Source organism: Mugil cephalus, chromosome 21 (assembly GCF_022458985.1).
Source record: "Mugil cephalus isolate CIBA_MC_2020 chromosome 21, CIBA_Mcephalus_1.1, whole genome shotgun sequence".
NCBI classification, from domain to species: Eukaryota; Metazoa; Chordata; class Actinopteri; order Mugiliformes; family Mugilidae; genus Mugil; species Mugil cephalus.
In genome coordinates, this window is record NC_061790.1 from 9468214 (window position 1) to 9538018 (window position 69805).

General features: G+C 45.0%; 2 protein-coding genes across 2 annotated transcripts; one reads left to right on the top strand and one right to left on the bottom strand.

The window, feature by feature from the left end:
- Nucleotides 1-4273: 4273 nt before the first annotated feature.
- LOC124999004 (tyrosine-protein phosphatase non-receptor type 14-like) lies at nucleotides 4274-42557 on the top strand. The gene is made up of 20 exons (XM_047573734.1): nucleotides 4274-4720; nucleotides 15617-16087; nucleotides 18659-18834; nucleotides 28730-28827; nucleotides 29669-29736; nucleotides 30130-30200; nucleotides 30306-30393; nucleotides 30494-30582; nucleotides 30687-30774; nucleotides 30979-31061; nucleotides 31193-31253; nucleotides 31735-31813; nucleotides 33078-33547; nucleotides 33626-34969; nucleotides 36126-36266; nucleotides 37193-37411; nucleotides 39549-39677; nucleotides 39829-40063; nucleotides 40301-40464; nucleotides 40718-42557. Exons 2-20 carry the CDS (start codon nucleotides 15914-15916, stop codon nucleotides 40844-40846), a joined length of 3906 nt encoding a protein of 1301 aa, XP_047429690.1. The 5' UTR covers nucleotides 4274-4720; nucleotides 15617-15913; the 3' UTR covers nucleotides 40847-42557.
- Nucleotides 41492-51946, bottom strand: smyd2b (SET and MYND domain containing 2b). The gene is made up of 12 exons (XM_047573735.1): nucleotides 51724-51946; nucleotides 50049-50112; nucleotides 48733-48843; nucleotides 48579-48639; nucleotides 46866-46990; nucleotides 46723-46790; nucleotides 46387-46489; nucleotides 45598-45708; nucleotides 45092-45212; nucleotides 44696-44870; nucleotides 44208-44316; nucleotides 41492-43137 (listed from the first exon to the last, which is right to left on the bottom strand). Exons 1-12 carry the CDS (start codon nucleotides 51891-51893, stop codon nucleotides 43057-43059), a joined length of 1299 nt encoding a protein of 432 aa, XP_047429691.1. The 5' UTR covers nucleotides 51894-51946; the 3' UTR covers nucleotides 41492-43056.
- Nucleotides 51947-69805: the final 17859 nt, after the last annotated feature.

Below are 69805 nucleotides of genomic sequence, written 5' to 3' on the forward strand. Positions count from 1 at the left end.
TAGGAATGTTGGTGCTGTAATAATAGTTTTCAATGGTATTGTTTAGACAGTTGTTCAGCTCACATGCCAGATATTTAATGTTTTGGGTGTTCTTTTTTTTTTTTTTTATAATAACAACAGGACCTCCTTCAGTGAATGTAATAAACCGTACCTCCAGTTCGTAATTGGAAATTTGCCACTGTGCTAGGGTGCCATGATTTAGGGTACGTTTATTATACTGTGGTTTAATGTTCCCCCGCCATAACCATCTTCTTTATTGTTCTTCGCTCGTGGCATTCGCACTTGGTCATGACGAAGACTAAGAAGTAACATACCATGGGGGCAGAATTTATAATGCTTTGTGTTTTTACCGATCTCAGAGCAGCTGTACCGACCGGGATGAATACACAAATGTTTAAATCCTTCAGACTCACAGACTAGTCTGGGGATGACTGATACATTGTATAGTGCACATTAAATGTAATAGCTCCCACCACCAAGAACTCAGTGAGGCAGACAGATGGGTCTGAAGTTTGTTTGAAGTTCCTCACATTCAGATAAAGCTCAGTCGCTGTTATTGTTGCTAGTGAGCCAACAATACATTTCCTTTTCACTTGACAGTTTGCCTTTCCTTTATCTTGAGTGCCTCATATCACCAGACAGTCGAACATGATGTGTAGAGAACAGAAATGGCACCTCATTAAAAGCCAAAGTGCATAAATCAGAACACAAGGTGTAAACCGAAAGTCTCGTACATGTAAAGACTCCTGCATTCCCGCAGCATCTCCCACAGGATCCACCAGGAAGCACGGTGCAAAGTCTTTTCCCCCCAAACAGCTAAAATAGAACATAAAAAACAGATTGCCTCCCCTGGTCCATGAATCTTCACTGTCCCTCTCTTGGAAACCAAATACCCTTACATTCTCACCCCACGTTACGCTTTATTCATTCCAGGCATCACGCTAAGCTTGCGAGGCGTGGAAATGTCATGCTTTTCCTTTTTATTTATTTTCGGTCTTTAACCCAGCTCATCTGAGCATATTTTACTGCATGTTCAGATGTTTTATAAGGCTGTCCTGTTGCAACACGCTGAGAATAATATACCATGTGTTAAGAGGATATGTTGAACTGTCATTGACCGGAAAGGTTTTGTTATTGGAGAAGAGACGCTCGAAGCCTCTCCCAAAAACTTGATGCATCTCTTTGCTGCATTTTGCTCTATGCTGTTTTGACAGTGATCTCTGGCCATATGGAGATTCATTCTGATCCATAAGCTAAATGTTTCTGGGCTAAAGTGGTGCACTAATCACAACATCCCTGCAAGAATTTATCTTGCCACTGAAGCAAGAGACAGATGAAGCTGCCCCAAACTTCGTCATTTCAGTGCAACAGGCTTGCTGAGTGATGGGTCCAAATCCAAAAACATGCACGTTGGGTAATTCAAATTTTTCTGTAGGCGTGCATGTCAGCGAGAACAGTTGCCTCTCCGCTCTTTGGTCCGATCACTCAGGATCGCCCGAGTCTGAACGGTGATGGACCTCGTCTCTCTCTCTCTCTCAGTGCCAGCTGGGACATTCTCCAGCCCCTGGAGCCCTCTACAGGACGAACCGTTACAGATGGCATGGAAACCTTTTACCTAGGCAGGAGTTTGAAATGCTCGCCTTCTTTGCATGAGTGTGTCTTACACGCCTTTAAGGAAAGGAAGACTAAAAGGTAATGTGACAGATAGGCTGCAGTGGCTGCACACTGGATGTTTCAGAACATAAATGCAACACTAAATTATTTCCATTTGAGCAATAAATCAGGCTGGATGGCCTGACTTTGTCTGCAAATAAAATGATTATGTAATTCATAGGTCTTCAACCGGAGGTCCGTGATCCCCTCAGTGAAGATACTGCAGGGGAGGGTTGCAAAATATTTGGTTGATTAGACATTTGTTATATATTTTTTTGATTTTCCCCCACAAATTTGAAAAGACTCTTTTCAGTCCCCAGGTGAAATCCCATGTTTGTGTGTGTGTTTATGTCAGGTATGTTTGTGTAGGGCAGTTGCACGGCCACCCTACTGCTGCACATGTTTGAAATAAAAAAATAAATAAATAAAAAAAATAAAAATGAATATTTGAACCTATGCAATATTTGAATAGCTTGATATTGAATGCAAAATGACAATAATCACGTGTATTTATAAATAGCACTAGAGTTTAAATTGGACCCTACTTAATCTCTCCATCAGTTTGTGGGTCCTTAGCCTGAAAAACGGAAAAAAAAAGAAAAAAAAAGACCCCTGATGTAATTAGTATAATATATAATTAACTATAATTAACTATTATTCACATGGTTGGAGTGCCTTAATGATTATCATCGTGCCATTCACTGAAATGCCGAGTCCCTGCTGATATATTGCTGCTGCTGTGAATCACATATGAGCCACAAGAGGCTGCAATTTCGTCACAAATGAGACATCAGTACCGTCTACCATTGACAGACTCATCCAGAGTTATGTTGTTAGACTATATATTTCCATTGTACGTGCATAGGTAACCTTGTAACCGTAATTTGTTGCCATATGACTGCTCTTTTTTACTCTCATCAGGCCTTTGCACTCACTGCAAATTAGCTCAGCTTAACAGTACTTTAATAAACCTTTACAGGCTGTTGATAATGACCGTGTACTTTCTGCGTTTTTCTCTCCTGTGGCACAATTAAATTTCCCCCTGGTGTCCTTGTGGGATGCAGATAATAATGATTTCCTGAGTTATTCATGGGGTTTTAAAAGGTATAATGAGAACACTGTGGAGGCTGGTCACAAGGGCTTATAAGAGCACGATAAGAAGTGGGTGACACATATTAAATAAAATAAAATCAGCTTCAGATTATTTAAAGTAGTGGCATATGTGATTATATGTTACACAAAACTAAGGCTCATTAGTATTTTACTGTTATGCCATTATTAGTGCGATTGTTCACAAGTCTTAGCACACATTTATGAATTAAAAATAGCGCATGGTTGATAAAACGATGGCCACATTTGCATGTATATACATAATAAAAATGTAGGTTATGCAAATAAATGGCCCCACCGAGGTTGTAACTCATCGCGGGCCAAAAGGCAGAAAGAAGGGGACATAAATATGTGAGGGGACTCCTTTGTTCGACGTTTAGTCGCCTCCGTGGCCCCTGGAAAACCATTAAACGAGGAGGACTTCTCCCAGGAGCCCGGAATTCCTCAGATTCCTCCGGTCTGATGTCAGAGCGCTGGGGACCCACAGCTGCGTTCAGGGTCTCTGCCAAGGCTGCGACCTCTGAGGTCTGATGGACGGGGGGAAATTTGAGTCGGGGATTTATTTATTTATTTATTTATTTTAACGCTCTCCTTCTCAACGTCTCTTCATCAAATGGCAGGGAAACAAAATGTTCATATGTTATACACGTCCACTGTTCCACTTGTGTGCAGCCAATTTTATTTGTATGATAACGATGCTGTCTTTTGACTGGTTTTGTATGAGGAGTGATGGACGACAATTTACATCAGTTCTTGGAGTGATACCACCAATGTAAAAGCGCCAATATTATACGTCCAAATAAATAAATAAAGGTTATCACACCTCAAGCAGAATGCAGAATATTATGTTTTTTTTTTTTTTTTTTTTTTTTTTTGCTTGTTAAACTAATTTGAATGTATTATGTGTAATATATTAAATATATAGTATAGTTGAAAATATAGACTACCACGAGCAACATAAATACTAATTGCAGTTATATTATATATTATAGTATATATATTATTGTATTATATATTATGATTACATTTTAATGATAGATAGATAGATAGATAGATAGATAGATAGATAGATAGATAGATAGATAGATAGATAGATAGATGAAATGACACTAACCAATAGCTACCATGTGGAAAATGTGACATTTTTTTTAATTATTCCAGAGTTTCATCATATATTTTATATTTATTTAACGTCTGCAAAGTTTCTCTGCAAAGCTCCCAAAACAAGGTAAATATAAAGTGAGAACAGCAAAGTATTTCCCTCAGAAATTTTACTGATGCGAGAAGTGACATTTAATGGTAACGAGAAAGTTGTACTTCACGTCTTTGCCATTTGTTCAATACTTCGAAAAAATAAATAAATAACAAAAGAGGTACAAGAGTTTTTTTCTTGTGAACAATCTCTTACATTTGAATATCTCACAACAGTAACTCCACCTCCCTATGGGACGCACACGTAATCTCCGTAATCTCCACTGTTCCGACATCTTCCGCAGCTATTGAACGCAGCATATGCTCCTCTCCCCGCCTGCCCTGAACGCCTCCATTGGACTAGAGGGACCAGGACCACTACTATAAACAGTCCCAGCGAGAGAGGAAGACCACGTCGTAGTTGTCCAAGTTGGAGAACTTCTACAAGCGTTTGGACTTTTTATTTTTTTTTCGCGTTTCTCAAAAACAAACAAAAACTGTGGTGGGAGGGGGGTCCAAGCAGTTTCTCTGTAGGACTTTGTATACGACTGTTTTTTTTTTCTTCTCCTTCTTCTGTAAAGTTTGCGCTCTCTTGATGCAATAAGAAACTATCGAGATCTTTTCTCTGACCAGACGGGATGTTTAAGTCGTCGTTTAAATAACTTTTCCATGAGGATTATCTGTCTGACGTGAGGTTCAACGCCGTCGAGGAAAGAAGAGTTTCTTCATCTGGGCGCAGAAATCGGCATGTAGCGCAGGATCCAGGGTGAGTTCTCGCGAAACTCCTCGAGCAGAGATTTGTTCCACCCGTCGTAGTTGTTGAACTGTGTTCGAATAGAAGAGAAGTTTTCCTTTTTTTAATTTTTTTATTTAAAGTCTGCATGGAGCAGGGCTGAGATGTAGGCCAAATGGCTTGGCCACGTAGGGCGCAGAGGAGATCCCAAATCCTCCCCGTGCCAGGCCCCCACCCCCTTCCCATTCCCCTTCCCTTCCTCCTGCACTGGCAGATAAACATTAAAATCATAACCTTAAAATAAATAAATAAAATAAATAAAAAAATCCTCCTCTCTGTTTGTGCATCTTTAGCTGGCGTGGCTGTACAGGAAACATGAGAACTGATAATTGGGAAAAACCACCTCTCATGAGTGCAGCCTGTAAGATTCCCCCCAGAGTTAATGAAGTAATCATGAAATTACATTAGTTGACTCGGCCAGTGAAGGAGGCATAATGGAGGCCTCTGTTAGACCCAGTCTGGGTATGGACACCTGGATCATGTGGGTCCTCCTCGGCCCTGCGTCCACAAAATGCCATTTTACAGGCTGTGATCCGTGTGGACGCGGTGGGTTCAATGAGCCTGGGTGGCGTGTTGTGTTTGTGCACCCGTGTCCCTCTCCTCTGCAACCTGGCGCTGGTGACATGATCACTTTGTTACTGAAGCGTTGTTGTCCTCCTCCTCCTCCTCCTCCCCCTCCACCTCCACCTCACGCCTTGCCTGTGCACTGTGCGTACATGTTTGTGTAAAAGATGTGTTTGGACACGCACCTCGGACCATTACTGTAAAAAGAGAGATGGCAAATATAGCATAGCTGCAGGAGGCGTAGGCTGTAATACACACACACGCGCGCACTCACACTCACACACACACACACACACATCTGGCTGTCTTTATAAGCTCAAAGGCATGCTGTGTAAATTATATGGTGCTAGAACAAGTGGCTTGGGAGTACACAGCAGTTTTAAAACCCTGGTGGAGGATTTAAAGGGCCAAAAAGTCAGAGCCTTCATCGTCCGCGCTCCTCATCACCTCCTGGTCGGGCCCTGAGTTATGTCCTGGTGTCCGCTTCGCTTGTCAAAGTTGCCGAAATGTGAACTAGCGGGTGTTTACTGCGTATTGTGAGCCTGCAAAACAAAACAAAAAACAAAAAAAACAACACAAAAAAAAAAGGAAAAGTGGCTATTGTTTGTGTAGCCGGTGGCCGTTGGAGTCTAAAGGCCAGCTGATTGCTATGTGGTGCAAACGTACCTGTAATTTTGGTCAAGCGCTCGTTCTGTGAGGACAGGAAGGGAGAGAGAAAAATAGGCAGCGGCCGTCATTGTTGTTATTGTTACAGCAGTTTGACCAGAGTGGAAGAAATGGACAGAATCCCTCCAAACTGGGCTCGTGGTTTCCTTGTTATTCCGCACAGAAGCACAAGTGAGAGAGAGAGAGGGGGGGGGCATGACCTCTTTTCCTCTTTTTATCTACCAGTTTTATTTCATTTAACTGATTCATTCCCACCACTGAAATTTATCAGCCGGTTGTTTTGACGCTTGCCTTCACGAAGGACGAATTCATTTCTGTATGTATTTTACTTCATATAATCCTAAAATCTTATCCCACGTTTGTGCTGATTCAGCCTCTTTCTTATCGCTGCTGCTGCTGCTGTTGTTGTTGTATTCATTTCATCCGCGCCGTTCAAGTCATTGCTAAAGAATATCTACACGGATGATTCAGTGCGCGCTCACTGCCGACGCCGATCTTTTACACGGGGACAGGCAGAGTCATGATGCCAGCCATTGTTTTTCCCTCTCACTTTTTTCATTGGCTTAACAAAACATTAGTTTTCTGGTCTGTTAACTTGCACAAAAACAACCCCACACTGAGGTTTGGGGAAAATGCCACATAATCCAGGCAACTATTCCTAAAACAAGCCTGGTTTTAAGTGTGTGACTGAGGAGATGCTTTCATCAAAACATTTGTTTGCGGTGTACGAAGGTTGTAACACAGCGTGTTTAATAGGCGGTTTGGGCCTCTGCATCTATTTGCTGCCGTAGCTACGGCGACAGACCTCGACGCCGTGTCTGAGGGCGGCGCTTCTCCATCGTCGCAAGTTGTCGGATTGATTGTTTCGGATCAGTGCGGATGGGACGCATCGAGGAAGCGTTAGCTGAGGGGGTTTGGAGGTGCAAACATTTGTGTGACTTGTCTTTCGGGGGAATGTTTCGGTCGCCGTTGTTGAATGTGAAGCAGGCCGCTAGCGTTTGGGTGGTGCTTTTACACACACAGAGACAGAGAGACAGACTGACGAGCACACAAGTATAGATGCCTCACATAGGAGTTGGCTACATGATCCTCTATGTCCTAGATGAGCCTTGCAGGTGTTTCGCCTTTAGTGTCTTTGGATTGTAGAGTGTCCCGCGCCATCTTCAACTAATATAAACTTGCAAATACTCGTCTGTTTTCACCACATCACGATCATCTAGAATGAATAATCTCATTCAGGAGAAGCCAAGTCTCTGAGATGGTCCGCAGCTTTCCCATCATCCTTTGTCTTCTGGATTTCTCCTTTCAAATAACAAACACACACATGTTCCACCTGCCAGCATGGAGAGTTATTTCCTCTTAGGTCTTTGTGGTGTGTTCAGGTGATATGAGTTAAGGCCACACACGGCCTCTGTCACTGGCAGTTCTTTAATGTCATCATCACTGGTGTCCCGACTCTATGTAGAGTGAAGGATTGTGGAGTGAAGGATTATGGGAATTCAACTGTCAAACATGGGTCGATTGTTGCTTGGTTGAAATGTTGGTTAGGACTGAAAAAGGAATGACGACACTAGGGTTCCAGGGAAACACAAAAGGAAGAAGCGCTAACAAAAGAGAGAACTCACTTCAAAGACTTCACCTGTCTATTTTTTTTTTTTTTTTTATCTGCGGCATGAGTAAAAGACCAGATGTTTTTTGTTTTGTTTTGTTTTTTTTGTTTTTTTTTTACCCTGGCACCGGGCTGGTGCAGACAGCCACGACAGGTAGCGCAGGTAACACAAACGTAGCGCCGCGCTGGGGCCTTAAGTGCCGTGCTATCCGGCAGCTCGGGCTGACAACAACAGAGCGGAGAGCGTGCCCCGACCTGCCCAACTCTCCCACACTCCACCAGGTGTTTCATGCGAGTTGTCAATCACAGACTGGCTCCGCCCCCTCCACGGCAGGTCATCAGCCCAGAAGTTGGAGCACGTGACTGTTCCCCGTGATGTGGCCCCCATGTGGGAAAGATAGACGCGCGTCACACTTTATGGGGAAACTTTTGTGGGAGCATCAAGCCGAGAAGTTTTCCATTTGATGTTTAAAATGTGTGACTTCCCTTCCCCAGCCATTAGGGGTATTAGATGCAGCCGGATGTAAACAGTAGCGAAAACCAAAGCTCTGCTGCTTTCATGGGCCCGTAAACCGGGGCTCTGTTGACGTCCCTGTTGGCGCCTGAGGCCTCAGCTGTGAGAAAACACTGCGTGTCTTTTTGGTGATTGAGCATGTGTGTGTGTGTGTGAGAGGAGTTGTGTTTGTATGTTTGGTGGTGTGACTGTGATGTGCTTCCCAGGAGGGAGGGGCCAGGGGAATGGAAAATGTGAGGAGCAGACGACTAACGATCCCGTGTTTCTGTTGTTGATGTTGAGAAGCCGCCGCTATCAGTGTCACCGTCCATGTTTAGGTGGAGGGGCTGGGGAAATGGAAAATGTGAGGAGCAGACGACTAACGGCCCCGCGTTTCTGTTGTTGATGTTGAGAAGCCGCCGCTATCAGTGCCGCTGTCCATGTTTACCCCCCCCCCCGCCGTCCTCCCCCAGCTCCTCACCAACTGTACCAACATGATAAGAGTCGTTGTCAGTGTCTCATCTCCTCTTCCCTTTCTGCTCCGTCGTCCACATCCCCTGCTTATCTCCAGCCTTTATGTTCTCATACAGGTGCTGGGAGCCACTATTGTTTGGTTACAGTCCTACATGGGTGCACTAAAAGCAACACCCCCTCCCAGCTCTGTCCCCTTTCTCTTAAGTTTCTCCCCTTCACGACATTAATCCCACGATTTTTCACTGCACTGAGTCGGCAGAGCTGCGTCATTGGAAAATGGGTATCTGGCCATTGTAACATATCCTCCCCTTTGATCCTCCACCTCTTCGTGTTCCAGTGACAGTGTTTGGATGCCTGTTCCAGCCCCGAAACACTGGGCATTCCCTCTCTGCTACACACCCCTAACACACACCTACGATATTTACAGTTGCTGACATCTGTATGTATGCAGCTGAGGATCCACCGTGAATAATGAAGCTTTGTAATGTAGTGTTGTTATTTTTACAATTACACGCTGGACAAGTGGAGTCGGTTGTTTGCCTTAATCTGACTTTAACCGGACTACTTAAGTGCATGTAAATACGTTACTCCGACTAAAATCTGAGACACCCTCCGGCGTGTATACGCCTTAACTGGACTTTAACTGGACAACGCATGTGTGCAGGCCAGCGTACTTTACGTACGAGAATAAAAAAAACTGTACCAATTCCCATCTGGTTGTTGTTTGAAATGCCGCACAAAGCGCATGAACGACTCTTGTTTATTATGTGACGCTGATGCTGACAAGACGCATATCGCCACCTAGTGTGGAGGAGGAGGACATGTTCCCGTCAGTTATTCGATTTTCTCCGTTGCATGTAAAGATAAGATAATACTTTATTGATCCCCGTTACGGAAATTCAAACTGGGACAAGGGACGCGTTCAAAAAGTTCATTTTCGATTGCTAGTTAAGCTGTGCATGTAAACGCACTGACTCCAGGATTTGAGAAAATGTAGTCGAGAGCTTTTTTTTTTTTTTTTGATCTGGTGGAGAGAGACAGGAAGTAGACGGTTGATCTCGCCTGTTGTCTGCTGGGCCATTTGTCTTCGCACACTTTCATGTTGTCGCTAAGAAAGATTAGCAACATTTTCAAGTAATTACTTTCACCTGCAGCTTGAGAAGACAAAATATGGGCTGTTTCTGACGATGGGACTTTGCGATACACACACCACAAGAGAAAATCTAGATGCAGATCTAATTGCTAGTGTTTGGAGCTGCAGTGATAACGGATAGATAGAGGTGGCGACGGGCTGTGTGTGAGATCGTGTGAAGTGGCAGACGAGGCTCCCTCTCCGTCTGTATGTCACCTCTGTGCGAAAAAACACTCCGCTCCGCGTGCTCGTCGCCGTCCTTGCGTTCCCGTATGGTGGAGGGAATGTGCTGTGTGTGTGTCTTTGTCTCGGAGACGGAGCTGGAAAGTGAGAAAGCAGATGCGCTTGTTAGAAACACGCTGTCTGGTCGCCTGGCTCCACCATCTGTTTGCAGCTGCTAATGTTTGTGTGTGACAGACAGTGTGTGCAGGATGTGGAGTGTCACATACTTCGCTTTGGTATGCAGCCGAAAGTGTGCACACAATTTATGCAGTTGAGTGTAGAGTTCCAGTACGTTCATCCCTTAAAATGTCCTTTTTCCTTTAACTATAAAAGCACGCACACACAGACACACACACACACAAGCACAGACACACAGTCCTCTGGGTCAGACAGAAACACATATGGCTGGAGTGTCAGATAACAAAGAGGGCTCTGCTCTACTCCACTGTCCCTTTACAGCGGCCCTCATGTGACTTTACTTAAAGTTGGATTCCAAAACTGGTGTTTTACTGTCCAGTAAACTGGCGCAGCAACATTCGAACTAGAGTTTTGTCTCCGCATAAAGCAAAAGGTTCAAGTCTGATCCGAGGCCTGTTTGTACGCAGGAATGGACTCGAGACTTGTGTCTCCCCAAAACATCTCCGCTACTGAACTCGGTGGTAAGTCGGCGGGGCACAAGAGGATCAAAGTCTTAAGAAGATTTTGGGAATAACAGACCAAATCTGGCTGAAATGGTATCGCCGGATTCCTTTGTTTTAGGTCGGCTGGATGTAACAGATGGCTGGATTAGTGGATAGGACAGTGCAGCAAGTGGCGAAGTGCAAAAATAATAAATAGGTCAAATTAGGTGGTCTGTGAGGTAATCTTCCCAGATGTGAAAATGAAGATTTGTCTTCATTAATTTAGCCCTATGTTGTGTATTTATTTTGTTTGCATCCTGAGCGTGTGGCCTCTACACACAGCCTCCCACTGTTTGATCCAGGTCTGGTTTAGGTCCTCAGACGTGATTGTAAAACGAGCGCGCCGGAGGAAGCGCAGCTACGAGCTGTGAAGCACTTAACCTGTTTGTTTTGCTACAGCGCTCATGTGTAACAGGAGGGGAGTGTTTTGGAGGGTGTGTGTGTGCGGCGGGGGGGGGGGGGGGGGGGGGGGGGGGCATCGTTGGTATTTCAGACAGAGACGAGCAACAGAGATCAGATTGATTGAGTTACTCACGCTACGCTTGCTTCCTCGGCTCTCGGGGCGGCCTGCGTCTAATGGTCTTAGCAGTAGGTGACAAAGTGCTGTTTTGTTCCCGCTATTGTGTGGACGTGAATGGAGCGAAGCGGCGGAGGGGCTTCCCTGAACCGGAGCGGAGAGGGAGCGCGCACATCAGCAGCTGATGCGTTAGTTCACAACTCGCCTTTGTGCCAGTGATGTAAAAAGTTGTAGGTTTTGTTTGTCCCCTCACATTTTTTTTTGTTTGTTTTGTTTTTTTTGCTGTGTAATGCCACCTGCCTGTGGTGTTTGGTCCGATTCATCCTCAGGTGGTCCCTGTGAGGGGGAATCCACACCTGAATGGGTAAAAAAAACTGGCAGCAAAAACGTCGCACCCCGAGGGGGGAAACCTGTGTCAACATAGTCTTTTTAGCTCGTTTAATATCCCTCTTTTGTCAGCTGTTAACGCGTAGCCTTAACTGGCTGTTTGCTTAACCCCACCTGCCGCTCTAGTACACCTGTCAAGCTCTTCGTTCCGGAAAAGCACAATGATGACGTCTGAGGGATCCCATTTGAAATTTAAGTGGATTTTTGTCCTTTTTTTTCCCCCCCTACACAGGGAGAGAAAAAGGGGCTCTGAGCTAGCATGAGGTTAGCTAGCCCTTTGGCCTGGTTCTAGTTTGGCTTAGTACAAATAAATACTTAGAAGAAGAAAATTGGTTCAGCGGCATTGACTGCACATGAAGTTGGATGAACAATTCATGACGTCAATTCTGAATAGCGGTTCAGGAGCTCGGTGTGGGTGGCTCTGGCTATAGCCGTCTTGCCAGCGTCTAATTCCAGGCGAATTCAAGGATGGGCTAAGAGGTGGAATGTGTCACGCCCTTTATTGTGGACAACTTTAAGCCTTAAAATAATTCAAATGATTGATCGCCCGTATAGTTGTCATGAATGGGGAAATTTATAGTACACACACTGTAATCCCACAATCCCACCCAGATAGTTAAAGCTCGCTAGTTAGCCCTTGCTAGCAATTGCGGCCTAGGTTAGGAAAGGTGAAAACCCGTGTTTTAGATTTTGGGAAGTCTAAAAAAAGACACCACGTTGCAACTATGCCTCATTACGCTTGCTACTCTGTCACTATTATAGGGCATAGGTCTTCAACAGAGGGGAAGGACCCCTAGGGGGTGCGTGGAGGTACTGCAGAGCGGTTGCAAAATCCTTGGTTGATAAGACATTTTATATATATATATATATATATATCCAATATACTTATACTTATATATTTTTTTTTTACCCCCACAAATTTCAATTTCTTTAAATAGACATTCATATGAATACAACATATTTTAGTAAAGGGTCAAGGGGTAGCTTAATATTGAATGCACAATGATAATAATAATGTATATGTGTGTGTGTATATATATATATATATTTATATGTATAAATAGCACTAGACTGAGTTTAATATAGAACACATATAGTTGGTAGGGGGTCTGTGGCCTGAAGAATGGAGATCCCTGCTTTAGGGTGAGGAGTTCTGCAAGCTGTCTGTTATATATAAAATCTGGATAAACTGCTTTAATGTGCAGTGCCACTTCCAAAGCTCTGAACGTCTCATCTTGTGTGCTAGTGGTCATTTAGAAAAGTACTTTCATAATTGAGCTGATATTAGGCATCAGACGGAGGTGACTGACAAGCAGTAGGTCGACCTCTCGTTCCTCCCTCTTACCAAATACGGTCACTTTTGGCTTCATAAAACACAGACAGCGACGGCTAAATGCTCCGGTTTTCAAGACCAGTGCCCGACATCACTGTGGCTGCATCTATCTTATCTGCTTCCCCCCCGCTTGTTCTGTTTATTTACAACTCTTTTTTAAATTTTTTTTTCCAACAAATGCATCTTGGATCACTTTCGGGAACTGAAACGCACTGTCACGGTGGCGTTTTTGCGACGCGCAAGCACAGAAGCGCACGGCAAAGACGTAACCCGACGCCAGGCTGACAGCACACGGCTTGTTTGTCTAAGTACACACCGTGGATCACGCCGCTGCTAATCTAGCGTTAAAAGTATGGGCGTCTGATTTGTGTTTTTTGTTCGCCCCATGACCGGGAAAAAAAAACATCTTCCCAAAACGCATTCGAAATCCCCCCCCCCCCCCCACACTATATATACTCGTGTGGTAATGTGGCTTAAGCGCACGCTTTGAGAAAGAAGCTTCTTGCCCCTCGCTGTATCAGTTTGGCGGGAAAAAGAGAAAGGGAAAAAAAACAACAACACAACAAAAGCTGGGAATGGTTTCCTCTATATATATATATATATTTAGACAAAGCTCACTACTCCGGAGAAGAAAAACAACCTCTTCCCTCAGCTTTCCCTCTCGTTTTCTCCGTGCCACAAAATTACAACGTGCAAATTCATAAACGTATATGCTGTTTTTGCGCGCTGGAAATAAACACGACGGTCGGGAGGGAATGTCGCTGCAGCTCTGTGGAGCAGCTCCGGAGCATTCTTCTTTTCTTTTTTTTCCCTCCCCATCAAGGAGTGGGTTTGATCCCAAACTATTGTCTGTCTGTCTGTCTGGCTGGCTTTGCTTAACCGCACACTCTCAAACCATGCCACTGATTGCTAGTTTAGAGTTGCACCAACTGCTGTCTGGTCCTTTGGCTAACCTCTCCAGAACCTGGTGGGCGTGTGATCCAGCGTATGTGCTTGTGGTGCGCCCTTGTTCATGCATGTCTATGTTTGTACACTACGCAGTGAAAGTATGCATCTTTATTTGCGTCGCCGTGCATTTGTCCGTTGCGCTCGTTGACGACTATATTTGCGAGGCCTTGATTTGGTTGGGGGGGTGGAGGGAGAGGAGGGGACGGACTTACCGTCAACCTGTGTTGTCACTTCCCTTAAGCCGGAGCAGGAGCTGGGAGGGGTTCCGAGGTGTCACACACCGAGGTGACGGTGCCTGCACACAGCCCCGATTATTCACTTAACTGTGGCTTTCTGGCTCCGTGTCTGCGTGTTGGCACGAAGGGCCCGGTGAAAAACACAATCAGATGATGCCTCATTACATAGCGCTGCCTTGCAGACGGACTCACGGGTAAGGAATGCTCCCGGAGTAGGCACGGCTGTTACAAAAGGACGAGCGCGGTTCGGATTGTAGCAAACAACGCGGCGGCTGTGCAGCTTCTTGCCCTCTTTCATTCAAGACCGCCTCCCTCCCTTGTGTCTTCGCTCGCACTCGTCACACACACACACACACACACACATACGCGCACACACACACTTGCGCACACAGTCTTTCCTTGTGGTGCATACTTGTGTCAGGTGTGCTCTGTTATTCCAGTCAGAGCGGAGAGGAATCTGGGCCGGGGTCCAAGCTGACTATCAGCAGCACATAGCTAGAGCCGGGACAAGAAGCAACACATCCTCTGCATCTTTACTCCTCCTCCTCCTCGCTTTCTGCTCCTCCCGCTCCTCCCGCTTTTCCCTCCTCTCTAGAGTCTTTTTACCTTTCTCCATCCATTTTTAATGCATTTTTCGTCTTATTGTTTCATCCGTACTTTAATTTCCTATCCGTTATATGGATTTTTTTATTTATTTATTTCACCTTGGCGTATCAGTTTTTTTTTCCCCCCTTGCCTGAGAACCGTAGCGACTCCAGGGTTAGTCAAGCCGACAGACAATGCTACAGACTAGACGCCACCCTCGACATAAAACATCTTTAGCTATTTGAATGGATTCCCATTGAAATTGCCCGGAGGTGGGAGGCTGGCTCTGTCTGGAGCTCATTCAGCATGCTACAGGTGTGGATGTAATGTTCTACCTGTTGTTTGTGTGTCATGCCCAACTTCAAAGGGTCATGAAAAGCCAAGAGCTGATGACTAACCCGGAGCTCTGTTTAAAGTGTTTCCCAGAGCCTCGACCTTAAAACCCGTGTGCTTCGGTAATTACTTTCACGAGCTCCTCGCTAGCGACAGTGAATTCTAATTTTCTGTTTTGGCGACTCCGCCACCAACACCACCACCACCACCACCACGCGCATGCATGTGTGTGTGTGTGTGTGATCTGCACACACTGCTGCACTGTACGCTACAATGTCTGGCACTGTGCTGCTGTGGAGAGGGGAGATAAAACGGAGAGGAAAGGCCTCCCACACAGGCAGATATGAGACTTAGAAGCTCCATTAGCTCCTCAAAGCCAGCTGCCGGGTTCAGATGGATGTCTGCGCTCGGCTGTTTGATGTCCGTTCAGCCGTAGCCTCACATCTCTGCCCCTGTCTCCCAGCGCCGCCCGACGCTGGGCCTCACGGGGGCCGCAGAGAGCGCAGCTGCCCCCCCGACTGCAGGACAAAACCGTGTGCTGCTGGATCAGTCCTGCCCCTGCTAACGCGCGCAGCGGCAGTTGTTTCTGCTTGTTTGTGGGAGGTGGGGAGCGCGATAACGCGGGGGGGAAACGCGGCACGTCGATGTGGATGTTACTGAGTAATCCTGGTGTTTTTGTGTGTTTTGCAGCACTCCTCGTCGTTATCCTCCTCCTCCTCCCCCCCCACCCGCCGGACAACTTTGGGAATGGGCCAGCGCCTTGCCAGGGTGCATCTCTCCACCCGCTGGTGTGGCTGGCGTCGCGCGAGAGTGAGGAGGGCAGCAGCAGCAGCAGCAGCAGCAGCAGCAGTAGCAGCAGCAGCCAGGTCATAGAGCCTGCCCACCCCTCTCACCGCTCGCTTGCTCTCAAGTGACTTTTGACCTTTGACTCAGCTGCGACTCTACCGCCCCCTCGCCCCCCCCCTCCGCCCTGACCTCCGGCCGGCCATGCCCTTCCGGCTGAAGCTGCGGCGCACGCGGCGCTACAACGTCCTGAGCAAGAACTACTTCGTGACGAGGATCCGCCTGCTGGACACCAACGTGATTGAATGCACGCTGTCTGTGGAGAGCACGGGACAGGAATGTCTGGAGGCGGTGGCCCAGAGGTTGGAGCTTCGGGAGGTAGGCTGCTGCACACGCTTGTATTAGATAATATCTGGGGTAAGATTTGGCTTTTCTGAAATATATGAAGTTCGACTCACGTAGCTTTCTGGGAAAAGTGATAATTTATCAGCCGTTTGGGATGTAGCCATTGGTTAGTCAAACATTAGTTGCGTTGCCTTGTGTGATGGCCACGCGTCGGCCCCCCCATGCCCCCCTTGCGTGTCTCCCTGCCCTCCGCTGTCCACCTCCCGCAGGGTCCTTGTTTCTCTCTAACGAAGCGTGGCTACCTCTGTCCTCCTTTCACTGCAGAAGAAAGAGATACCCCTCGCCCTCGCGCCCCACTTCATCCGTCCCGTCCATTAAACCCGCGCGCTTCCTCTCGTCCTCCTCTGTCGCTCCCCGCCTTTCTTGATACGTCGTGTTTACTTGACCGCTCTTCAAGATTTACCCGCCGCCACACTCTCAGCTCTGTTCTCGGGAACGGGAACAATGTGTGTGTGTGTGTGTGTGTGTGAGTTTGGCTGAAGGCTGATTGCGTTTGTGTGTCTGCATCTGTTAAAGCTGCTGACAGTGCGAGAGCAAGGGGCGGTGTAGTGCATACTCGCATAGTGTTGCGGTATTTGCCAGGTGTCAGCGATACCATAAATAAGGTGGTGTGACACCTCGGCATTAGCGGCTGTCTGCCCGGTGAATGCACGCTGCCTCAGACTGTGCGCGCGTTGTTTTCATGTTTACTGCTGCGTTCGAGGCCCTTGGTGTTCTGCGTCCCGCTTAATTGGAACACAACTGGTCAGCGTTAAGTACGTGTGTTCACACCTGGCATTACACACCTGGTCTCCGCATGTGCCTTGAGCTGCCGATTGAAATTCAATTGCAGTTTTGCACTTTGTATGCAAATAAACAGCTGCTGTCTCTAATGGATCTCTATCTGTGGATCAGAGTCACATGCATCTCTGTGAAGGACGAAAGGACCGAATGTTATAAAAGGCTCTTCCTCTGCTAATGAACGAACAAAACCTTCAGAGTGACTGGGGCGAGAGGACGTCTTTTGTTCAGAGGCTGTGTCTGTGCGTCCGGGACACATTGTGTGTTCACACTGGTGAGTGAGTGGAGTCGCAAGTGGTGCAGACCACATCTGCTTGTGGCTTGAAAGATCCAATATCAATTGCGTCCTCAACACGTCTTTGGTGTGTTCACACTTCACTCTGAACGGGGCCTGAGACCCCGAGTATGTGTCTGTTTACACCTAAAGGAAGGGGTTTCACGTACAGTAAGCATGCACCAATCAGCCATAACATTACGACCACCTTCCTGATGTCGTGTAGATCTCCCTTGTGCCTCCAAACCAGTTGTGACTCATTAGAAAATAGACGTGGCCTGACACCTGAGGGTGTCCTGTGGAGTCTGGCAACAGGATGTTGTCAGTCGGGGGAGGGTCCTCTGTGGACCAGGCTTGTTCCAGTGCATCCCACAGATGCTTGATCAGTTTGGGATCTAGTGAATTTAGAAGCCAAGTCAACACCTTGCTCTGTTCTTCAAGTTGTTCCTTAACGGTTTTTGTTGCTGTGGGGTTCGGGGGTCTGGTCTGGTCACGTCTAGGTGGGTGGTACATGTCTAAGTAACACCTACATGAATGAATGCCGGGTTTAAACGTTTCCCATTAAAACGTGGAATTGTCACAAGATGGTCAATGTCATTTACCTCTCCTGTCTCCTGTGGTTTTAATGTTGTGGCAGATTGGTGTACTTCATTACAAAAGAGTCAAATCACACAGGCAAAAAACAGGGGTGTTCACCTTTTTGTGATACCAGTGACACACAGATCATAAACACACAAAAAAAGCAGATGAGAAAATGTTTTTCTAAATTACACGGTTGGATGAAACCAGTGTGGGAGCTAAAACCGTAAAAAAAAAAAGAAAAAAAAAAGATGGTTTAAGTTGGTGTTTCCGGGGTAGGAGTCTGTTTCATAAAAAAAAAAAAAATAGCGGTAGTGTCATGTTTCCCTCACACATAGCTGAGTCCACCGGGGCTCTCGCGAGCTCATACGTGGGTTGCAACCAGTATGGTGTTTGTTTTGACTGGCGACACGCGTCAAAATTAATGTGGCAGGAAATGCTCTCATCAAAGCATGTCGACATCTGCCCCAGATCTTGGAAAAGTGGGGCAAAATAATTTCTGACCTCTTCTTTCTCTTGTGTTCTTGTGTAATACAGCATTTTTAAATTAACCCCAGATACCTGAGTTTCTTTAATGATATTTTTGCTTGTGCGTTGAAATGAATCACAGTTGGAATGGGGATCTGTTGATTTTAATTTAGTGAGATAGGTAATCTCACCATAACAGATCTCTTATAACGTCTAATGTTTAATGCAATTAAACAGCTGACGTCAAAGGCAGACGTAGAAATATGCGCTTGTTGTATATTTCTCGACTCTCTCCAGACCATCTCCTTTCTCACCTACAAACCTCTCTTCCTGTTCATACCTCTCTATTCCTCCTCCACTACTTACCTCTGTTCCTTCTTCTTCTTCATGCCCAGGCCTTGGGCACCGTACTGACCTCCCATGCCTCTCTCCTCCGTCTCTAGACACACTACTTCGGGCTATGGTTCCAAGGGAAGACCCAGGCCCCGGCCCATCGCTGGGTCGAACTCGAGAAGCCCCTGAAGAAGCAGCTGGACAAGTTTGGCAACGAGCCGATGCTCTTCTTCGGAGTCATGTTTTACGTCCCCAATGTTTCCCGGCTGGAGCAGGAAGCCACCAGGTAAAGAGCAGAGCTTACAGACTAACGCTCTCACGTTGTACAACCGTGCTTCTGCTTCCGCGTTTGTCAAAAACATTTCACGTGCTTCTCTACGTGCACCGACGATTAAAACTGTGAAATAATGTAAATGCGGCGTAAAGTCCTAACTTGTCCTGTTTTTCTGTGTGACTTGTGCTGCCATAAGCACAGCGAGGTGTGGGATTAAACAACACGGTAAAGTGTTGCTGTCGGGGATTTAATTAACCAAACAAATCATGTGTATGATTGCTTTCAGTGGTGTCTGCTGCTGCTTACTGACACTTAGACACGTTGAAGAAAATTTTGTTTAGTGTTGTAGTTGAGACGTGTTGGGGGAATATATTGACTCAGTTGGTAATATTTTTTGCCTGCAGTGTCAATGTGAAGCTACAGTCAACAGCAGGTTAGCTTAGCTTAGTTAGCAACAACTCAGAAAACAATTAGTGCACCGAACAACATGAGTCAAAGCTCATTTATGGTTCTGTGGGGCAAAGATGCTGTAGCCTACGCACGTAGCTAACGCCGGTGTGAGCCATCTGTACCCTTGTCAGTCTGGCTCGCTTTGTAAAAACACAACACAAAGGCTAGTCGGTGTTGTGTCTTTTTGTTTCTTCTTCCCGCTTCACGTTCACCAATAGTTTCGCTGAAGACAAGTCATACAAATGTTTGTATCTCCGAACCTCCTCATTTAAATCACTAAGAAAATTGCGAAGATGTAGAAGCAGCCGGAAATAATAAAGCAGAAATACGCTGTAGCGCCAAGCGGACCAATCACAGCTCTTGCGGTCTGTGTTACCACGATGCGTAGTTACATTTCTGGGGAGGTGTACGTCATTCACTGCATTGGGGGTATCCGTAGTAGACACGGCTGCAAATTGCCTAAACCACCTAGGACATGTTAGCGTACGTGCAGGCTTAATGCTACTCTAGGCTAATAATAACAAACTTGGCTGGAGGCGACATGTCACCACCTTGAAAGACATACGAGCCAATCACGTCGTAACACGGTTGAGTCTTGGTCACAGTTAATGGACTTAACTGGTGAAATCTTGTTCATGCGTAGAAGAAATACTGGAAACGAGGCTTTCAAAAGCTTATTTTGGGGCAAAGTGATTAAACTTTTTTTTTTAAAAAAATAACTGGTTGCAGATGGACGAGAACTACCTGTGTGACATTTATTCTTTACTTCCTTTAAGCTTAGTTTTAAAGCACATACAGATGATTGAAACCGTGTTGCTGTAAAACCCACAGTGCAACAAGTAAAACAACTACTAAACTAGAGAAATAAACATCTGAGATAAAAAGAATTAAGTCAGTAAATGTAAATATAAAGTCACATAACAGACTGAAGTGAGTCCAGTGTTGCATAAAAGAAGTCAATAAACACCGTATGATATAAGTTTCCTCGTTTTAATGAATCCCTTGTGCGCTCCTCACAGACAGACATTGACATCATCATCATCCGTCCTCCGCCCGTACAGCGGCGCGCACGTGTGTGCCTCTCCGTGTGAATGAGGCCGTTAGTTAGCCGTAAGGAGTGCACGCAGGGGTCAGTGTGTAGTGGACGGTCTCGGATTCCTGCAGGTCTGCCTCACACTGAGCTGGTGAATTTGCGACTCCGGCCCGGGCTGGATGTGGGGAAAGGTCGATCGCGGGTCAGGGGCTTGACGTTTAGCTTTCAGGTTTGTTTGTGTGTCGGAGCATTAACTGTTTACGCTGCTGGATTTCCTCAGTATTTTTGAGGAGCGGGACTAGGCATGAATGTATGTGCTCATTGTGCGCTTGTGAAAGACCTGTACAGAAGCCAGGATGTGCTCTGCTAAAGGGATGATATTCCAGGAATCCGCTGTGGGCTTTTATGGTGTGTGTGTGTGTGTGTGTGTGTGTGTGTGTGTGTGTGTGTGTGTGTGTGTGTGTGTGTATGGGGGGTTACGGGGGTTGAGGGGGTTATGATGGGGGGCTTAGGGGCAATTTAGGGAACAATGGCCGTCTCTTTTTCCTCAAGCCACGCTCTCATTTTCTTACAATCCCGATACACGGTGTCACCCTTTTTTTTTTTTTTCGTCGAGAGCAGACCTCCACCTCTCTGCCGCTGCGCTCTCTTTCCCGGTGTCCCTCCATCCTCCTCTTCTCTCCCTCTTTCTCTTCTTCTGATAGCCAGGAATGTTGGCACAGCCATCCAGCGTAGGAGGCGGACCACACATTCCTCCCAGCAGAAGTGCTGGGGGTAAAGGGGGGTTGGGGGATGTCTGGTTTACAAAACATATGCACACACTCACTCGCACACTCCCCCAAGAATCCTCTCAGAAGCCAGCTGCAGCCCTGTCAGAAGAGCTGGTTACAATGCGCCACATTGTAAGAAAACACGCTCCCCGAGGCAAACCTTTCTGAAAGCCCCGTCCTTTCTCCTCCGCGCATAAAGTTGAAAGTGATCGCCACAGACGGCTTTTCAAAATAAGTTCAAAACCTTTTTTTTTTTTTTTTAATGTTTGTTTTTAATGCACTAAATCCAAGTGTCTCTCTTACAGTATGATGTTTCTTTCATATGAGAGCTCCAAAAGTCATTATGGGAATGAACACCGTTACGACGACCAGCCCTCTTGTTAAAATATACAGATTAAGAAGATAGATTTGGATGAAATCCAGTCGAGCGGATCCCTCGTCGTTTTTCTTCTGCACACCTGGTCTGACGGAGGGTGGGGGGGGGGGGCTGGATTCACGCAGGGAGGATGACAGAAGGAAATAGGAAGACGAGTGGGGGCAGAGAAAGTAAAAGTTTGGCAGTGGTGCTCTTTGGCTTGTTTTTCTATTTTTTTTTAAATTCATGTAGTTCGAGCTCGCTGCCCGCACGTGTTCTTGCTTGAACTTATACATATGCATGTGTCTGAACACAAAAGTCTGTTTACGCTTGTGTTTGTGGAAACAGGGTGAGACAGACAGGATTTGTTTTATGGGACGTTGACGTTTGATTTGTTTTACTACATGTGTCTGGATGCCAATTCTTTAACTTGTTCTACTGTCAATTGCAACTCGTGAGCCAGTGGTTACGACACGGAAAGTTGTGTACGCAATACGCTTGATGTGTGTTATACCTACCTAAAATGACAAAAAAACAAAAAAAACATAGTTGGAAAAAATTGGAAATAATAATTTCACGTCTGTTTTAGTGTTGTTTTATACTGCAGCCAGACACCAGGGGGAGCTCTACTTGCTTTGGTCTTAAATATACAGTCTACACGAGTACATATCTTCTTCTTCTTCTTTTACGATTTATCAGCGGACGGCGAAACAATTAGAGATGCGTTTTCACCACCTACTGCTGCCTCCTACCTGTGCAGCTAATCACCGGGACAACAATAAATGACATCTTGGTGATATATCAGTGAATTAACAGACCCAAGACCAATAATTGAGATGTCCCTGCACTGTACAGAATTTAATAAATGAACTGAAATTAAAATAAATTAAAATGTGACATTGCCACTTTGTAATTCACCTTAAAATATAAAAAATGTGTAAGTTTTTTATTGATAGTTATTACTGGAGGCAAACAGGAAATAATGAAGCGAGAGATTAAATGCAGCCTGCGCCCACTGCAGCGAGGACAAAATGTATTGCTTCATAGCTTTCATATTCTGAGCAGTAAATCCCTGTTACTGAATAGTAAATTCTTGCAGTTTATATTAAACACGGCCACAGTTTTGCTTAACGTAGCAGAAAAACCCAGAATAAGTAATAACTGCGTGGCCAGAAACCAGAGGAGGCAGCGCACCAACTTTATCTCTCGCCTGTGAATCGACAGAGAAAGTAATGAGTTGTATTCTGCGGTCGGGCCTTTGAAGTTCAGCGTCGGACTGATATGTAACCTGATACTAGGTCTCCCTCTCTTCCTGTCCATCCATTCATCTGGTTCTGCTTCTCTCTCTCTTCCTCCCTTCATGCAGCTGTAAAAATGAACCAGAAGAAGGAGTGGGGGCTCTGTCTGCGTTGTTGTATGTAGTAGCAAATCACACTCATTTATGCAGAATTGTCCATTGTTACAGTTCCAGGATGGAAATGTGAGTGGTATGCACACTCCTCAGTTCTGAATCACTCAAAGTAACTATTTCTGTCTTCGAATCAAGTGACATAAGATCCTCGCTGGTAGGCTCTTGTCAGTGATTTACATTCTTAGGTTTGACTGAATATCTCAGCGGTTGGATAAAACAAACAAGAAGCTGTTATCATGTCATCACAAGATGTGAGGAGTATTTTTCTTTAAACCAAATAATAATAAAAAAAATGATTGATAAGCTAAAGCTGCACTTTAAACCAAGTCAAAAGAAAAATAAAGCACACGAGAAAATGAGTGGGTTCGAAGTTGAAAAGTGGAAGATCTTCACATTACTCATGATAAACAAATAATCCGTAGCGCTTTTGTGTGGAGGACCACCTCACCGATCAGCCACAACATTAAAACCACTGACAGGTGAAGTAAATAACATTGATCACCGTTAAACTTTTAGACCTGGCATTCATGTGGACGTTACGTAGACATGTACCACCCACCTAGACCAGACCAGGGCAGGCACCCCCACCCCATAATAATGACGGCAGCAGCCATCCCCAAGCAGGATGAAGCCTGACACAGACACACGCACACAGATGGTTTAGGAACAACTCAGAAAACATGAAGAACAGAGCACAAGGTGTTAACCTGGCCTCCAAATTCACTAGATCCCAAACTGATCAACAGAGGACCCTCCCCTCAACCCATAGAACCCAAAGACCCCCACAAACAACAGACACCACAGGACCCCCTCAGAAATTCCACATCCACTCTCTGATGAGTCCCAACTGTTTTGGAGTCGGAAGGTGGTCATAATGTTATGCCTGATCAGCATATGTGTGTCTGAGACAGAAGGTGAGACAGATTGTCTTCTCTCTGTGTGTGTGGAGACTTCTCGACCCTGAACAGCTTTTTGCACTAATCCCAAACTACCAACTACGACTCCCGTGTAACTAGATATCCTGTATCTGCGCGAACACCAGATTTCCCTGAAGGTGGCAGGTCGAGTGTGTGTGTGTGTGTGTGTGTGTGTGTGTGTGCGTGCGGCAGAAACCTTCTGCTCCTCGTGTCTCCCTGATATGAATTCGAGGGGAAACTGGCTCGGAGAGAGAAAGCGAGGAACCTAAACAGAGAGCTGTTGACCGGAGCGAGGCCAGCTGGCCTCAGCGTCCCCCCCAAGGCTAACAGCACCAACAGCCTTGAAATCCTAGCTTTGTTCAGCTAGTTATCGCCAACACACACACGCACACACACACACAGCCACACACACAGCCACACACAGCTGTACTCTGTTGTGCCCCTTGCTGATTCAACACATTTTCAAAGTGAAACCCTCCTGCCTCCCACACAAACCGTCTGGACCCATCCCGGGGCTGAGGGGGTGGTCAGGGTCATACCACTGCAGAGCCGGTGGGGGGGCGGCGGAGGAGGAGGGGTCGAGGCATATGTACACGCATACTCGCATTCAAGCATGCATGCACATATGCTCGCAGGCTTGTTGTCCAGGCCACTCGGACATCTGGCAGCGTGTCTCGAACATGCGTGGGCACATAAAGGGCTCTTTGTGCCTGCGAGGCGGCCCGGGCTGCCAGCAGGAGAGCTCATGCCACGGTGGAAGTCGCGAGGAACTCCGCCTCATGTCGACGTACGTATATTCACCTGCTGTTGGCGCGTTGTGATGTCATCCTGACATAGATGCCAGGTGCGCGCAACTACAAGGGCTCCTTTGTGCGCAAGTATGTGCAGGCACGCAAGCCGGGAACGCAATTTGAAATTGAAATCTTACCCAAAGACTTCACGTGTTATTTGTGACCGGCTCCTTCTGGCGTTGTGTGTTTTTTGAATGAACGCCCTTCCTTGAATGAAGTTTCTTCATTATGCCCAAGGATGACGTGATTGAAATGTGCCTGCTTGGCCCTGACTTAGCGAAACGTCCCGTCAATTATGACAAAATTTCACAAGATCAAAGGTGAGAAACGTCGTAATATTCTGCAAAAAAAAAAACGCTTTTATTTAATTCCCGTTATGTGAGTCAGAAACAGACATGGGTGTAAACTACGACTCGACTAGTTGGTGCAGACGCAGCAGGCCTGCAGGCGAGAACTCCTGTTCTAAACAAAATATTGACGTATTTGTGGACTTTATAATTACAGACATTATGAATCCTGGCTAAAACTAAACTGAATCTGCACACACATACGGGCTGAAAATAGAAAAAAAAATTGTAGTTGTAGTAAATGATTTTTTTTTCCTTTTGATATTCTGAATTCCGACTACATTTTTTATTTATTTTTTTTGGCAGTGGCTCTAATCCTCTTCTGTAAACACGTAACCTCATGCATGAAATTTTATAAAACTGATCATACACGTCATCTGACATGAGCCGACACGTGAAAGGAGCATCTCATTTATCTTTCCAGATAACTTGAGTTCTTATACAATCCCCCAATAATAGTGCTGAAGCAGTCTGTCTGAGCCAGGCTTAATATGTACTGTGTTTCGCAGACATGCCTTTTTTACTGTATGTGCTTTATATGTCTGGTTAATAATAAAAGTTACTTAATGGGAAAATCAAGATTTAAGAAGCAACCGGAAGAAATGCAGAATCTGGACAGGATTTACACATTTATCTGTCACAGTTAATAATAACAAGAATGCTCCCGAAAAGCCTTTGTAACAGATCCTTTAAAAAAACATGGAAGTAACAACAGTGATTAAGATTGTCTGAATGTCACAGCTGTGACCAAAAGAAGCTCCTACTAGTCCCCGTAGGAATTTGGAGTCATAAGCAAAGTGTAGTGAGGTGAAGTTAGCTCAACCACTCCGACCCTCCTCTAATAAACGCAGATGTGTTTTTCATACTTTCGAACCCAGAAAATCCACAACCCACCGCCCTAAAAGCTGCTGCGGGAGGCTCCGAAACTTTTCACTCAATCAGCTAAAAACCTCCAAAACATCTGGCGATGCCTCATTTGTCAACCGTTTCTAAATATAGGCAGCTCTTCTGAAACCTGAAATGTGCGCGAGCAGGGGTCGCGGGCTTGCGTTTCGGGTTCATTTCGGTCAAAAGAGTCGGGCCGCGCTGTTCTATCAGGTGTGCTCGCGGCTGTTCACGATGTGATACGGCCTCTCCCGCGAGGAGCACCCTGAGACTTTTACTGCCTCTCACTGTCACGCTTTCACTCGCTCAAAGTTATTTCAACAGTTTACTGTCCGCCTCACCGCTGCTGGCCTCGCATATGTATAAACACAATCATGTTGTTACCATTGAACCTCGGAATGACAACCAACCGCTGTCAACCTCAACATTTTCCCAGACCCCGTTTGGAGATTGCTGGGAAAACATGAAGAGTTTGTAAAAACAAAGTCCACAATCATTTGAAGGTTTTTTTTTGTGTGTGTGTGTGTGTGTGTGTGTGTGTGTGTGTGTGTGTGTGTGTGTGTGTGTGTGTGTGTGTGTGTGTGTGTGTGTGTGTGTGTGTATGTGCCACGAGGCTCCTCCCCTTCAAAAACCACATCAGGCCCCGCCTCCCCCCATTGCAGCCTCGGCGGTTGGGGTTGGCTAATTAGAGGGTTGCCACGGGAACGGAATGGCAGCTAAGCCAACGGGTGTAATGACAGGGTGAGGGGAGGAGGGCGGGGTCAGATTATAGGCCCGGGAGTACGCCGAGGGGAGCTCAAAAAAGAAAAGAACATGAGGATCTGGAGTGGGGAGAATATGAAACATGAAAGATGGAGGGCATGGGGCTGGAGCGTTAAAATAAAAAAAGTATGAAGGGGAGCGTGGTGGTGGAAGACGGCTGAGGGAAACTTTTACAAATGACATGAAAGTGGAAGAAGGGAGAATGTTGTATTTTGAGTGAGTAATTGAAAGGAGGGGCGTGTGTGAGTGACTAAGCATGTAGTGGTTTCCACATATGTTTGGTTTTTCTTGCCTGGGCCATCTCGTGTGCGCAGCTCCGTACGAGGCGCGAGGGAAAAAAGGTGTCTCACGGCTCGGATTGGAAAAGGCTCGGGCCTGCGGTCGCCATGGCAGCAAACAGGAAACGGTGTGCGAGTTTTTATGCAGCTGAGCGCGGTCACCCTGACAGTTCTCTCTCTTTCTCCTCCTCCTCCTGTGTGGCCACTCCATTCTTCAAAAGACAAACATCCCGCTGGACCGCGGCTAAAAGTGGACAAAAGGAGCCCAGAAAACTTTAGGAGCTTGGTGTATTTCGGCCTCTCGGTTTGGGGACTTTTACCACATTTAGTGGAGGCTGCAGGAAGCCTCAACAATCCGAGCAGTGTCATCATATCAGCTTACACTTGGCGAAAACCACCGCTGCCCCAAACCACAGTGAAATGAGTCCCAGTTTTGCCTCACATTCGCACAGCAATTATAATGCTCCTCTTTTGTCCTGCTCCCACCTAAGATTAAACCCAGTCCTCGTGTAACAGCTTTTCTGTTGGCCGAAAATTTACAGACCTATAAAATACTGTTTAGGCCCCACTGGTATACATTTGGCATTCCGCTCAAGTCAAAAATGAGTCACGGGTATTTCAAAACGAGGTGATTCACTCACTCCTCACTTCTGCTCCAAGCTTCATTGTTTTAAGCAGCTATTGCAGTTGCCAATGCTGTCTTTGACGCATAGTTTGTGCTGAACAGACCAGAAGCAGAAGAATAAGTCTCTCTGTGGAGTCCCAGAGTCTTTATTTGCAGGCCTTCGGTTGCTAATGCAGCGGCCTACTTTCTCTGGATTAATGTGCCAAATTGAAACCCATCATGTTTTCCAGCTCGATTTTACATGAGCGGTATTCAGAGACAGTGTGGCACGTTGGAAAAATAACATTAACCACCGACCGAATTCTGGTGAGTTTCTGAAAGCTAATAAGAGAGCCTGAGCTGCCACCCACTTAGTCGGGGCTTTTGTGCACGGCTTCGCTAGTTTAAAGAGTCTTGACATCTCAAAACCAGAGTCTACAGCTTTGGCAGCTTCGAGCCGAACGCTTGGACGGCGTATAAAGATGCGGTACGTCACCCGTAGGTTTCCGTAGGAGCCTAACTAGCAGTCTCTAAAACGGGCAAACAAGTTGGTCATGAGGCTCAGACTGACAGCTAATGACCTAACCAGGCACCCACAGGTCACTTCCCTTTAACTATGCATGACTTAAAGTATTAGTACGATCTCAATGGGCAAGTTATATAATAATATTCCCTGGTAATGTTTTTATGGATTGGGAAATTAGCTTTTGAGGTCAAAACCGTTCTTGTTTCTAGGCTGGAAAAGCCTCAAGTGGTCATTTGAGGAACTGCAGGTTTTGGCAATTAAATGTTACCCTAATGTTTGTTTTTTTTAGCGGCGCTGGATGCTACCGCTTAACCAAATGACAGCTTGCTACTATGCTTCTTGTTTTTATTTTTTATTTTTTTAGTATTTTCTCATGCTCAAGGAATCTTATTAGATTTGGAAGTGTGACCAAAATCTAAGGGAAGCTAAAGCCTCCATCCACATGTATGTATGTATCCACTTGTATATTTTTGTATTTCCCACCGAAAATTATTCCAAACGAAACAAGCAACATTTAAATATTAAAAATAAAATAAAATATAAAGAAACCACCGCTACCTCTCCATTTGGGTTCACCAAACTGTCCAAGCCTGCTATCAGCACGGAGAGTTTGGTGGTAGCACCCAAGCCGTGGTCGGTGTTTGCTTCATTCTTGTGTTGCCACGTCTCTGTTAGTCTCTTCCTGCTTGTCACCAAAGTGATTACAGCTCATCCTGACAATATCCTAAATAAAATACTTGGTGCATTTCTTTTTATATTGTCTTTTTGTCCTTTCTAGGTACCAGTATTACCTGCAGGTGAAGAAGGCAGTGTTGGATGGACGTCTGCACTGCAGCGTGGAGCAGGGCATCAGACTAGCTGGCCTAGCAGTACAAGGTAAGCCCCAGCACACAGACATGCAGCCATGTCTCATGCGAATACCAGAGACAGACAGCACAGGAGGGAACGAGTGAGCACAAACTCACACTTTCTCAGGTCATCTTGACTTCCCTACCTTATATGGCTGCATACCACGGGGAGAACCCAGTCCACTTGAGTTCCTATGGTATCAGTCCTAACACATGCACATACACACACGCAAACCTACTCCATCTTCTTCTCGGTCCTGTTCCTGGGTGCTGTCTGTGTCGCACGGGGAATGTAAACAGACGGTTAGCTTATCGCCAGCTCCAAGGTTAGCCCTAGCGGCATCAGGAAGGCCCTTATCTGTCCAGAGGCAAGGATCCTCCACTAGAAGTCCTTTGGCCCGACAAACACCAGGATAACACTTGGGGACGAGCCCTGCATTGAGGGCGAGGAGAGCGTTGTGGAGATGTTGTGCAGCTGTGCATTTACTTTTACAATATTTAAGTAAACTACACAAATTACACCGAATGATAATAGAAAAACTGTGCTAACTGTGCAGATTTCATCTATAAGAGTGTCGTTTAACGTATCAGAAATACGACTTGTGCTGTGTAAGTTGTTAAAAACCACTCAGCCCTTTCTGGTCTTTATTTCAAAGTGATGTTGCTTGTGTTTTTAATTTGGCCTCTGGTGGAATTTATAGCTTCAGACAGGAAACCTTTATTGTTAATTGAAAATTCTGCAATTATCCCGACTTCTTGTCGTGTTAGCATCTTTGGCGCACGCATTTCCTCATTGTGTTTTATCCTAAAGAGCAACAAGAATATATTTTTACACACCGAATGCCTGTGCCTATTTGTGATTCTTCTAGCCGACTTCGGAGACTTCACGCAGTTCCTGTCTCAGGACTTCCTCAGGGAGTACGTGCTCTTCCCGGTGGTGAGTTGCTCGAACCTTCGCTCTTCAAATATGAGTTGTGTGTCTCTCCATTTATGTGCTGCCTGAAGGCACACATTCTTGTGTCATCTGCGCACCTCCTCCTGCTGCATACCTGACTGACAGGCAGAAGAGTAACAGGAATCTGAGAGGGAGAGAGTGCGGGTTGAGATTAAAGTCAACCCAGTATGTCATGTTAGTCGAATGTCATTTTATTATTTTAAATTATCAGCCAACATCACCCCTACAGCTGCTCTAGCTACAGTTTGGGTGCAAAATTCAGGTTGCCATAGACACGTTTTGATTGACTGTGTCTAATTTTTCTTCATCTGTCATTAATTTCACTTTATTGGAGTTTGCATAATCACTTCTTTTTTTTTTCTTTTTTCCTCTCAGAACTGGTCAAATGTGGACGAGGTGCTGGAAGAGTGGACCCAGAAAGTTGCTGAGGAGCACAAGAATCACTGGTACTGTCAGCTTAGTTTTATTAGCATTTCTCTTTTATTAGCACACGTGAACCAGACCATGACATGTGTAGCGCCTGGTACCATGTGTGTGTCTGTACTTTGCAGTCGAATGCCGGCCGCTGAGGCAGAGCTGCTGTACATCAAGGAGGTGGAAAAGCTGGACGGCTTCGGCCAGGAGAGCTTTCCTGCTAAGGTAGATCGCCTTCGTCCTCCTCACAGCTCTACAGTGTCAACATTTTTGTGAGTGAAGTCCTCGCTGTTTCCCGATGCTGATATTCTTTCCTCTTCCACAGGACAACTACACCAACGACATTTTCATCGGTGTGTCTTTCATCGGAGTGTTTGTCAAACACAGAAACGGTCGGTCCATCATGCTCCACAAGTAAGTCCGTCTTTGTTTTTATCGACGCGAGTAAATGCAGGAGCACGTTTGGAGCATCGGGTGGGAAAATTCACTTGTTTTTTTTTCTTCCGTGCGTGCGACAGGTGGAAGGACATCGGGACCATAGCGCACAACAAGGCGGCCATCACAGTGGAGATAACGAGCAGAGACGACACCATCGTTTTTCACATGGTGAGTGTTGTGTCTGCGGCCCACACACACACACACACACACACACACACACACACACGCTCGCGCTTTACGCAAGGTTCATCGCAGGACACGTCCCCTAAATGTTCCCGCCAAGGGACAAATCCGGAGGCGAATTCGGTCTTGATCTTCTACAAATACAACTTGTTGTGCTACTTTAAAATGTCAATGTTTATCTCTCTGCAGGAGGATATGGAAATGGCCAAGTACGTCGCTCGCCTTTTCACGGCCAGGCACAAATTCTACAAACAGAACAAGATCTGTGCAGAGTGAGTCTCGAGGCCATTTGAAAATGAATGCGTCCAGTGTTGTGCACCCTTTTGTGGGTTAGTTATAATGCTATTCGTGGAATTATAAATCATCTAGTGTATCAACTTTTTTCTTTTTTTTTTCCCTGTAGGCCCACTCACTCACCTGCACCAATAAGGAGGAGACCCACACGGACCCATCGCCTGTCTCTGGTAAATTTCTTTTTTCTTATTGCCTCTGCTCTGTATAAATGAGACAAACAGGCAGGACCCAGAGGGAGAATTTGGGAGGGAACGCAGGGAATGGTTAGAGAGCCGATCCCTCTTTCCCACTCAGCTCCGTGTTGTGCCATGGAGCCTCGGTTTTTAACGTGCGTTGGTGGCGCAGTGGGCGTTGTTGGAAAGTTAGCAAGGGTGTTGTTTGGTTTGATTTCCGGTGCAACAATGAAGGCAGTGATTTCTGCGTCTCCCTCCCAGCTGGCCAGACAATGCCTCGGCTAAATGTGGCACAATGGATGCTCAGTCAGTCCGCTGGAGTGCTCAGAGGACTTTCTGGAGACGGAGAAAGCTTTTTAGCCTTTGACGTCTCCGTGTCCATAGTGTGCATCAGTGTCCGTCGCCTGTCATGTAGACGGCTCTAGCATAAAATGTCACATTCTAACTGTGTTGCATTGAATGTATTTCTTCATTGTAGCCGCGGCCCCAGTCCTGTACCTTCCAGCCAGTGCATTCCCAGTATGGAGAACATTTTCAGGACACGCAGAGCTCTCAAGGTACGTGTCAAACTCACACAAAGACAAACAGATTTAGAGTTTCACTCCCTCCATCTCGGCGCTTTAACCACAGCGTGATTTAAGATCCCTGACAGAGACTCAAAACATTTGAGTTCAGCTAATTGTGTCTTTCCCATCAGGCGTGTGACTCACAGACCGTTTGTATTTTAACAATCTCCCGGCCAATTAGAGCCCGACGTTTGGGGTGCAGAGCAGTGACCTCATTTGTGCTTCGCTCTTTCATTGACTTGTTCACACACTCGGGCTGCCTTATAATCCGGAGAGCTTCCCCCCGTGTCGCCTCGACAATAAAACGGAGCGGGTGGAAAAAAACATTCTGGGTGTGCTACCGTGCGTGGGCGTGAGATCATTCTAGAGCGTGACCTCAGGCATCGTAGTCCGCTTGTGCGGATTATGGACGTCTGCCTTCTTGTGGCCTTGGGATATTTTCACACGCGACAATGCTCAATATAACGGAGAAACAATTTCACATTTTGGTTGGCTGCGCTGTGAAAGCAGGCGCCAAAAATAGTTCCTCCTTGCCACCTTGACTGCGCCACAAAGCAAAGAAAGTTAGGAAAGATGAACTACAGCACTGGAAGCCATCAGAGCCACCTTCAGTAAAGCATGGGCTTGATGGCAGGTATAACGTCTCCCTCCTTCTTTTTTTCCAGGCTGAAGCATCACTTGCACCAGTTATGTAAACACGAATAGAGCTTCAGCCAAAATGAAGCAGACAAAAATAAAAAATAATCCCCATCTGTGAAAGCCTCAGACAAATTTTATTTGTTTCATTGGCTACGTTTACACGGCCACAAATATTCCACTTATTAACAGAATAAGCAATCCGAATCAGAACAAAAATGCTCCATGTAACCAACTCAGTCGTAAGGATTCAGAGGGACGATCTGTTCAGTAGCAAGAAATATGAGCCACGCAATCGTGCAGACGTTTAGTCTGAGTGTTTCTATCTGGTTGCAGGAAGTAAATAGTTTTCTTTGTGGTCAGTAAAGTTGGGACAAAGTTCTTCTGCTAAAACTAACCCTTTGTTCCTTTAGTTACTTTGGAAACGCCAAACACCAGTGTAACTGTAGGTGTTAATATCTATTGTATTGATCATAGGTCTTCAACAAGGGGTCCCTACTTAATCTCTCCATGAGTTTGGGAGTCCTTGGCCTGAAAAACGTCGAAGACCCCTGATATAGCTAGTCAAAAGCAATTTGCAATGCAAATATTAATTCTTCCTCTTTCCTTTGCTCTGCAGACAGCATCTTCCCTGACGACCCTTATTTTAAGTCAGAGACCAGTCTGGATCGCTGCCCGGTGGATTTTAGCTTCAGGAACGGCACAGTGCCCAACGGCAGCATGTACAGCAGCCCCAGCTTGAGCTCCCTCAATCACTCCCAGACGTTCGTCCCGGCATCACCCATGTCCTCCAACCTCAGCATCCCCGGCAGCGAGCTCATGCGCCCTGACTACATCCCCAGCCACCGGCACAGCGCGATCATCGCTCCATCCTACCGGCCGACCCCTGAGTACGATGTCGTCATGCGGCAGAAGCAGCGCATGCTCCCTGCTCACCATGACCTTCACAGCCAATCGCTGCGCAGTCTGAACATCAGCAACGCCGGCGCATACCGCCAACCAGAGGTGCTGGTTTATAGCCAGCCAGAGATAAGGGACAGGGGCCCCTATCATGGCCTAGGCCCCAGCGCTGGACATTACACGCCACAGGTAGAGGTGGATGCTTTCTGTTAAATCGTTTTAAATGCTCGCTTTGATGCGGCTCACACTGTTGTTGTTTTTATGCAGATCAGCTATAGCAAGCCGGTGTCCCATGGCCCCCATCAGGGAGGACCAGCCAGCAGCCAGGGCCCGTGTCATTCACCTTGTGTAAATGGCGGCGGAGGCAGCAATGGAGGCGTAGGAAGCTCCATCTCCCACACGGTCAGCACGCCCGAGCTGGCAAACACCAAACAGCAAGGGGTCAGCATGGGAAGCTACGCTGCCACAGCTAACATGCTGAGGAATCACATGTCACGCCCCCCGCCACCTTATCCCTCCAGCAACTTCCGCCCAGCCACCAGCACACCGGACCTGGCCAGCCATCGCCATCGCTGCATCGGGGGCAGCAGTCCAGAGTTGGTTACCCGCATGGTGCAGCTGTCGGTCAAGACCTTCCAGCCGGACAGCTCGGCCGTGGTGCACCAGTCCCTTCAGGAGGTTAGCGAACCATTGACTGCGTCCGTTAAGCACCGGTCCACCCTGGGTAAGCGACACAGCATGGAGGTGATCAGCAGTATGAGAGGAGGAGGAGGAGGAGGAGGAGGAGGTGGAGGTGGAAGTGGTGGAGGAGGAGGGATGGAGGGCCTGGTGATGAAGGGCATGAATGCTCCACTTCTTCGAAGGAACACTCTCAGAGAACACGTGATGCCATCTCAACCTCAGTCCATCCCTCAGTCCCAACCACAACCCCCTCAGTCACAACCGCAGCCTCCACCCCAGCCTCCACCTCAGCAGCCAAAGGAGTTGCCCAAGCAGATGTCTGCACCCGAGGCTTCTGTTGTGCCCCCTGCAGCAGTGTCCTACCAGCATCAGAAGAGTCTTTCCAATGCCACCATGCTCATACACAGTAGCGAGAGCGAAGAAGAGGAGGAGGAGGAGGAGGAAGAGGAGAGGCCCGAACTGGACGTTCAAATCCCAGGTCTCAACGAGGACATTAGCATCAGCGCTCAGCTCCAGGCCGCTCTGGCCAAGCTGCCCAACAAACCCCCTCCGGACTACCCCGGTCCTCCTAGACCTCCTGGCAATGCTCAAATCCGCACCCACGCCCACAATCACAACCACACGCACCACCACAACCACAATCAAGGACCACAAGGCAACCAGGGACCAATGGACCCAAACCAAGGCCAGGGCGAAGGTGCTGGTGGGACAGGGCCTTGTAGTGGTGGCGGTGGCGGTGGTGGTGGTGGTGGGACACTGACCCGAGGGGATCAGAGTGGGGTGAATGGAGGCGTTTTAGGTCCATCCATTTCAGAACCAGACCTGACCAGCGTGAAAGAGCGGGTGCGGAAGGAGCCGGTCAAAGAGAGGCCAGTGTCAGAGATGTTCTCCTTGGAAGACAGCATAGTGGAGAGGGAAATTGCTCAGAGGGTAAGACGTCCACTTATTCATCTACATACAGTATGCCATGACATCCCTACATTCAGATTGACTGCTTTTCCTCTAAATTGTATTCTGTGTATGTATCTGGACAATGGCTTCGAACAAGGTGTCGAATCATGCTGTTACTGATTCACCTGAAACCTCAAGGCTTTCTTTATCCCGTACAGGTCAAACGACCCCACAGCACTGGTGCAGTTTTAAATGTAATGGTCGGTTGTTTGCTAGCTAGTTCCCTAGCTTCTGAGTAGCAGTAATCTGGGGTTCAGCATCTAAGAGGGTAACACTAGGCTCTGAATTCCCCCAGGCAGCTAAAAGCCTCACAAATCCCTTAGATTATTCCTAGTGTTTGGTATGTTTCTGTGTAGGTCAGCTTTTGGTTAAGGTGTAAACATTTGACACAGCACCAGAGTCCAGTCATAGAATTGTTTAGTCACAACGAACCTTTCTGTTCACGATTGACCAGGTCTGGATGTGCATTTGCAATTCATCCCATGAAACTGCAACATGTTTTCTTCCATATCTCCAAATCTGTTAACGCTAATTTATACAAGCTGGTTTATCCTACACATGGAGGGTTCCCCTTTTGACCCCCAAGCTGTTGTTTTGACTGTCCCACAGGGGATGAAGGAGGTGGAAAGGGGAAGGGCGGAGCTGTCCCGGAGATTTAATAGCATCAGAGATTAGGAGGGGTAATCCTCGGACGAAGGAGGTGCCGCGCAATGTGGGTCAGTGTTTTGGGAGCGAGAAAAGTGGAAGGCAGCATGACAGAAAGAGCGCGGGTTCTGTAAAGAGAAGGAGGCTGAAGAGGTACGTGGGTGAAACCAAGATGAAAGAGTCCAAATGTGCGAGGAAGGACGAAACGAGAGCGAGAGGCAATGAGACAGATAAGAGGGTCTTTCTTAATAGGCTTTGTATCCGGGGCTTGTTATTTCCCACCTGTGGACAGAGCACAAAGGGGATTGGTACGGCCAGGTTCGCCCCACAAAGAGCGCACACACACACAAATATGGACGCTGACGCCAAATTCTCCCCACCCACTTGCGCTCATGCACGCACACTGCACTCCGGCCATGGCAGGCCAGTCAGTCTCGCAATGCTGCCGGTACCTGTGACCATGACACCGGGATTTTGCTCTCTCTTGAAGACGCTGGAGAGGCAGAAGATGTCCGTGGACTCCATGAAGAGGCCGCTGATGATGGCCGCCCTCAACGGCCTCTACGTGGCCCGAATGCCCGTCCCCGAGAGTCCGGCGGAGGACGGCGCCAAGGCAGCTACCGACGAAAGGGTGAGAAGCTCGCTTTGTCTGACTAAATTTGATTTTTAAAGATATCAATGAGTTTTTTTTTTATCTAGAAAATTCCTTTGCGTGATTGTTCTTCAATTAGGATGGAAAACGTCTAGAAATATTCTGTGTAATCATTTTAATCCTCATATTATAATCTAACTTTGCCCAGGTTCTTTATACTGTTATAGTGCGTTAGACTTCTGTGCTGGATTGAGCCTTTTATTTAAGCAAATGAACAAAAAAAAGCCTCCAAACCCAAACTGTAGTTTGTAGAAATTTTATGTATGTATAATTTCACCTGTTTAATCACAATAAAACTAAGATGCAGCCTCTTATAACGACAGTAATTTACCAAATTCCACCTCATACATACAGTCTGTTTGCTCCCTTTTGAGTGAGGAGGTGTGAAACCCGGCCTTTGTCCCGACTGTTGCTAAGCTAACAGGGGCAAACCCTAAGTGGGCTGTGGAACGCGTGGCATGGTGGTGCTTATCGCCTCCGGGCCTGCTGGTATGTTAAGAATGTGACCCAGGACTGAGGGAGAGCAGGCCACAGAGAAAGAGATGCCGAAAGAGACATGACTGGCCTAATAAACACGGACCCCCACCAGGATGAATACCACCACCGCTGCTGCTGCGTATTCTGCTCCTTTACAGCTGTATTGATGCGGAGCGCATGCTTTGAGTTCTTTGATACTGAACTCAGTATTCAGCTGCGAGCGATGACGAGAGTTTAGAAATGTGGACGTAGATTATAATGACATTGTTGGATTCCCCGGGTCTGAATGGTCTCTTAGGTATGGTGGAATGTAAACCAATAAAAGCCTTTTGCGGTAAGAAAAGAGAAACCTCTCAATGGTGCGCTGCTTGGTATTCAGTGACTAACCCCCCTCTCCTCCTTTTCACTTTTCCTCCCTGCCCGTCCAGTGCAAGACGCTGGAGCTGAAGCTGGAAGAGGAGCGGGTCTTCACCGAGTACGAGCAGGTGCCCAAGAAAAGGGCCGACTGCATTCTCACCACGGCAACTCTCCCGGAAAACGCAGAGCGCAACCGCTTCCGAGATGTGGTGCCGTACGAAGAGAATCGCGTCGAGCTCGTGCCCAACAAGGAGAACAACACGGGCTACATTAACGCCTCGCATATCAAGGTGCGCTCCAAGGGTCAAGGGTGAAATGCCAGAAAGTGTAAAAAAAAAAAAAAAGGCATCTGTTTATGATTGTAGGGGCTCCCGGCATGTGATCCAGATTTTCCTGTAACAGATACAAAGCCTTCTCTCGGTTGGCTTGTGAAAGAGCTCTTTTTACACGCAGTGTTAATGCATACAGCATGTACAGATACTGTACGCCGTTATTTGCCGTGCCAAGAAGAAGTCACGAATTATTGCATTAGCTTGTGGGGCTGCAAATACAAACCGTTGCACATCTATGGATTTCATATTAACACCTTTGGCACGAAGCCAGCAGCACGGATGATTGACGGCCCCAGCACGCGTTGCAAGATTCTAACAGTGGCGAGTAGCATGTGCACTTATCGAGGTAGCTAATACTTCATAACCTCTAATATGCACCGTGTCAGGAGTAGGTTGGGGTGGGGCCCTTTTCTTTGCAGGTTGCCAACAGTTACATGTCGGTTCCGTTGGGGCTCGGCTACCACCGAGCTAGCATGCTATTTGTAGAGCAGGATTAAAAAATGGAAATATTTTATTGGAAATTTACCTGGAAACTTAAAAATATATTCACTTATTAAAAATAATGCATTCTGGCATAACAATCATGCATTATTCTTAGTTTATTTAGGGTTGATTCACCTGTCATCATCTTTTTGTGGTCAGTTTTTAGTCTTCGGTCTGTGATTTAAAACCGGATTGAATTAAATAATCCGTTTTTTTCCAGAATAATCGAAACCTGTGTCAATGCAACAGTAGCCTTCATGAGGACAATATTTAGTGCAAGACTGTTACAATAGAAATCATTTGTAGCTAATGAACTGGGAAGTGAGTGTAGATGTCAACGGCTCCAGACAGATGCTGGAAAATGAAGACTTTTCTGTGTTTTTTGCACATTCTGTAGCATTCACAGTGACATGTTTATATGACATTGTGCCTTTGGGTCATTTACTAACCACTTTCATTTCGCTAGGCTTTAGTTGGGTTTGTTTTGTGCTGCTAATTCACATTTAAGTGGGTGAGGGTCATTTGTCATGGTTTCTTGTGCCTCATATTAAGTGAATCAAATGAAACGGTCCTTTTCCATGTCAAATGTGACTTAATGGCCCTTCAGTTGTTAATGTAAACCAATAAAAGAAGGGAGAAAATTATCAATTTGTGATCAAACATTTCACAAATCGCTCAGCGAGTTTATCTCTACGACTCATATTATTACGATTTCAAAGCGCTTTGCAACACCCCCGTCGTATAATTTAAATTAAACACAAAGTCTGCAAACTCGATGTGTTCGGCCTCCTTCTCGTCTCTGTTGTGGTCATTGCTAAGCGGGGAAGGGCCTGGAGGAGAGGATGAAAGGCCGCTATTGAAGGCTGTTTGTGCCTTTAAGCTCTCAGAGCTCGTGGAATTCCCAAAGAATGTTGTCCAAACTCCAAACCCTCTTAAGCAACCTGAGTTTCTCTCGGTGCCTCTCTATTCGTGCCCGGCTACGAACAGTGTGTACGCGCCCCCCCCCCCCCCCCCCCCCAGCTTGTGAGCACGCATGAGTTTGCGTTTCACATGTACGCCTAATTGCCGTCTGGTGTGCGAGTGCGATCGCCGTAGCCGTGGCACTGAATCGCTGCCTATCACGGCGTAACCCTCTTACTCCCCCGTTGTTTAAGGTAGCTGCCGCAGAACAAAAGGCCTTGTTTATTCCCCATCCATCTCTTAATACTGTGTTTACAGTCACGAGGTGGCCCGGGGAATCAGCTGAGACACGCTCGTTATGTAATGGCGCTGAAGTTTCTGCGGTGGGAGTGTGTTGAAGATGGGAAGGGTTTCAGTGCTGTGTGTGGCCTTATGATTATTGATGAGGGGAAACCGAGGAAAGCTGGAGAAGAGGAGATGATAGTGTTATAAATGAAGGAAAAGAGGCCCCAAAAGGAGCTTACACTGCCCTCTGGTGGTGGATGGGATCATTATCGTTAATGCCTTTAAAATCAAAGATACAAGCATTCTTATTTTTGCTGATACATATATGTATATATGTAGGTTTTCTATAATTTATGTGGTTGTTGTAATGAGTTCAACATACATGTCACTATAATCTCCACTAATTGATTCTTTGTTGTTCTCCCAGGTCATGATCAGAGGGGAGGAATGGCACTACATTGCCACCCAAGGTCCTCTAGCCAACACCTGCGCCGACTTCTGGCAGATGGTCTGGGAGCAGGGGGTCAACGTCATCGCCATGGTTACCGCAGAGGAGGTACGCGCACAAGCGGCAAGCGCAGATGTTGATGTTTTTCAGCGGCCAGCAGTAGTCTGTGTGTGCGCGTGTGTGTGTTAGCTTGCAACCTCATCATCTTCTTCTGTTTTCCTTTCTTCCCTTCACCTGCTCGCCGCCTTTTTCCGTCCAGGAGGGCGGACGGTCCAAGAGTCACCGCTACTGGCCCAAACTGGGCTCCAAGCACAACTCGGCCACACACGGCAAGTTCAAGGTGACCACCAAATTCCGCACCGACTCGGGCTGCTACGCCACCACGGGGTTGAAGGTCAAACACCTGCTGTCGGGGCAGGAGAGGACGGTCTGGCACCTGCAGTACACCGACTGGCCTGAGCAGGGCTGTCCTGAATATGTAATGGGATTTCTCTGTGAGTGGGACCGCCTCATCCTTCTTTTACGTCTAATTAAAGGAGCAGTTCAAGATTCTGTGACATATGAATTACCAGCTTCCTGCATAAAGTACAAGTTATCTTTAGTAGTCTCTAGAAAACGTGTTATACGAACCATGATCAACACTAAGCAGCATTAGCATTAGTAGTTGCTGTGTTTCTTCAAATTAGTGAATATGCCTTATCTCACTTTTATGTTCTCCTACTTCCCTGCAGCCTACCTGGAGGAGATCCAGTCTGTGAGAAGACACACTAACTCAATGCTGGACACCTCAAAGAGCCTCAATCCGCCTGTGGTGGTGCACTGTAGTGCCGGGGTGGGTCGCACCGGAGTGGTCATCCTCACCGAGCTCATGATCAGCTGCCTGGAGCACAATGAGGTGTGTGGACTTTGGGTTTGTCTTTCACGGTCTCGGGTTTGCATAGGTGCATTTAGATGTTTTATATTCTGTAGCAAGGAAATGCAAATGTAAGGATGTTTTAATGGGCTTTTAATGAATCTTAATATAGGGAGTTTGTTTTAGGTAACACCCGTTTGCATGCATGGGCAAAAATCACCGTCTAACTTTTGTTATTTTTCATTCACTGTGTTCCTACTAACCATATTTCATCTGTCTTATCTTCCCTCTCCAGCCAGTGGAGGTTCCCACCATGTTGTCTGAGCTGAGGCAGCAGAGGATGCTGATGGTACAGACCATCTCCCAGTACAAGTTTGTCTATCAGGTCCTCATCCAGTTCCTCAAAAACTCCCGCCTCATTTAAATTCCCACCCCCACCCCCCCCACCTCCCCTCCTGTCCCTCGGCCTTACAACAAGATGTGGCACGGCGGCACCAGATGATGACGACGGTACTACGAATTAGCGTGAGGACTGTACAGCAGGCGCAGTTCACCGGTAGCTGGTGGGACGCCGGTGGAGAGATTCGTGCTTTCTATGTGGCGGTTTAATTCTAGTTCCAGCCGACTCCACTCATGGGAGCAAAGGATTTTGTGTGGGCTCGTACAGAAACCTCCAACCATTTCTTTTAGTCGGTGCATTCAGATGGACTCCTTTAGTCCCGTTTAACCTTGGTCCTGGTCCGTGCGGAACATGCACATCAGGGGCATTTTCTCCAGGTCTGGTGGGTAACCGGTCTGTGGATGTGTGTGTATGTCGTTGAGGTTCCTTCCTTCTTCCACTAGAGGCTGTCTGCTACACTTCTCACCTTTTCTTCGGCCATTGTTAAAAAAATGGCGTTACTCTGCATGAACAGTAGGTGGCAGCAGTATTATTAATATACTCTACGCTCTGAAAGAGTTTGCCAAACAAAAGTATTCTTTAAATCACTGTTCTAAAATGTTCCTCTATTTTTAACAGAGTATTGATTAACACAGCAAGTATTTACTTCAACATTGTAACAAATGTTTTTTTTGTTTTGTTTTGTTTTTTTTTAATTTATTTCTAAAAAGACTGTGGTCACCTTTGCCGATGGCAAGCATGTCGATCTTTTTGAACTCCCTCTTAAAGTGTTCCTTGGATTCCTCTGATTGTCCTTCTCTCTGAGCATGTCTCGGTGCAGACATTTCTACTCGGCTCTCTACTTCCCATGCAAACACAAGCAGTGTAGTTCACTTTCACTACAGCACCTTCAGATGTATCTTGTCATTTCTTACTGCCAAAGCATTTCAAAAAGTCTTCATCCAAATTGGAGATAATTCATACATAGCCAAAAAAAAAAAAAGTGCCCGTTTACAGTTAATACTGTAGGTCATGTGTCATTGTGCCTTACTGAAATATCCCTGTACTCTTTGTCCTGAGCAGGTTTTTGGCAGTTTTAGTTTGTTCACAAGATCAACTTTCAAATCTGTTATTGAAGGACTTGACAGTACAGGAGACTGGTGTGTCACTTTCACCTATCGAACTTAAACCGAGACACAACGCTGTTTGCCAAAACGTGGACAGACATTTCAAATAATCTGGTTACTGTGCTCCCTCGTCACACACTATCATCAAAGATGGTTTATCTGAATCTTAAAGCGAAGCCACTCGTGTCCAACGTAACTCTGTAAATAACGGGGCATGTGAGCAGAAAGACAAGTGTTTTTATGTAGTTCCTTCTCTTGACTTGGTACTTCTTAAAATACCGCAACATAATAAACTATGCATGCTTTTTTTATATATATATATATTTCATTGTATATATTCTCAGATAAGTATAAGCTTTATGCTCTCTTGACATTTAAGTGTGTTGTTGCACTTCTCTTCAGTATTTTCTCACACGGCATTCCATTTTATGTTCATATTTAATTTTTCCCATTACATTTCTTTTTTTTTTTGGGCCAAACAAATACAAATACATTTCAAAATATGTGTACATATGTTTTTTTTATATGCATTTTCAGTGCATCGAGTTTAGTTTCTTGTTTTCCTCTCCCCAGACATGTATGAAGCTGTTGTACTTGCTTATTATGCAATAAAGCCTTATTTTCTTTAAGACTGCGGCTCGGATCCTCTCCTGCATTAGAAATTAGTGCACTTCGTAGTGACGTGTCCACATTCCGCAGCTTTAAGGGGAAAGCAGCTGTCCCGCTTGGATGACAGTGATGTTGTGGCACACACACACGCACACACACACACACACGCACACACTGTAAACAAGTCAGCTCTGATGAATTACAGGGACCAGCTGACGTGTCAGTTATAAACTAATACAAAACGATTTCCCACCTTACGCTCAATGTTATTAAAAAAGCATTTTCATAATGTCAGAATTTCACACAAATGCACATTAAATGCCTGTTACAAACGTATCCTGCGCTCAGCCGAAACAAAAAAATCCATTTCATAAATCATTTGCATAAAAAAAATGTACAGTCTTTACTTTGGTACTTAAAAACAAAAAAAAAGAAAGTGCCCACTGTTCTGTAAAAGCTCCTAATCAAAGAAGTGAATGCAGTCCATAGGGATTAGCAGCGTCCTTCTCTCCGTCCTCTTCATTTTTGTGCCATTTCTTTGCGCAGCTCTGAGACGTAGTGGTGGTCCTTCCCATGAGCCACCTCCATTATGGCCATTGCCTGTGTACACACACAAATGGAGCCGTTCTGACATTTTATGCATTATATACAGTATTTTCTGCACTTCTACACAAGGGGTAAAAAAAAAATTCTATTTCTTGGACATTTTCTCACATTTGAGTTTTTGTGAAAAGTAAAACATGGGCTTTGTTGTAAAATATTCTACAAACAAGATGAAGTGGTGACATGACATTTACATTTGGTTGAAAGGGCTGTTGTATTAGACTAGAGCTCCCAAACTGATGGAGAGACTAAGTAGGGACCCCCCTCCTACTATATGTGTTCTATATTAAACTCAACCTAGTGCCATTTATAAATATACATTATTATTAGAATTTTGCATTCAATATTTGGCTATTCAAATACACAGGTTCAACTATTTAGTTTATTATTTTAAACGTGTGCAACAGTACGGTGACTTTGCAACTGCTGTGAAATAAACATACTTGACATATACATACTTAACTGGTGTGTGTGTGTGTGTAATTGACAGATTCAAGTTTCAACTTTAAACATACCTGAGACATATTTAGTGAGATGTCTGGCCATAATGAGAAGCACACGAGTTATCTAACCTTGGATAATGGATGTTGATGGGAGCGCGCTGTGCTGTTAGCTTCTCTTCTGCTAATATTGCAGCGTGTATCTGGGTTTCACCTGGGGACTGAATAGGCTCTCGGCCAATTGCGGGGAACCTGACAGAGTCGACGTGTAATACACGGCCTTGTGATTGACTCAGCAGCAAAAGGGGCGGGGCCTACTGTGTACAGGAGGCTTAGATTGACAGGACACGGCTAGTGTAGCGCTCTGTGAAACGGTGCTGACTGAAAGATAACGTCTTCTGCCTTCATGTACTAAAATATGTTGGATTCATGTTAAAGTCTGTTTAAATGCATTTAAATTTATGGGGAAAAATTAAAAACATATATATATAAAAAATGTCTAATCAACCAAAGATTTTGCGACCCCCCCCCCCCGCAGTACCTCTGCGCACCCCCTAGGGATTGCGGACCCCCTATTGAAGACCTATGTTTATTAGAGTATGAGTGTCAAAGCTCGGCAGGTGTTACCTTTTTGAGAGCGTTGATACCCGCCGAGTGCTTGTCCATCCCCATGTAGAGTCTGCCCAACTTCAGGTACATGGAGGACACATTCAAGGAATAGGGTGGATACAGCTGGCTGCAGACAGACAGATAAGGCATCATAAGACAACCCTGACAACTTATTTTTTTATGGCTGTAGACATTTTTTCACCATGAGAATACACTAGCACACATCTTATGAAGACAGGATTATATGAATTCGTCATATCAGCAAAACTCCCAAAACCCCGGATTCCCATAATGCATTGCAGTTTTTGGAGTTGCATGAAATCAAAGTAAAGCACCACTGCAGCCTTAATTGCAATTTCATTTTCATGTTATTCGTTCCATCATTACACAACTATCACTACACAAATTAATATCTTCAGACATGCCAGAAGTCTGTCTAATATCCATTCAGTGGGTCACATGATCAGTGACTGTAGCAGAAGTTTGTGGTTGATGTTTATCAGCACCTGAACGGTCTGAGGATCTTCTCGCCGTATCTGATAGCTCCATGTGGGTCTTCCATGTAGATACAAACCCCCATGGCCTGGTACATCATGTGGAGCATGTACACATTGGAGTCGTCAAAGACAGATCCCATTTCGTCCAGGCTTTGCTCACACATCTCCAACAACTCACTAGCACGTGCTAGAGTCAAGGAAAAAACGGTTTTGTAAAAAAAGAAAGAAAAAAAGAACATTTCTTCAGATGGTGGCCGTCGTTTCTGTTAAATAGAATTAAATATTGATTATACTTTTGCTCAGTCTTAGAGACTATGTCAGTTTTCTGTAAACTCATCATCAACATCACAAAATCAGATGGTAAAAACACCAAAGATAATGATATTTATTGACACTAAAGGATATTTTTTGTGTGCTTGGAGGCCCGGAACTCTCTGATGGTTTTCTTGGCGTAGCGCACCATGTTGCTGATGACGTCTGGTTCGATGGGGTCACTCCGCTTGCGTACTTTCAGCTTTGCCTTGTCCTGCGGGTGAAGACATAGAGGGTCATGCCATCTATGTCAGCGGTTCTCAACCTTTTTGTGGTCCTGGACCCTGTGCATATATCCCCACGACCCACTCTGGTTTCTTACTAAGAAATGAACTGTTTCAGTTGACATACACCTCAAAATTAAGTTTACATTAACAGCGTTTTGCAGTAACTTTGAGCTATGCAACCGGGAGCGAGATCTCTTAATGAATACTCCTGTGAAACAGATGTAATTAGAGAAAAAGGTCCTGTTACCCTTTATAGTTTAGATAAAGGTCTGCTTGCCATGATACCACAGACCACTAGGGGTCCACGGACCCCCTGTTGATCAAAAATATTATTTTATTTATTCAGCTAATTCACTTTTTATTGGGTCTTACTTTGGACTTGGTTTTACAGTCCTGGCAGTCGCAGGTGAAGTAGTAGGACTCTCTCAGCCTCATATTGCGGTCGTCTGTTGGATAGAGGAGATCTATGTAGCTGATGAGCACCTGGAACAACAATGAACACATTAACACACACACACAGGTTCAGAATAAAGTATATTTTGCATTCAGTTAGGTCGGCTGATCTTCTTCAACCATGCTGTCTTGGTACACTAATGAGTGAAATTTCCTTGCACCGTCTGGTCTTGTGTTTGACTTTCATTGACACTGAAACCGGATCTCAGTTCTTTCATCCAAAGTTGTTTTTATTTAAGTTCTTAGTCATACTGTCTTCAAGTTTTCTAGAAATACACTTGTATGCTCTCTTACTAAGGCTTTTTATTGACTGAACTAACACGGTGTGACTAACTTTAGGTATTGGCTGTTAACTCTGTTTCCAATATTTATGCTAAGCTAATTGTCACGAAACCAATTACGAATCAAATCAAACTCTGAAATTAAAAGCAAATGAACAATCCCCCCCCCCCGACACAAGCTGAAAAGGGAATTCCACAGTGTAATTTGGACATGACGCATTAATTGTCATTCACTAGTTTCTTTCTTTGGTTTGATCAACAAATGGAGCTCACAAACAAACCGACTAGCACAAGTCTGACCCTCTCCGCTCTATAACGTATAGAAAGCACAGCTCCCTCCTTCTCACACACACATACACACACACACACTTAAAATAAAGTGAACAAGACCCAACCCCCTCTTATGGCAGCTGTCTCTTTTCCTCACTTCATCTCCAGGTTTCATGTCCTGCACCGCCCGCACCTCAGCCGTGGTCCCATTATACGTGACTATGACGCTGGGAGCACAGCTGTGGTTTATTAGCGCCACACTGTGGGAACAGACAGAGAGATCTTAGAGTAAAAATAACACTCTGCTTCCTTACAATGGATAACGTGGGAGCAGTGAGACTTATTAGCATTATGCTACAACTGCACTTCTAGAGGGGTCCCTAAAATGTGTTTGCGACCTAGGTAGAAGCTATAAAAGAGCTATCTGTGGAAGGAGAGAATATTGTGCTCATATAAAGTGCTTATATGGATTCATGTGAGGTTTCCTTCTTACTCTGGGTAGACTGCAGTGCCCATGTGGGAAAGCTCATCATCTTCTACTGTGAAACCATTACAGGCGACCTGAGGAAGAATAAGACAATTGGAATATCTTTGCCGTTAACTGCATGTGTTTGTGTGTGTGTTTGAGTGCAGTACCTGGGAGAACAGTGTGAGCAGGTCTTTGTGATCGGGAATATCTAGATGTTTGGAGTAAAACCGATGCAGCCCCGCGATGTCTGCCTCAGTCATCTCTCTTTTCTCGTTGTCTTCATCCTCCACGTCTGTTAGAGGAGGAGAGACACTGTGATTTCATTTGGTCATGTGTGCTCTTCTTGTGTGTTAAACTAGCTGAACAGAACTGTGCCAGTTGTGAGGATGTATTTGCATACATGAGGACAGTTGAGAATAGTCTAGAGCAAAGGTCTGCCAAACTGACGGCGAGATTAAGTAGGGACCCCCTACCTGTTATATATATCCATGTTCTATATTAAACTTGGCCTAGTGCTATTTATAAAGATACATTATATTATCATTTTGGATTCAGTATTAAGCTATCCCTTGGAAATATGTTGGATTCATGTTAATGTGTACAAAAAGAAATTGAATTTTGTGGAGGAAGACCTATGGTCTAGAGGGAAAAAGTCTAATGCACTCGACTTTCCAGAGTCGTACTTCTGTTTGGGGCTACCCTTAAGCATAAAACACTTTTAATCTATGTCTAAAGTACTATTTCCCTCACATGTGTCTTCATATTATATCGGACAGGACAGTGTGTATGACATTATGGAGAGGAGCAGATTTATGTTTGCAGACATTTTTATGATATATTGCCACAATCAATCCAGAAGACCTGTAATGCTGATTGCTAGTCTACAAAAGTTGCCCTCTGGTCTATCCCTCTAGCATCCTAAGGCTGGGACACATCAAGCTGACGGACGGACATTTGCCGGTGTCAGTCCATCAGTGAGCAGCCCTAGCTTTTGTGTGGTGTGTCCAGCACAGTTGCCGCTAGTGAGATCCCTGTCGACGGCTCGTCAGCTGATTGAGCGTGACAGCTTCACGAACCAGTGCATGGAGTAATGAAAGCAAACCAAACAAAAAAGTTCAAAGGGCACAAACACGTACGTACACGTATGTTCATCATCTTTCAACTAAGCGATGAACATGATTCAGGAGAGGGCAGCTCTGTGCTCCTTAGATGTACCATACAATGATTTTATGATTTCTTTTTTCCAGCTGACCCACCGACAGCTGCTCGGTAGTGTGCTTGCGTGCCTTTGTGTGTGTGTGTGTGTTATACTTGTAGCTGCTCAAGCAGCTAATGTGGCCTTGAGCTGCTAGCTCCAAGCAGAGATGGGGGAGGCTTACACAATCCCAGTACGCTGACAGCCACTTTGATGTGATATCACTTGAGTCATTAAAAGGTTTTGCGGCTTTACGCAAATCTTTCATGCACTGTGTGAAGACCTGTGAAAAACTCTGATGTGTAAAGCCATTCATTCAGGGGAAAATATTGAAATGTGCAGTATCGTTTTGTTTTTTTTTTCCTTATACCATCAGCTACTAGTTCTCTCAAGATGAACTTGATCCAAAAGCAGGCATCCAGCACCGCGTGGCTAAGTGTCCAAAGTGCTCCTGCTTTGCATTCAAGTACTAACACTTGTTTGACCCACATCTAAAGGATATATATAGGTGGCTGCTGTGTTAAACTCAGCCATATGGCAATAGGGTTGAGCAATGTCTTAAGGGTATATAAGGACACATAAGACTGGAGTATGGCCTTACAATCTATACAGTGATTTTTCCTGGCAGCTGGGTTTCATGCATGCATTTACAGTATTTCTGTATGGCAAAGGAGCTATTACTCACGCGACTGCATCTCTCCTATGAGCAAGATCTTCTCCGAACTACACCTTTCTTTCTGCGTTTTCTGTTGAAAGCAATGACAGAAATGACCCTAATGAACCACAGCGACTGCCACATGATATCCCAGAAATGCACAGTATTTCACTAACTGTCCAACCTTCTTGGCAAGGATCCGGGCCACCAGGCGGGACATATCTGATGGACACCATTTCTCTCCAAATGCAATCATTGCCGAACACTCCAGCTTGTGCATGGCCCAGTCTCCTTTCTGCACGCAAACACACATGCATGTATATTATCACTGCATACATGAGAGGAAACTCTTACAATGGGGAACTGGAATATAGGTTCAGAGCCAAGTGTTAATACTTATTGGCCCTCCACAACAGGACACCAAACAGTTGTCAGCTCTGAGGCGACGCTGCCAGCTGAAACATTAATCAGAATGGAATGTCCACACAGCGCGAATCTAATGTTAACCTTACCCATTAGCCCTCCAATATGCAAATAGGAAATAGGAGCTCTCACTGACAACTTGATCCCAGCTGATTGACTTTATGAGCAGCACTGTATGAATACACACTTGACAGACACTTATTACAGACAGATGATATATATCACACCCAAGATCATGGATTCGCAGCATGTTACTAATATTAGTAAATTGCAAATCAACTGCAAGAAAATTAGAAAATGCGTGACTAATGAGGCATGACTTTTGCTACTTTGAGGTCCTTGGTGGCGCGTCATACACTGCTGGTACCAGTGGTTAGAGATCTCTCTGATTGATCATTCAGCTAAGTGAATCACTGCACTTGAAGAGAAACAATAGTAAGCCACCGAAATTCTGTTCAGTTTTTTCATCTTCATCTCGTCCGAATGTTACTATACCTACATGTTTTCCCAATTCTATCCAAAACTTAACAACCACAGTGCTCTGCATGACGATTCATAACTTTTCCTTTTCCAAAGCTGATTCTAGCTTACTGGCTGACAAATACAGACTCCTGCAACCTGCTGATATGGAGAGTTATTTCCTCTCACGTATGCACTGGTTGGACGTGGACCGCAGACTTTGTGCTGGATTCTAGTGCATCTTGTTGTTCCACCTTACAGGTGGTGATCCTTGCTGCTAGCTCTGGTGTGTCCAGTTAACACCAGTTGCGCAAAAATATAGAGTTTGACCTTTAGAGAAAGTTCCAGTAGCGAAACTGTTACTGAAAACACGTTGGCTCACCCTTTCTATTTTCTTGATCTTTAGAGGCATTTAGATCTGCAGAAGTGACACAAACCTTTACGTAATTATGATATTTGAGATGGCATTGAAGCACGAATGTCTTGACCAAAGTACACGTTAACTTGTTTCATTGCTGCTGAGATATTTAACTCATACACCTACATACAGTTTTTGGAAGGGAAGCATAATGTAGGAGTTTGTGCCGTGCCATGCCTTTGTATCCCTGTGTTTCTTACCTGACATTTTGCATTGCAATAGAAAGCTTTCTTGCACTTCCCACATCTTGCCAAGCCCTTTTTTCTAAAAATGACAAACAAAACTTTTGTTAAGTTAAGGAGAGCATGAAGTGCATCATACAGAAGTACTTTTATTTACAGAAAAACAGCATTAAAACATCATACATCACAACGTACGTCAACCTGGGTGCCAAATATCACTCTGACAACGACAGCCATGTCCTGTGAATGTATCTTTATGTACGTATCTGCTTTGTGTGTCGGTATCCAACTGTGTCGGGCATGTGCAGGGACATTTAAGTTTCCCGCTCCAGTACTCTGAGACAAGAAACAGCAGTTGCTAGTGGGCTGTCGTAACTGATAGCAATGAAGGGCTTTAAAACATTCTCTGGTATAAATAGAGTTGTCCTCATGACGGGCCAGCTGTCTTTTTAACAGACTGAAACAGTAAAGCAGTCCAAAAGTTGACCATTTGAACTCAGAGACACTCAAGCCAGTAGCCACATCAACAGGATGCTCAGCGGTTGGGATAACGCGGCAGGTTAAAATTAGCGGTACGCAATGTATTGTAAAGTGCATTTGCAACTCTGACATTTGCCAGACTGATTCTTTTAGGAGCCGACACAGACCTGGGAAAAGTTGGGAATGTCAACGAGAATTGTGCAAACACGTTACTTTAGGATGCAACTCTATTATTAATTGCCCTTCTTATTAATTGTCAAAGACGTCTGAGCTTCATTAAATGTAAAATGATCTTAGTAGTGACATCAAACTGTAATTTGCATCAGACAACTTTTTATGCCAGACCTTCCATATAGCAATTTTCCCTTTAAAATATATATATGCAAACTGAAGGTTCAGTTGTACATATGTTTTTTTTCTACTGTACAGACTCTTAAATCCTTTGTGGTAAATTTGTGATACAGGCTTCATTCTTGCTTCTAAAGGAAGGAAAGGAAACACGGCTGCTTCGGCGTAAATCATCCAGTATAACGAACCTCTTAGTGCTTTCCCAAAATACACTTCATGCACATCTCAGAGGACAGCATAACCAGTGTGAACTCCTGCCACAAGGGGGATGATGTTTAATGCCACATCACTTCTGCAGATACTGCAAATGCTTGCATCAGTGGCCAGCGTGTGGGTTAGATTAGAGAGAACATGGGAACGGATTTCAGTATCATTATTATTATTACTACCATGCCAATAACATTAGACCTGATAACATGCAGACAGTAGGGGCATACAATGAGGTAGAGATGGATGACTCCTTGAATGCATGGAAAATTATGGTGATATCTTTTTATTGGCAGTGCCGAATCATTTTTGGAGAACACTGTATTAACGACTCACTTTCACCTCTACAAACTGCATGCACAGAGATCAATATAGTAGTGAACTTATAAAGGAAAGGCCATTGAGAAAGATGAGCTACGTGCTCAACTAAAATAGATTTTATGGAGTGACATTTTTATGTGGCTTCATCCACAATGACCTAGTTTGGGAAATAAGTGTTCGGCACAGTGAGAAATTAAACAAAATGTAAAGATGTTCCCGAGAATAACGAACCACAGTGTGTCAGGTTTATAACGCATCTTATGAATTATGACAAATTCGAATGAATGAGTCAAGTTACCAGAGCGTGAGGATCTAAAAATACCCGCTGCAGATTTACCTGGAGAAGCAGAACTCGCAGTAGAAGCCCCTCTCTTTTGCCGACAGCACTGAAGAGTATGCAGGGCACGAAAACAGGAGCTCTCCGAGTTTGAATGGTCTGATAACCCGCAGACCTCGCCCTTTTCCCGGACTCTCGAACCTCTCAAGTCCCTCGATGCTGCCCGTCATGGTGCCTCTCTCTCGGGCTCTCTTCTTTCAGAGTGAGCTCCAAGACCTTGGAGGAAAGTGGGATGTGGCACCCCAGCTTCAACAGTTGGGGCGTCAGCGCCTCCCAATAATAGTTCAGAGTGACATCCACAGCCAGAGGCAGTTTATAAAACAAACCAAACTAACCAACAAAAATCACACACTTGTTAATTAAAGAGCCGTATAAAGTAATTTTACAACTGATATGTTATGCGACTGGGGGGCAATAGGGGCAATAGATCAGTGTTGCCACAGTTACCTTGAAAAAGTAATCCGATTACTGATTAAAAAGTAACGCAGTTACTTTAGCGATTACTTGGTTTTAAAGGTACTTTATTAGTTATAGTGAATTTATTGGAAGTGCATTTTAACAAATCCAAAATGCGTTTAAAAATATTGCATATTGCATGCAGAGGCATCCTTACTGGTTTTGCATCAGTGTCCAGCTTTTATCGGTGAAGTAACGGTCAGTAACGTAAATCTGATGATAATATTGACGATAATTTGTTGTTCCTTTGCTCTACAATGCCCCTAGCGGCTGATAAATATCGGTCAACGCATTGACTATACGTGAAGCGTCATGCGCATGCGCGGTACCACCTGCTCCAGGATGTGGCGCGCAAGACATGTGATGCAAGCGTGTTGCAAAATTAACATGTTTGCGAAGTCCTAACCGAATATCAAATTCACAACAGACGGTTAATATGATTTATTCAGCATAGAATAAGTCTTTTTTTCCAGCTCAGGCTACCTAGTTAGCTAGCAGCTAGTTATTAGTGATTAAAAAAACTAGCTAGCTGCAATTTGTTTTGTTTTGTCAGCATTCACGGACGATATGACCATGGGATATCCACTCTTGTACTGTGAGTAAAATTCATCCATGTCTTTTATAGTTTGATGGTTTAATATTGTTGTGTGTGTGTGCGTGCGTGCGTGCGTGTGTGTGTGCGTTGCTAGCAACTTGTGTACTCAGTGTTGTTTTGCATTGTTTGCCTAAACACTGATAGTCGCAGGAGTATGGTTTGCATGGCTTTACATTTTTAAAGCACTTTGTCATTTTTTTTTTATTTATTGTTTGTTCAGTAACATGTCAGGAGTGCACTGGGTGAGTTCTTCAGTTTTCAAATCATTTTCCCCCCTGTGAAGTTTGATTATTAAGAATTAACCTCTGTGTTTAAGCTTGTCAATACTATCCATTTTATCTTGTCATCAATATGCAGGTACTTTGCCTACTTGTGAAGTAAACCTACGTTGTGTTTTGTGTAAATGTTGTTCCAAAGAAGATTAAATAGATGTGTTTGCAAGTGAACCTTCTGGCACCAGTTTGAGCCCTGGGGGTTTGAATAGGCCGGCAGCATATTGACGATATAAATCTGTCTAATAGTGAAAACAAGACATGCACGTCTGCCTTTATTTAACTCATTACATAGAACACAAAACAAGCTATGACTTTCTAACAGTTTGAACCAAGTGGTGATTGTTTATATGCCCATAAAATATAATCAAGCCATAAACCAGCTTTTCTAATTGAAACTCATTATTGTTTAATCATTGACAATACTGTTTTCTCATTCTCATTTTTTAATTTTTTTTTCTTAAAAATGGTTTGAGGTCTCTAATCCGCTGTGACTTGTTGAGATTTCAGATTTGTGGCAGCGTCCTATAATATTTTCTGGTCTTTTAAGGGGTGCAGTTCACTTTCCTCCGTGCCGCCACACTGTCTGCCGTGCTCAGTGGAGGATTTAAATGTTGACTGTGGTGTCAAATTTACAAGTGGAATAATTGTCATGTCTTGCCTGTCTGAACAGTACATTGAATTTGCTGTGCTTATCATCACATGCCAGCTTCACTTGAAGCAGACAGTGAGCTGTGATGGAGGTGTCGTGACAAAGTCCATCCACATTGGTCACAGATAATGTCGTTTAACATTCCATGCTGCACATTTTAGGGTGTGGTTGCGCGGTGACGTCCTTATTAAAGGCGTCTCGTCGGATTGTGAGATACACTTTTTGAAGACTTTTATTGTTTACCTGATTATTTTATGCCTTTATTGTGGAATTAGCATGTGAGAAACAACCACAAATCGGTGGTTTGAAGTCAGGGAATGGTATGCAACTAAAGTCCCCAGCTGAACCAGGGGTGATGTTGTTCTACCTGATTAGTTTCTATAAACTATTCAAAGGACGTATGATAGAGCAAGAAGGAGCGTTACCAGAGGCCCTTTGTCTTCACAGCAGCTTATCTTGGCACTTCTGCTGAGTTTCCCCCACAGCCAAAGGACCACCTGTGAGCAGTACACGCTGATCGGACATAACATTATGTCCTAAAATAGGGTCGATCTCGGTGTGCCTCCAAAACAGTTGTGACTCATCAGAGAATGGACACGGGCCTCCTGAGAACAGAAGTGAATTTAGAGGCAAGGTCAAAACCTTGTGCTGTACTTCATGTGTTTTATTTCGTTGAGTTGTTCGTTTTTGTGTCTGTCTGCGTCAGACTGCATCCTGATGGGGGTGCCTGCTGCCATCAAGGAGTGTCATTGCTATGGGGTGGGGGTGCCTGGTGCCTGGTCTGGTCTAGGTGGGTGGTACATGTCTAAGTAACATCCACATGAATGCCAGGTCCTAAAGTTTCCCAGAAGATCAGTGTATTGTCACAAGATGCAAAGTTACTAACTTCTCCCCTCAGTGGTTTTAATGTTGTGGCTGATAACTGTGTATCTATCACTGTCTATTTATCATGCGATTCTGTGCATTATTATTTCAGTTAATTGTAGTTCGAACAAGCTTGGTGCATCAACTGTAAATATTTCTAGTACATTTTATAATAGTCTTTTTTTATACTGGGTATTTTGTTTACCAATATATATATATATATATATATTTTTTATCTTAACCTCGTCATTTTGCCTTATATTTGAACAGATGCATAATGATTTGGTTTTTTTTGTTTGTTTGTATGTTTTATAAGAGTCAACAACTGATGGAGTTCACCTCCAGGTGCTTTGATTCTTTCTACTTTCTACTGCAGTTCACTGAGGCCATCTGGTGGTGAAAGCTAAGAATGTCTTGAGAGTTGATGCTTTTGTTTTTCTGTGCAAGTTAACTAAGTAAATCCATACAGTTTTATATCCATCTGTAACAACACAGGCCTTGTGCGTGATACATATCTCTTTATTCATTGTGGAGGTCCGACACGGTCAGATCGGTGTCTGGAAGCTCCCGGCTGGCCTCTACCTCTGTCGCATTGTGCCATCATGTGGGTGTTTACTGCAGGTGCACCCTCAGATGATTGAGGACCCCGTCCAGAGAGCTTGGCAGTCCACAAGTCACCTTAGACAGATTATCTGGCAAAGCAGACAGAGTTCTGGTGGGACAGCTAACACTTGTGGTTTTTGTTTACACAGCAGGGAGCAGGGAGAGCTCAGGTCAGGGACTTGATCTTGAGTAAATTGAAATATTTCATAATCAGCTACGCCGACACATTACAGTACATGTACGCTGAGCTGCACACACACATACACACACACAAGCGCGTACAAGCACAAACCACTGTGAAGATTTGTCCCTCATCTGTATCTGAAGGCTTTATCCAACCTTGCCCCAGTTTCCCCCCGATTTATTATAATTCCATTTTTTCCAGTCTTTCAATCTAAAGATTTGTTACTCCTCATTTTTTAATAACGTGCAAGCAAGGGAGGCATGTCCCTGGGAGATTATGTCGTCGTCTCTGGCGTCTCGTCTTGATTACATCAGAGGAACCTGATTTGATTTGGAAGAAACCCCCTTGTTCCGGTGCGCGATCTCTTTAGACCTCCCCGTTGTGCTGATTTTCTTGCTTTGTCAGAGGGGATGATCTTGATGAATATGATCTGAAAGAGAGGGAGGCACAGAGGGATTAGGTGAAAGGATTATAATTTCCAATGACGAGAAATAATAAGAAACAATAAATCCTAAGTAGATTTAGTTCTCAAGAAAACCCTGTTAGGGTAAATCAAGAGAATAAGAGTCGGGGCAGAGGTATTAAATAGATACAGTAGGCCTGACCTGTTTGTCCTGAGATAGGTTCAGTTCTTGCTGAGTGGAATTGTAACGTAGCGGACCATAACACACTGTACTGGGAACTGTTATCCAGAAGTTCAGATGTGTTTATTTGGGTTTTGCAAAGTTTGACAGATTATTCACCATAAAATAGTAAGAATATATATACTATATGATAAATAGTCAAATACTGTCGACTGCCTAATTTGTTGCTCGTAATAATAAAACGACAAGTCAAGATCCACCTGCTCAGATGTGAAAATTGAGTGGATTTGTTGAACTATTTTGACATTATGGACAATTTATCAAATCAAACATTATTTATATATCACTTTTCCTACAAGAATGAAACTCAAAGTGCCTTACGCAAACAAAAATATTACAACAAGAAACAAAATCAAGAATTGATTTAAATTGATTGATTGATTGAAAAAAATTACTTAATTAAGTAATAATAAAAATAGCATAGGATAATAAAACTCAATTAAGTCCTATCTGTACTTTCAACGGGAGGAGTTTCATTTTTTCTTTGTATTAGAGGTGCGATAAGAACGAGAAATCCTTTAGGCTACAAAATTCAAAACCTCAAATTAGTCCAGTACGGAAACTTTGCTGAGGTCAGCTGTCTTTCACGCAATGTATACGTGTAACGTTTTAGTGTTAATCTCTGTGTATTTTGATCCATAAACTAGCTAAACTATAAGGAAGGAAGAGGGGACACTAAATGTTTCCTGTCTCTGGTTTCATCTACAGAGCAAAAGGCACAGACCCCACATCAACACTTCTCGTAATTCATCTTCACACCGTCAGAGCCCCACGTCCCTTTCACCTCTTTAAGTATCAAACTATGAAAGCACCGTGGTTGTTTATGCACCCACTGAAGATATGGTATGTGTAACTTATGGCCATACTGCTGACGGCCTGCGCTGTATGAAGTACATTGTCACCTTGGGGACCTCATAAACCGGCAGCTGTTAATGCCTCTTTGCTGCGAGGTTTGTTGTCTGTGAAGTCCGATGTGGTTAAAGACCTTTGCCGCTTTCAGAGCTGGGGAAGGCGGTGGACTGACGCCTCCTCACCTCGCATTCGTGACCCTGTCGTTGCAAGCTGTTCCCAGGTTGCCGCGCTAACTAGGGGTCAACAGCGAGGCGCGGACTCAGAGACGGACGGGGCCGCGTGTTTGCATCTAATGGAGATTGTGGGGACGGGGTAATTGACAACGGGCTGTGTTTCAGGAGGGGGTACATGCCAAGACCCTGAGTAACTGTCCTTATATTCCCCTGAGCGGAGCCAAGGCGATATACAGTAATTCCACATTCTTTCTGATGAACTCACTGACTTGACTGAGACAGCGTCTTTGTCAGCCAGTTAGGGAGCCAAGCATTAAGCCTTAACCCCCCCTGTCTCCACTCCTGGCTGGGGGGGAATGTGACGCCCGCCCGCCTGCTCGACCGTCTTAGCCCTGTGGGCTTTGCAGGCACGGAGCCTCATCTCCCACTGTTTATCCATGTGTCTTTGCTTTGGCTCGGGCCCTACGCTATAGGCCACCGAGGGCTGAGTGGTGTCCGCTGCCCTGTGTCACTCACCTAAGCTCTGCTTTCACTGGAGGGCTTAGCGCCTCACCCCTCGGCTGCTTTATGAGCAGACAGCTGGGCTAATCTGTCTCCCTCTTCCCTCCTCTGTCTTCGTCTGTCGTTAGCCTTGTGTCTTGCCTCGTTGCTTCTTCTTTTAGATCATTTGGTCCTTTTTCATCTTTGCTGTCATGCTTTACAAACACAGACGAGGTTGTTCGTTCAGCGCACACACACACATACCGCGCACACGCTGCTGGCTATGGCTATTAATTACTTTGACTCTCAGAATTGGTGAAGCATTTTTGCTGAATGTTTCGTATGTGCGGTATGTTGTCAGTGCTGCATTTAACACGCTTTGCACACGCGGCGTCGACACACCTGTGGCTGGCTGACCTGAGCTGATCTCGAAAGCCCCGTCTATGAGATTCCTCCTACGAGTTGTAAACCCTCAGCTCACCGGACTCCATAGACCTTGAACTTGAATAAAATACTCTTGTGTGTGTCGTTACGTCCAGGCTACAGCTGCAACGATGACTCCATTAACCAGTTAGCAGACCAACGGCAACGACATTGATTAGGAATTATTCTGATCATTGTAGCATCATTTAGCACTTTTTAGATTCTCAAATATTCAAATGTGTGTGTTTTTTTAATTTACTCTTCAATCTGAGAGACACATTAATTCAACCTTAAAAGAAGTTGGATTTGCTTAATGTAACGGTAGCATTTCTGACTTATACACCAACTACGGTCACGTATTTCATTTTCTTCATCCCCTTGCCTCCTCACATCCACTTCATCCTCCATCATTTTTCCTTTCCTCTTCCTCACCCCATCTCTCTCTCTTTGTTTCTCCATCAATCGTTCCTTCTCTTCCTCCTTCCCTCCTCCTTCTCCTCCTCCTCACTGTCCTCTTCAGCCGTCCGGCTAAACTTAGAAGTGACAACAGTTGCAGGGTGACAGCGAGGGCTAAATAAGACCAGAACAATAGCTCCCCCCCCCCTCCTCCTCTTCTCCTCCTCCTCCTCCTCTCTCCCCGTCATCTCCCCCTTTAATAGACTGCCATTGTTCTCTCCCTCCACTGTTGCTCTTTCGGGGAGTTTGTTAGCTATGCTAATGAAGGTTGGGCTTGTGTGGGTTTAGCGAGTGGGGATTTGATGCTCTTTAACTGGGCACTTTCAGAAGGGAGATGCAATCATGTCGAGCGTGGCCAGGCGGTTATTTACCACCAGTCAAATGTCACAGGCGTGTCGACGCGAACACACCAGTGGAAGTAAATAGAAGATTTGTAGCATCGCTCCTATCTGATGCGTGTACATTAAAGCGCCGTAGCTAAAAGACTCAGCAAAAATGAAGGAAGTAGTATGGAAGAATACGTGGCACTTTTCCTCTAATGTGCAGAGTATTGTATGCGTGGGCATGCCAAAGTCATCGCAGAAAAAAAGTCGAGTAAGACAAGATGCAGAGACTACAGTTAAGTATAGTTCATTCAGTCATCCAATCAGTCAGTAAGTCTGTAAATAGCCTGGCCGATGGCTCCTTTGAGCTTTCCTCTAAGAGGAATTCTCTTTCTCCTTGGTGTATTAATAGTGCCTGTGCATTGTTTCCTACAACAGCACTGCTGCAATCAAAGGAAGTTGGCCTGCCAAGTATACAGATATTTTCCTTTGTCCCTAAGTTTAGCCGGCATGTAAGAGTCAGATATGTGTGTGCGAGACTCTGCGTGGATGAAGGTGCTCTGTGGCTTTAAGTGAGTGGCATGCTCATGAGGATTATGTCAGGATGTATGCTTATTTATACGTGTTATCATATACGTACCGTGATGCATTGTTTGTGTTCATCAGTGTCGCCGTGTCTGGAAGCCGCTCGTAAACAGCGTGACCTTTCGTTTGACAAGTCACGCACCTTCGCAGATTGTTGATGCATTGGTATGTGGTGGAGCGCGTTAATACGTCGCACCACCTGTGAGCATGGTTCTGCTTAATGGTTTAGGATCTTAAGGAATACGATTCTTTGAGTAGCTGCTGATTTCTGACTCTGATTCTTTTAGGGTGGGGTCAATACAGGTCACACACCCATTCAGTTTAACTGATAATTGTCATTTCTCAGACACAAATGTTGAATTTCGAGCTATGACAATGTGAGGTTTGCTACTTCTATTTTTAATTACTTTAATTAACTTGTATTTTGTTTTGTTTTTTAATCATTTTGATATTTGTATATATTTGATCCACTAACTGAACATGATCAGTTGGACTGACTATTACATAAACTGAAACTGGAATCAGTATTTAGTGACATTTAGACGTTTAGGAATTGTTGAGTAGCATTTCATTAAATAAAAGCAATTTATTTGGAAACTATGACATTCTAATCAGATTTTTACAAGGATTTTATTCAGGCTTTTAATGGCAAAGAGACGAGGGGGCCCGTCTTTCAGTAGAGTAATTAGGTCTAATTAATTTGACAGTATTACATGTTAATGGTTGTGTAACAGCTATTCATTGCGCAGCCAAACTATGTGCCACGAGGATGGAGTCAGTACTTCTAGAAATATGTCATTACCTTGACCTTTGGATTTTACCCATCAATCAACCACTAGATTATTGACTCTTTCCAAGTTTTGGTCTCCTGCATACATTTATTTCCCCAATTATTAGCAAAAGCACTCACGAGTAACCGATCAGGCTGTGTTTTAGTCTGAGAGATCATCAAGTAGCCAGTGTCCACTCATTTAAAAAACTAGTGGAAGGGTGAGATGTCATCCTCCCTCCACCACTTTATATAAACTCTCTCTAGTACTGCTCTCTAGTAAAAGGCTCATGACAGCCCACTTTGGAGTCGTGCAAGTTTAAAGGACAATGGGAGTATAACGAACAAGATTCTCTGGTCCGATGAGACCGGAAATCAGAGTATTTTAGCCGAATGCCAAGCGATATGCCCGAAGAACACCTGGCGCCGCATATTCACGCGTTCATTCTCCCGCAGACATTAAAATACTCGGTTAGTCATCTGATACGCACATTTGATGTAAGGCGTACGCGCTTACATCCTGAGCAAAGCAGGTTGGTCATCCGGTGGCCAAGTGGTGGCGTTGAGGGATCATCAGTCACTTGGAGTCTGCCAGTGACTCACCAAGGGCACAATGGAATTAGTGAGATTCTCCGCAATGTGACAGCTTGCTCTAGCTAAATGGTGTAATAATCTACCCCTCCTCTCACAAACCTCCAGCAGCACACACACACATTCACACACACGCACACAGATCCACCCCCCCCCCCTTCCCATTTGCCCTCCCCATACCAACTGGCACAGATAACATTGTCTTAAGCTATAAAAAAAAGATTTTTTTCCCCTCCCTCCATTGCGGTAATTATTGAATTAATGCAGATGGAGAGAGACATCTGCATGTTAAAGTGTTGGCCTCTCTCTTATGCACAGCAGATGTTCCCCTGTCATTTACTCAAATTACGCTGCTTAGATACAGGGGAGAGAGAGGGAGAGAGGGGATTCAGGAGGGAGAGAAAGTTACTGGCCAAGGCGACATTGTCTTACAGCCCTCAGAGTGTCAGCTACCAAATTCACGTTGCGTCCGTCCTTCAAGTAGACCCCTACTTCCCTGAGAGTTATAAATATACACTAATTGTTTTATCATAGACATGGCAAGTTCATTTGAACTGCACATTTCACACATAAAGCCAAATGAGATACATTAGAGCACCATTTGAAAGGAAAGGGAATCTAATAAAACGAAAGAGAATTAGATGGAATTTTTGGAAGTGGTTACAGTTTACAGAATTTATTTGTGCATGAACTTACCTGTGCATTAAGTTGATATAAGTTCATCATCTAGGGCTGATGGTTTCCTGAGGATGTAAAGGACATAGCAATGGATGCATAATTTCATGCTTTGATTTATTCTGAAAGGACACCGTTTGAGTTAAACTAATAAATACCCATTCGGTATCCAAACAGTCATATCATATCAGAAACTCCCTTTCAGTGTAAATACGAACACAGATAGCTTAACCCAGCAACTAACCTCTTGACCCTTATTGCTGGGGGGGAATCATTATAGAAAAGATGAGACCAAGGGTACAACATCCCCTTGAAGATTAGCAGTCGATTATTTGAAGCAACATGGAAAGAGACTGCGTTTTGAGTGCGTCCCCGTAAGTGTGTTTGTGCGTGTGTCCCTGATGACCGATAACCGGGGGAACTTCTCCTTGGGATTATGTTCCAGGTTGGTTCGGCCTCATCCCTCTGGATTATGTTGATAAAAACATTCTTGTATTATATTTTCTGTGCTTATTGTATTAATACTCTCAGGCAGTTCCCAGAAAAAGCACCGTCCTGTGCCTAATCTTCTTCCACTTGAGCTTTTAAAATGTTTTGGGGAGGGGGGGTTAGCTGTCTTTGTAATACCTCTCCCACTCTTGGGGTTATATTTAACTTTGGACTATCTTTGTACATTGTAAATTACATATCGGAGTATGTGGATTCAGGTAGGTTCAGTTTACTCCTGTGAGGGAAAAATGAAATTCCTTTAGACCATAATATTGTTTCCAGGAAGTCTTAATACTGTTCTATACTGATATGGTTTTCCCATAGAGCAAAAATTTAACAAATCCTGAAGTTTGTTGATATTTTTGCTTGAAAAATTACAGAAGCATCACAAATTATTGAAGAATGCCTTTTTATTTGGGTAGGTGTCTCTCTCCTTTAGGGCGCAATACGTGATGCATTTTGATTCCTACACACAAATGAAGCTGAAAAGGAAAATGCTGATGTCCAATGCTGAGGAAGGTGGAATATTGATTTCCTTAAATGTGCTGTGGACTGCCACTTCATAGCCAAGTTACAGCTTGTAAATTGTGTTGACCCTCATTTTAACCCTGAGACAGGCCGATCAATATTCACGAACATGTCAGCAGTAAACAGTAATGTACAGTTTTTAGATAGATTGTCCAAATTGAGAGTAAGTTGCATGGTTTTATAAAAGAAACCCAAACATATCATGTTAAGATATTTTCTCTGTTTATGCAACATTTCTTGTGGTACTGGAAGGCATTTTGACATCTTAAACACCAAGTAAAACATCAAATTGAACCTGGGATGTGGCTGAAGCACTCAATGACATCCATGAGAAATAATGGCTTTAGAAAATCTTCTTCCTCTTAAAATAAAAAAACAACACACAAATTATAATACAACTTCATGGGGGTTGTCACTTATTCAAAGTGGGAAAAAATACTAATATGGCATTATATAGCAATACTTTTTCTTCTCATACAGTATCGATTTTGAATGTCTTAATATTGATTTTAAAAGAAAAAGTCATGTTTAAGGCAGATCGTGAACAACTCCCACACCTCCACCACCACTTTTTCTGTACAAGTGCAATAAATTGGAAATGGATCATTTGGATTAATATCATTTTTTGACTTAATTTTGCCAATGAATAATCAGTGTTATCTGATATACAACATGTAATATGTATTTTAAGCTGCACTTAAAATTTCTCAGTGAACTATGCAGAATATTGCAATATCATAATATCGCAATAATGTATCGTGATACGTATCGTATCGTGAATTCCTTGCCAATGCCCACCCCTATTTATTAAGTGTGTTTTATTGCAAGTTGACTTACATAGTGAGGTCAACTGAGTCTGAACCTTATGTGTCATTATTATCTTTTTGTAAACTTCACAGTTAATGGTAATTTCAGTTCACTATCAAACATGGTGGACAAACGTTTACAATCTCAAATATGGTGCTTGTTTTACGGCACTGAAAGGCATGTTGATCTTAAAAATGTTTGCTGAAAAGTACGTCCTGGGATTTGAGAAATTGCTATGGACAACTGCAGTAGTTGTGTTCTCATGGTCATGTAACTCTTCGTTTGATCTAGCTGGGCATAAACTGTGCTGGACAGGTACTCACGTTTTCTCCATTTTTCTAAGAAGCATTGTATGACTCAACCACACACACACACACATACACAAACCCATGCAGTCCCTACCGCTTTACAAAACCCAACAATCCTGTGGAGGCCGTTCAGCTTCCTTCTGTTCTCAAACCAAAAGCCTTAAAGCCAACAGATGCTTTTTCGTTATCACTGCCAGTTATCACTCTTAGCTGCCTCTGATAAGACTTTACTTTCTGACCCAGATGTTAAGGAGTTCAATTTATCAGATGCACCAGAAGAGCGGACAGGGAGATGGAGGGATGAGTGAGCCTCGAAAATGCCCGCGGGCTTGAGAGACGAGACGTAATATGCCGCTTTTTTCTGGCCTGGTGTTGTTTCTGAAGCGCCGTTAGTGCAGTAAGGAGCTCAGCGTCTAAAGAGGCTTTGGTATAGACAGAAAGATGGGCCATATTACAGCGAAGCTAGAATCCTGCTTGATTAATGGGGCAGGATAATCACCTCATCAAATCACTCTCACTTATTAAATCTTGTTTAATATCGTAATGAGGGCCCTCCTGAGCTGCTTTGGTAAATTCCCCCTCTCCCCCCAGCACTCCATTGCTCTTGCTTTTTCCTCTTCTGGCTTTCCGTTTCAACAACTAATGATGCCAAGATCCCCTCTGTTCTTGTCTTCCTTTTTCTGCCCTTTACTTCCCTTTTCCTTGTCTTTTCTTTGGCCCTTAACCTAAAAGAAGATTGATGGACGTGCACCTCCCTTTCTCATATAATCCTTGAATTTGTGTTTTGGTTTCTAAACTACACAGCATCTGTATGCATAATTTCAGATGGTGGAATTGCTATATGCCTATATGCTGCCTCAGTCTATTCATTTAATCTCCCTTATTTATGATGGATGATGCACTAGATTGTACGAACATAAATCACTGCATGTGTGGGTCAGGACCTGCTTGAAGAGTGATGCTACTTCCCAAGGCTTTGGTACACTGGAGTTTATGGAAACACTTGGGGTAAGGTAATATCTCTGCTGTCTCCTTCTGCGTGATTTGCGATCTCTATCAGTAGTATCACGACATTCCCGGGGTTACTTCTGCGTGTGCATTTATGTCCGTGAGGTTTCTGAAATGGGCTTTCATCTCCTTCACTTGACCTCCAAGCTAGGCAGTGAGCCTCAGAAGAAAACAACATGCCATTGTCTTATTTATGGTCCCTCATGTCACTCTGTACAGTCTTAGTAGCACAGCTGTCAGTGTGTGCTTCTTCCAAGGAAGGGGAAAAAAAATAAAATCCCCCTTTCTTTCCTTGCTCTCATCCTCCTCCTTGTAAATTATTGGTGTCTTTCCGTAGCCAGCCTTTCCACTACCCTCACCTCAAAGTTGGACCCAATCCTTTGTCATCTCGGAAGGCAGGCAGGCAGGCAGCAACTGGCTCAAGGTGACCAGTTCAGGCTTGAGAGGGAGGTTAGGACTGCATCTTCCCCCTGAGTGCCTTCCATTTTTTGCCTTTATTGTTGGGGAGCAGCTGTTGTGTACCTGGACACCATGAGTGGCGCCTATGCTGGGTATCTTGGCAGCCAGGCTCCCTAGGCTTTGGATACCAGAGTGAATCAATTCTTAAAGATGACTGTCTGCGTGCCGTGTCACATGGACAGGCCCAGAGTGAAGGGCTTAGGGGGCTCTGAAGCTGGAATTCTCTTTGATGGAGGGGCTGGAGAATGAGGAGGGAGGGGAGGAAAGGAAAATATGGGGGGGTACGGTCCTATTGTTGTGCCAAGGAATGCCCTTGACGGAGATAGAAGGCTATTGTTTTAATGCCCATGAACCCTTTTGGGCCTGGAGACTTAGAGGTGAAGGCACTTCGAGGGTGATGGACATCTTAGCATCTTCACGGTTTTCAGATATTCGTCTAGAATCGCGGCCCTCAGTTCCTCCTTAGTGCCGTTAACTAAGTGATGAAAGCTCCTCTACAACATGGTATGTGCAAGCGGCTTAGCGTCCCGCGGCCACAGACGTGCAAATTTTGACCAATTATTTGGAGGCCGATACCCCTCGGTCGTAATACCCATTGAACAAAACTCATTCTAAGCAGAGATTGATAACAGCTGAGCGGGACACTGATGACCTACCTGACTCAAAAGCCTAACCTGGCTAATATCCGCTAAGAAACCTGAGAAAGTGAAGATCATAAGGGATGACAAAAACAGATTGGCGCGTAAGATAACCTCCCTCCCTCCCGCCCACACTCTTGCTCTTTCTCCTTTTCTTTCTTCTTACGCCCCTTTGGAAAACAATACCCTTTGGACCGCCGCCTCTACCTTTCTGCCATGGAATAGGCAGGTTTATTAATAGTTCTGAGCAGGGTGCTTGGGGCGAGCTGCACCAGAAGGTTAAGGATGAGGCGAGTTTGCAATCTGGGCTCAGCAGCCGTAGCAGCAGCAGCAGTAGCGGTGTCTTTTTTGGAGAAGGAGCCTCATGGTCATCCAGTGTCCATATCAGTTTTATGACAAATGAAATACCACAGGCCCTGGCCAGAAACAATGGCTTGTTTGGCTGGCTAGAGGCCGTGGTGGCGGAGCAGGGTTTTCGGGGAGGGGGGGACTAAGACTGGCTTCCAACCCCTGCAGCTGTCCCGGTTGTCACTCCTTGTCTTAAGGCTCACTCCTGGCTCAACGCTCCAGCCCATGGATCAAGGGGATGTGTGTTGTAACGTGTGTGTGTGTGTGTGTGTGCGTGCATCCCGAGCCCCGAGAGATACTACGAGCCAATTCTCGGTACTCAGCAGCGTCTGAAAAACGGCTCCAGACACAAAAGGCAAGTTGAACGGTGTTAAGACCCCTTCGGAATGAAGCAGACCCCAGGCATGAGGTCATCGGCCTTGGTTTAGCAGCCTTTGTCCTACTGCCTGATTGACAGGAGGGGTGGCTATCAAAGACAATTGTTGGATCAGTTACAGCTGTGGATGTCACTGAAGACACAGCAAATCTCAATAACAACTCTTAGATAATGAGAAATACTTCTAGACTCCTTCCAGACATACCAGTACATGCGCCGTTGATACTCGGTAATCGTTTAGCACCTCCGCTCTGTTGTCCCCACTTTAATGTGAGTTATAAAGTCTGTGAATCTTTTAATCTGTGTTGATAACAGGTGATAAACTTTAATGCGCAGCTAATATTATACAAGCAAGCCTATGTGCATGTATTACAGGGGGAAAGACAAATCTCTTCCTGCCTCCCTCTTTCCCTTTCCCTCTTTCTGTCGCTCACTTCCCCTTATGTCTCGGAGATTAGCCTACGCTCAAACACCTCCTGTTCATCTAAGTAATTAAAACATTAGAATTACGGGATTATAAACTGCTTTCCATTTAATCCAGCACTCGATGCCCCCATCATCTTGCCAAATGAGTCAAAAGGAAATATAATGGGCCTCTGTGATTTCTGATTGAGGGATCTGGAAGAGGCAAAGGATGCCAATAATGGCTATTAAAAGAGATGTGTGTGTGTGTGTGTGTGTCTGTGTGTGTGTGTGTGTGTGTGTGCGTGTGTGCATGTGTGAGTGTGAGAGACAGAGAGCCCACACTGCCTTTGCCCTGAGTGCCATCTGTCTTGGACCCACTAGACCCAGTTTAGACTGGAAGAAGCCAAACCAGTTCAGTTTCTGTCTCTTCCCCCCGTGTGCAGTTATGTACACACACACACACGAACACAGGCACACACACACATCTCTTCTCCTCTTGAAGTGAATGAAAACCATATTTTATATGTGGAAGAAAGACTAGTTGTTGGCACCTGAAGATCTTTAAAACCGTCTAACAGGTGTTTGCCCTCGGGGCCTCTGCTGCACCTTAAAGACCTCAAAAGGTGTCCTGATATAACTTATATATCATTTTCCATTGTCTACCTTAAGCACATGTTCTCGCATGTGCACTCGCAATTCACAATTCCTCACTTTCATTCAGTTTTAAAGGGAGTTCCTCCCTGCTCACTTCGCCCCGTCGGACATTTCTTGGCAGTCAAAGTGAAAGTGTGCTGTGGGGATTCACAGTTGCGGTCTTCTCACCTACACTGTCTATACTAATTTGGAATATCAGTATGTGCTTGGCATGATTTCTGTGAGTGCATGTATGAGACTGCGCACCCTTCACCTCCATCCTCCATGCAGTTTTTTTTTTTTTTTTTTTTCCTCGTGCGTGTGAATAAAAAGCATGTGAGCAGCGACGTGTTTTCTGCCTGTGGGTGTATGTTTTGCGTGTGTGTGTGTGTGTTCTTTATGGTTTGCGCTCCTCGCAACAAGGGCTCCAAGTTGACACAGTGACAGTTCCTCGCGGAGCGACAGAGGGGCCCTGCCATCCAACAACAGAGGCTTTGTCACTCTGCTCCTCTTGGCTTGTTATGGACTTCCTTCTCTCTCCCTTTTCTCTCGCTTTCGCTCCCTTTTTTAGTGAGCCCATTTTCTTGTCTGAAGTCTTAATTTGGGGCGCTGGCCAGTGGGGAGAGGGAAGAGAGGGGAACCGAGGGAGGAAAGGACGGGGGGGGAGAGAGGGGAGAAGAGGTGCAGGGTGGCGATGGCTGCAGACGGACGGCCCTTTGTTCCTTCTTTCCCAGGCTCCTCTCTTGAGCCTCCGAGGCTCCAGTTGCGTCGCAGCCTTCCAGGGAGAGAGGAAAAAGAGGACACAATGATCTGTCCAACTGGAATCTTCCGACGCCGCAGAACAAATGTACGTGTGCATGCAAAATATGTGGAAAGGGGCAAAAAAATGAGAAATGATAAAATAAAGAGAGTAAAGAGCAAACAAAAGTGGCCAAAAATAACAACTAAAGTACAAGATAAGGGACAGTAAGTAAGGTGCACATACTGACCACTAGGTGTCCCCATCAATGATGCCAAATGTGGGCAACCCAGAGTTAATCCCACACTGTGCCAAGGGCTCTGGAGCAGACCAGAGTGTTGCTCCATCCACAATAGATGAAATCCAGTGCTAAATTACTAACACATGCAGAATGAATCCATCAATCTGTGCACGATGGACATCTGTTTTCATGCTTTTTCAATGAACCCAAATCATTTTTTGCACATTCCGGCTGCAGTAATGAAATAAATGCACTGATGAGCAAATAAAGGAGGCGCGCGCAGAGATTTCGAGCCTCCGTGTAAATAAACGGTTTTAGTTTCATGCCCACTGTAATTTTGCGGGTTCAAACGGGTGGACGGCTTGTTGTGGTCGCTGGTAGGAGGAGAAATCAAAGCGAGGTCCCTCGTCCTCGCGTTTTCTTCGACGCAGAGAGGTTCCCCCCGCGCGGGGAGTTGCATCAGCTCCGCGACGATATTTAGAAAAAAAAAAGAAATTGTGTTTGTTGTTGAGCCGGCGTAGTCAAAAAAATCCCCCCACAGCCGCCAAGCTGTAAAATACTCTTTTAACTAAAAGTGTGATGAAAGCTTAATGCAAACCGGGGGGGGGGGCAAAATACACTCACTTAGCATTTAATGGAGAATGTTCTTGAACCTGAACGTGTGATAACAAGTGACCACGGAGGGAGGAGGGACTTGGAGAGGGACATTGGGGACCGTGTCAACGTTTTGTGTGCCGGAGCAGGGACAAACATTGGGCAAACATTGGGAAAGGCTGGCAGCCTTTGAGATAGTGGGCCGTTGATCTAAGACTGAGGAGCTAAAGTCCACTATCTCCTGTGTGATACAGCAGCCAAGGTCTTGCTGACACACAGAACAAACATGGATACCTGAAGACAATGACCTTTAAACCCTCACAGAGAGAGAGGTGGAAAAAAACAGGAAGTGCTGAAAGGGACTCTAGTGACTTCCTCCCTGCAGGCCAAGAATGAATCAGGTGGAATGATTGCGAGTACACGGGTCGTTGTATATAAAACAGCACACACACACACACGCATTGTTTAAGAGTGGGAAGCACAGATGTGGTGTGTGTGCATGTGCCTGCGTGAGTGTGTGTGTGTGTGTGTGATGGAGAAAGCAAGAGAGTGAGTCTTCAGATGTAGCGACAGATGGTATTTGATTACAGAGCAGACGGTCGGTGTTGTACAAAGATGCTGTCTCAGCCCAACCTAAGGAGCTGTAGCCTCCGGTTAAGGCAAGTGGAGGGAGGCAGGCAGGAGGAGGACGAGAGGGAAAAGGAACACGGCAGAGGGAGAAAGAGAGAGAGACGAAGAGGGAGTGAGAGGGAGAGAAAAGAATAAAAGCAAGCAAGCAAGAAAGACACAAAAGAAGCAACTCCAAAAATGAGCATCAAAGCAAAAAAAAGAGTGAAAAGCAAACAGGCAAGAACAAAAGGAAGAAAAGGAACAGAGCAATGGGCAGGCGTGGTGGAAAGTACAACAGAGGTC

What these genes read in the sequence shown, in the direction of transcription:
- LOC124999004 (XM_047573734.1), top strand. Translation starts at nt 15,914, where the DNA reads ATGCCCTTCCGGCTGAAGCTGCGGCGCACGCGGCGCTACAACGTCCTG. An exon ending in AGAGGTTGGAGCTTCGGGAG is followed by an intron (nt 16,088 to 18,658) that starts GTAGGCTGCTGC and finishes CTCCGTCTCTAG; the next exon opens with ACACACTACTTCGGGCTATG. An exon ending in AGCTGGCCTAGCAGTACAAG is followed by an intron (nt 28,828 to 29,668) that starts GTAAGCCCCAGC and finishes TGATTCTTCTAG; the next exon opens with CCGACTTCGGAGACTTCACG.
- smyd2b (XM_047573735.1), bottom strand. Translation starts at nt 51,893, where the DNA reads ATGACGGGCAGCATCGAGGGACTTGAGAGGTTCGAGAGTCCGGGAAAA. An exon ending in ATTGCAATGCAAAATGTCAG is followed by an intron (nt 48,844 to 50,048) that starts GTAAGAAACACA and finishes GTTTGCGTGCAG; the next exon opens with AAAGGAGACTGGGCCATGCA. An exon ending in ACTGTAAAACCAAGTCCAAA is followed by an intron (nt 45,213 to 45,597) that starts GTAAGACCCAAT and finishes CTTCACCCGCAG; the next exon opens with GACAAGGCAAAGCTGAAAGT.